Source organism: Cetorhinus maximus, chromosome 21, assembly GCF_964194155.1.
Source record: "Cetorhinus maximus chromosome 21, sCetMax3.hap1.1, whole genome shotgun sequence".
NCBI lineage: Eukaryota > Metazoa > Chordata > Chondrichthyes > Lamniformes > Cetorhinidae > Cetorhinus > Cetorhinus maximus.
This window is the reverse complement of record NC_135899.1, coordinates 26,874,118-26,946,206: the sequence shown is the minus strand read 5'-3', so window position 1 is coordinate 26,946,206 and position 72,089 is coordinate 26,874,118. Positions and strand designations below refer to the sequence as shown.

At 44.9% G+C, this 72,089-nt stretch overlaps 1 protein-coding gene and 1 long non-coding RNA gene across 2 annotated transcripts; both read left to right on the top strand.

Moving 5' to 3' along the window:
* Nucleotides 1–30,499: 30,499 nt before the first annotated feature.
* On the top strand, nucleotides 30,500–37,415 carry LOC144695792 (uncharacterized). Its single transcript, XR_013580018.1, has 2 exons — nucleotides 30,500–30,614; nucleotides 37,252–37,415. It is a non-coding gene; the product is annotated as an uncharacterized LOC144695792 (long non-coding RNA).
* A 12,779-nt stretch (nucleotides 37,416–50,194) lies between these two features.
* On the top strand, nucleotides 50,195–63,951 carry LOC144695791 (class I histocompatibility antigen, F10 alpha chain-like). Its single transcript, XM_078566776.1, has 6 exons — nucleotides 50,195–50,329; nucleotides 52,400–52,660; nucleotides 52,837–53,109; nucleotides 54,032–54,295; nucleotides 62,390–62,492; nucleotides 63,786–63,951. Exons 1-6 carry the CDS (start codon nucleotides 50,281–50,283, stop codon nucleotides 63,853–63,855), a joined length of 1,020 nt encoding a protein of 339 aa, XP_078422902.1. The 5' UTR covers nucleotides 50,195–50,280; the 3' UTR covers nucleotides 63,856–63,951.
* Nucleotides 63,952–72,089: the final 8,138 nt, after the last annotated feature.

Here is a 72,089-nt window from a genome sequence, read left to right as displayed (position 1 = left end):
CCGTACAGGACACAGCTCACAGACTGAGAGGGACAGAATCAGTATATGACACAGCTCACACACTGAGAGGGACAGAATCAGTATATGACACAGCTCACACACTGAGAGGGACAGTATCAGTACAGGACACAGCTCACAGACTGAGAGGGACAGTATCCATACAGGACACAGCTCACAGACTGAGAGAGACAGATTCAGCACAGGAAACAGCTCACAGACTGAGAGAGACAGTATCAGTACAGGACACAGCTCACAGACTGAGAGAGACAGTATCAGTACAGGACACAGCTCACAGACTGAGAGAGACAGTATCAGTACAGGACACAGCTCACAGACTGAGAGGGACAGAATCAGTATATGACACAGCTCACACACTGAGAGGGACAGTATCCGTACAGGACACAGCTCACAGACTGAGAGAGACAGTATCAGTACAGGTCACAGCTCACAGACTGACAGAGACAGTATCAGTCCAGGAAACAGCTCACAGACTGAGAGGGACAGTATCCGTACAGGACACAGCTCACAGACTGAGAGGGACAGTATCCGTACAGGACACAGCTCACAGACTGAGAGGGACAGAATCTGTATATGACACAGCTCACAGACTGAGAGGGACAGTATCAGTACAGGACACAGCTCACACACTGAGAGGGACAGTATCAGTATATGACACAGCTCACACACTGAGAGGGACAGTATCAGTACAGGACACAGCTCACAGACTGAGAGGGACAGTATCCGTACAGGACACAGCTCACAGACTGAGAGAGACAGATTCAGCACAGGAAACAGCTCACAGACTGAGAGAGACAGTATCAGTACAGGACACAGCTCACACACTGAGAGAGACAGTATCAGTACAGGACACAGCTCACAGACTGAGAGAGACAGTATCAGTACAGGACACAGCTCACAGACTGAGAGGGACAGAATCAGTATATGACACAGCTCACACACTGAGAGGGACAGTATCCGTACAGGACACAGCTCACAGACTGAGAGAGACAGTATCAGTACAGGTCACAGATCACAGACTGACAGAGACAGTATCAGTCCAGGAAACAGCTCACAGACTGAGAGGGACAGTATCCGTACAGGACACAGCTCACAGACTGAGAGGGACAGAATCAGTATATGACACAGCTCACAGACTGAGAGGGACAGTATCAGTACAGGACACAGCTCACACACTGAGAGGGACAGTATCCGTACAGGACACAGCTCACAGACTGAGAGAGACAGTATCAGTACAGGACACAGCTCACAGACTGACAGAGACAGTATCAGCACAGGAAACAGCTCACAGACTGAGAGAGACAGTATCAGTACAGGACACTGCTCACAGACTGAGAGAGACAGTATCAGCACAGGAAACAGCTCACAGACTGAGAGAGACAGTATCAGTACAGGACACAGCTCACACACTGAGAGGGACAGTATCAGTACAGGACACAGCTCACACACTGAGAGGGACAGTATCAGTACAGGACACTGCTCACAGACTGAGAGGGACAGTATCAGTACAGGACACAGATCACACACTGAGAGGGACAGTATCAGTACAGGACACAGATCACTGACTGAGAGGGACAGTATCTGTACAGGACACAGCTCACAGTCTGAGAAGGACAGTATCAGTAAAGGACACAGCTCACAGTCTGAGAAGGACAGTATCAGTACAGGACACAGCTCATAGACTGAGAGGGTCGGTGTCAGTACAGGGCCCAGCTCACAGACTGAGATGGGCAGTATCAGTACAGGACACAGCTCCCAGACTGAGAGAGACAGTATCAGTACAGAAGTTTTGAAAACTCCAATTGTCACCCTGCATCCACAGCCTTTCAGGGAGTGAGTTGTAGCTCTCCACTAGATTAAGTCCCTGTTTTAAGTTGCCTCATTCAGCATTGTTATCATCGTGGATATAATGTTACCGATCATCGCACTTAGACTCGATATTTACACTTCAGTTCGCGTCCAACGTAGGATTGCATGACCTGATGGGTGTAATTTTTGAGCGGACTCCCCCACTGTTCAACCTTCCTGCTCCCTGACTCACATGCTTGCTGATCCCGTGTCCTGACCATCACGCTCGCCGCCTCCCTCTCCTGACCCTCCCTCATGCATCTCCCTCCCCGACCCTTCCGCATGGAGCCTAACTCCCCCACCCTCCCACATACACCCTCCCTCGCCCAACTCTCCTGCTCACTGCCTCCCGTCATATTGGTCCGAATGACCTAGACAGGAAGAGGGATGTGGTCCCCAGTCAGAATTTAGCAATCTAGGTCAGAAATTAACAAGCAGGACCTCATAAATAGTAATCCCCAGATTATTCCCTGTGTCACGCGCAAGTGAATATTTGAAATAGGAGTATAAAGCAAATTATGGTGCAGGAGGGAGGGCTTTAGATTCATGGGACATCGAGACTGGCTCTGGGGGAGATGGGGCCTGTACAGGCCAGAAGTGTTGCACTCAAATAGAGCCAGGACTGAGTTCCTTGCAGGGCTATGTGCTAGTGCTATTGGTGGGGGTGGGGGAGGGTTTGGGAGCTGGTTAAACTAACTTGGCACGATGTGGGGACCAGGAGGTAATATTGGAGAGGAATGCCAAGATGCACAGAATGCTGGAAGAGATAGATAGTGCTCAGGTAGGGAATGGTAAGTTATTGGATGGGATCATAGTCAGAGGGAAATTAATAAGGTTCAAGTCAGAGTTACTGTGCATGGTTGTGAATGTGTGGAGTATGGTAACTAACATTGGTGAGTTCCAGGTGCAGATTGCCATGTGGAATTGTGATGTGGCTATAATAGAGACCTGGCTCAAAGAAGGGCAGGACTGGGCGTTAAATATTCCTGGATACAAGATGTTCAGGAAAGGGAGAAAAGGGGAAGAGATGGTGCTATTGGCTAAGGAGAATGTTGCAGTGCCGGAGGGAGAGGATGTCCCAGAGGGGTCGAGGACTGAATCTATTTGGCTGGTGCCAAGGAGAAAAATAGGTACAGTCACATTTTTCTGTGTAGTCTACAGGCCACCAACTGGTGTGAAAGATGTAGATGAACAAATTTGCAAGGAAATTAGAGAGAGCTGCAAGAATTATAGGTTATTTATAATGGGGGATTTTAACTATCAAAATATAGACTGGGGTAGTAATTGTGTGAAGGGGAGAGAGGGGCAAGAATTCCTAGAATGTGCTCAGGAAACTTTTCTACATTGGTATGTTCCCAGTCCAAAGAGAAAGGAAGCGTTGCTGGACCTGGTTCTTGGGAATGAAGTGGGCCAAGTAGATCAAGTGTTAGTGTGAGAACATTTATGGGAGAGTGATCATTGTATCATAAGGTTTGGGCTGGTTATGGAAAAGGACAAAGAACAATCCGAGTAAAAATAATTAACTTCAGTGGAGTAAGAATAGACCTGGGCCAGATAAACTGGAATCGAATGTTGGCAGGAAAAACGGTATCTGAACACTGGGTTACCTTCAAAGAAGAGAGAGTTTGAGGATAGACAGGATATATTCCCACAAAAGAGTTTTATAGAAATAGAGTGGGCAACAGTAAATCATTGGATGGGGTGAGAATAAGCGGGAAAGTAAAAAGCCTAGATCAGGGCTAATATGCATGTATGTGAATGCATGGAATGTGACTAATAAGATTGGTGAACTGCAAGCACAGGTTGACAAATGGAATTATGGCATTATTGCTATAACAGAGACCTGGCTCAAAGAAGGGCAGGACTGGGTGTTAAATATTCCTGGGTACAAGGTGTTTAGGAGAGGCAGGAAAGGGAGAAAAGTGGGGTGAGTGGCAATATTGGTTAAAGACTGCATTACAGTACACGGTAGAGAGGGTGTTCCCGAGGGGTCAAGTACAGAATCTCTCTGGCTAGAGGTAAGGAATGGGAAAGGTGCAATAACATTGATTGGTGTAGTATATAGACCACCAACTAGTGGGATGGATGTGGAGAATCAAGTTTGCAAAGAAATTACGGAGAAATGCAAGAGTTATAGAGTAATCATAATGAGGGACTTCAATTATCCAAGTATAGACTGGAGTAGGAATAGTATAAAAGGACAAGAGGCGCAAGAGTTCCTGGAATGTGTTCAAGATAATTTTCTACAGCAGTATGTTTCCAATCCAATGAGGGGACATGCACTTTTGGACCTGATTCTGCAAACTGAGTTGGCCCAAGTGGATCAAATATCAATAGGAGAACCTCTAGGGCACAGTGATCATTGTTTCATAAGGTCTAGGTTAATCATGTAAAAGGACAGATAACAATCCAGAGCAGGGATAATTAATTGGGGAAAGCCAACGTCAATGGGATAAGAATGCATCTGAGTCAAGTAAATTGGAATCAAATGTTGGTAGAAGAAACAGTGGCTGAACAATGGGGCACCTTCAAAGAAAAATTATTACAGGCAATGTCAAGGTATATTCCCTTGAAGGGGAAAGGCAGGACAAATCAATCCAGAGCACCCTGGAAGTCGAGAGAGATAGAGGTGAAGTTGAAAAGGAAGAAGTGAGCGTACGACAGATGTCAGGTAGAAAATACAATGGAAAATCAGGCAAAATATAGAAGGGCAAGTGAAGAAACTAATAAGAAAAACAAGGAGAGAGCAGGAAAAGAGACTGGCAGCGAACATAAAAGGGAATTCCAACGTGTTCTATAAGCAAGTGAATAATAAAAGGGTGGTAAAAGAGAGAGTAGAGACAATTAGATGCAAAAAAATGGTGCTTGCATATGAAGGCTGGAGAAATAGCGGAGGTGTTGAATGAGTGCTCTGTATCTGTCTTTACAAAGGAAGAGGATCCTACCCAGGCAGAGGTGACTGAGGAGGTAACTGGTACACTAGAAGAACTTACAATCGAGAGGAAGGAGGTGTTGGAAAGGCTATTGTTATTTAAAATAGATAAGGTACCAGGACCGGATAAGATGCATCCAAGGGTACTGAGGGAGGTGAGAGTGGTAATTGCAGAGGCACTAGTGATAATCTTTCAGTCTTCCTCAGACACAGGTGCCAGGGGACTGGAGAATTGAGAATGTTACACCATTGTTCAAAAAGGGGTGCAAGGATAAAGCCAGCAAATACAGACCAGTCAGTTTGACCTCAGTGCTAGAGAGACTTCTGGAAACTACAGTAAAGGATAAAATCAATAATCACTTAGACAAGTGCAGGATAATTAAGGAAAGCCTGCATGGATTCATTGAGGGAAAATCATGTTTAACTAATTTGCTGGAGTTTTTTTGAGGAGGTAACAGAGAAGGTTGATAAAGGAAAAGCTGTTAATGTGGTGTATATGGATTTTCAAAAGGCATTTGATATAGTGCCACACAACAAACATGTGAGCAAAATTCTAGGTCATGGTAAAAAAGGGAGAGTAGGCACTTGGATAAGAAATTGGCTAAGTGGTAGGAAACAGGGAGTAATGATAAGTTATTGTTTTTCAGATTGGAAGGAGGTTTGTTGTGGAGTTCCTCAAGGGTCAGTGTTGGGACCCTTGCTCTTCCTGATATGTATTAATGACCTAGACTGTGGTGTGCAGGGCATGATTTCAAAATTTGCAGATGATATGAAGATTGGAAATGTTGTCAACTGTGATGGGGATGGTCTTGAACTTCAAAAGGACATAGACATGTTGGTGGATTGGGCAGACAAGTGGCAGATGAAGTTCAATGCAGAGAAGTGTGAGGTGATTCATTTTGGCAAGAAAGATATGGTGAGACATATAAAATAAAGGGAGAGGCTCTGAAGGAGGTGCGGGAACAGAGGGACCTCGGTGTATACATATATAGGTCATTGAAGATGGCAGGGCATGTTGAGAGAGCAGTTAATAAATTATATAGTATCTTAGGCTTTATTAATAGGGGCATTGAGTACAAGAGTAAGGAAGTCATGTTGAACTTGTATAAGACACTGGTTAGACCTCATATGGAGTACTGTGTCCAGTTCTGGGTGCCATAATTGAGGAAGGATGTAAAGGCATTGGAAGAGTACAGAGGAGATTCACAAGAATGATTCCCGGGATGAAGAATTGTAATTATGAGGATAGATTGGAGAGGTTGGGGCTGTTTTCCTCGGAGAAAAGAAGGCTGATAAAACAATTAACAGAAGCAAAGAGAGAGTATGAAAGAGACTGGCAGCTAACAAAACAGGGAATCCCAGTGTCTTCCGTAGGCATATAAATAGGAAAAGTGTGGCAAAAGGAGGAATGAGATGGATTAGGGACCAAAAATGGGATTTACACTTGGAGGCAGAGGGCATAACTCAGATATTAAATGAATATTTTGCATCTGTCTCTTTATCAAAGAAGGAGGTCCATGGTGGAAGGACCAGAAGGATTTAAAATTGTTAAGGTAGAGGTTGTCTGCAGCTAAAGTTGATAAGGGACCAGAACCGGATGAGATGCACAAAAGGATTTTTAAAATTTATTCTTTCATGGGATGTGGGCATCACTGGTAAGGCCATCATTTGTTGCCTATCCCTAATTGCCCTTGAGGTTTGCTAGGCCATTTCAGAGGGTAGTAAAGATTTGCTGTGGGTCTGAAGCCAGGCCAGGTAAGGATGGCAGATTTCCTTCCCTAAAGAGCATTAGTGAACCAAATGGTTTTTCACAACTATCAACAGTCACCAAATTTCAATTCCAGATTTTATCAATTGAATTTAAATTCCAGAAGCTGTGGTGGGATTTGAACACATGCCACCACCCCCCACCCCACCCCCCAAGCAATAAACCTCTGGATTACTAGTTCAGTGACATTACCAGCACATCACCGTCACTCTTTAGCACAAGTGTAAATGAGAACAGAAATTGTGGAGGCACTGGCCAGAATTTTCAAGTCTTCCTTTGACTCAGGTATGGTACCAGAGGGCTGGAGCTAGTGTTGCATGCTTGTTCAAAAAAGGGTGTAAAGATAGGCCCAGAAACATTTGATACAGGGCCACACAACAGGCTTGTGAGCAAAGTTAAATCTCATGGAATAAAAGGGTCAATAGCAACATGGATACAAAACTGGTTGAGTGTCATGGAACAGAGAAGTAGTTAATTAATGTTTTTCGGGCTGGGGGTAGGTTTGTAGTTGGAGTTACCCAGGGGTCGGTGACGGGACCCTTGCTCTTCCCTATATTAATCCTCTATATTAATGAACTAGACCTTGGTGTACAGGGAACAGTTTCAAAATTTGCAGATAATACAAAACTTAAAAGCATTGTGAACTGTGGGAAGGATAGTGCAGAACTTCTAAAGGACAAAGACAAGTTGGTGGAACAGGCAGACAGGTGGCAGATGAGGTTCAATGCAGAAAAATGTGAAGTGATTCATTTTAGCAAGAAGAACATGGAGCAACAATATAAAACAAAGGGTAAAACTATAAAGAGGAATGCAGGAGCAGAGGGACCTGGAAGTATACGTACACAAGTCATTGAAGTTTGCAGGACAGGTTGAGAGTGCAGTATTAAAACATACAGAATCCTAGGCTTTATTAATAGAGGCATAGAGTACAAAAGCAAGGGATTTATCTTAAACTTGTATAAAACACTGGTTTGGCTTCAAATGGCGTATTGCATCCATTTCTGAGCAACACACTTTTGGAAATATTCACAAGAATGGCTCCAGGAATAAGGAAATTCAGTTATAAATGATAGAATGGAAAAGCTGGGACTGTTTTCCTTGGAGAAGAGATGGTTGAGAGGAGATTTGATAGAGGCATTAAAAATCATGAGCTGTCTGAACAGAGTAGATAGGGAAAAACTGTTCCCACTGGTGGAAGGATCGAGAATGAGAGGACATATTAATAATGTTAATTCATTGGCAAAAGAAGCACTGGAGACATGAGGGGGAGGCAGTGGCATGGTGGTATTGTTACTGGACTAGTATTCTAGAGACCCTGAGTAATGCTCTGGGGGCCAGTAGCTCACCACTACGGCTTGCAGTGCGACAAGCCCAATAAGGAGATCATGCTGTACTGCTGGGAGGGGAAGGACCTGTGGAAATGCCTGCAGGAGGGGAGGAAGGTCAATGAGTGCGCAAACCCACCACAGTGAGCCCTTCACAGAGTACTGGACATGCCTTGACTATAGCAATCCGCAAGCAACAAGATGCTTTTGATAATTGTGTGCTCGACAAACTGGGCTGGGTTCGACCAGACCTAGGAGAACTCTCAAAGGTTACCAAGGTGCAGATAGACCGGCCAATTGCTGAGAATGTCTATCGCTCCAAGCCGAGGCCAGAGCCCAACCCAATCATTGAAGGAGAGTTGCAACCCACCAAGAGCCTGGCAGCAGGCTCTTCTTCTGGAACTGGTGAAGGATGAAGCAATGCCCCACACTCAGGTACTGAAGAATTTAAATAGTTTGTTTGTCATTGCACCAAGCCAAGTGGGCGCTTAAAAATACCTGGGGCCAGTTGCACCACAGACATCCTTATCATCGTATGCAAATAATGTTGAGAGAAATAAAAATAAAACTTAACCATGCAAAAAAAAAGTCCTTTAGGGAAGGAAATCTGCAATCCTTACCTGTTCTGGCCTACATGTGACTCCAGGCCTACAGCAATGTGGTTGACTCTTAAATGCCCTCTGATGGAGATGAGTAATAAATGCTGGCCTAGTCAGCGATGATCAAATCCCATGAACGAATTTAAAAAAAAATATCGGAGGCAAATTGCTGTAGTTCCAATAAAGGCATACGACATGGCCTCTAACCCTCTTCCACTCTGCTGTGGAAATCCAAGACTTCAGAACAAAACTGCTTTTTGCAGCCCAAGACTTCTCTGGCTTGACTGGATTGCTGATTCAAACTGCCACTTCTCCCAACCGTGAGCTCACAGCTAACAGCTCACAACTAACAGCTCACAGCTACATCTCACGGCTACCCTAAGCTCTCCACAGTGACTCACAAATAACTTTTGTTCCCCTTTCTCCTCATGCTCCATTGTTCTCATACCTCTGTGAAACTCAAATCCTTCCAAATATAAAATCTTTTATGTCTCTAATGTGCCTTTGCTGTCGGGTCAATAAAATATAACATCCCCAGTACTATTTACCTCTGGGACTCCTGCAAGATGCAAACATGTTTCTTTGTCCCTCTGACTTGCCTTTGACATTCAAACAAACTCTCAACTTATCTCAAAATCCAAATGTTAGATCTAATCTATTCACTTGTACCTTGAGCCTAACACCTCTATCCTTTTCATGTTTTTAACTCCCCAGACAACCTGTCTTTTATTAATCCCTGCCCAGCTTAATTAAATCATACACTCATATGCACAGACACACATAGCCTTCTTCACAGAATAGCACAATATTCCCCAAAAATATTAAAAGAAATAACATCCATTTCTCACACCTCTCTCCTTGGCCAAAAATGAACCATCATAATTTCCAAAAGATGGTTTCATTTTCCTAACACATTTTGTATTCCTTACAATATTTATCTATACAAACAAAATTATTACACTATAGCGTAGATGCATAAACCATGAAAATATATACAAACCTTTTGTAAAAATAGAGTTCATTCCAGTCCACTCTCCATTTGCCAATATCCAAGTTCTTTTGAATTTTAAACTCATGGCAACTCATCTGTGATTAAATTGTAAATTGAACAGTTGCAATAATAAATTCACTAAAATAATCTGGCATTTCTGTCTGTCCTGAAACTTTTCCACAACTTCAAAGGATTGTGGTCAGTATATCTAACCGTCTCTGAAGAATTGTTTGCAATATACACTTCAAAACCTTGCAAAGCTAACACCAAACTTAAAGTCTCTTTCTCCACAGTTGAATATTTCTTCTGATGTACATTCAACTTCCATGAGAAATATGTTACTGGCTTCTCAATTCCCAGTTCATCTTCTTGTAGTGACACAGCACCAACAGCCACATCACTGGTGTCAATAGCCAATGTAAACTGCTTTGTATAATCAGGTGCTGATAAAATAGGTGTAGTAGTTAGTACAGCTTTAAACTGTCAAATGCATCCTCATACTCCTGTGTCCGTTGGAACTTTCTGTTCTTTTTGAACAGTCTAGTCAGCAGAGCAACTACACTGCTGAAATTTGGCATGAACTTCTGACAAAACCCAGTCATGTCTAGCAATCTCAAAACTTCTCGTTTTGCTGTAGACACTGGGAATTTCACAATAGCTTTTACTTTTGCATCACTTGGTTCACACACGGACAAGAAGAGCTGAACTCTCGAGGTGAGGTGAGAGTGGTAATTGGCCGGGTTGGATTTGTTCTGCTTTTTGTGAACAGGACACACCTGGGCAATTTTCCACATAGCTGGGTAGATGCCAATGCTATAGCTGTACTGGAACAGCTTGGCTAGGGGTGCAGCAAGTTCTGGAGCACAAGTCTTCAGTACAATTGCTGGAATATTGTCAGGACCCATAGCCTTTGCAGTATCCAATGCCTTCAGCATATCACGTGGAGTGAATCGAATTGGCTGAAGACTGGCATCTGTGATTCTGGGGACCTCCGGAGGAGGCCGAGATGGATCATCTACTCGGTACTTCTGGCTGAAGATTGTAGCAAATGCTTCAGCCTTACCTTTTGCACTGGTGTGCTGGGTTCCTCCATCACTGAGGATGGGGATATTTGTGGAGCCTCCTCCACCAGTAAGTTTAATTTTCTAGCACCATTCACGACTGGATGTGGCAGGATTGCAGAGCTTAGACCTGATCCGTTGGTTGTGGGATTGCTTAGCTCTATCACTTGCTGCTCATGCTGTTTGGTATGCAAGTAGTCCTGTGTTGCAGATTCTCCAGGTTGACACCTCATTTTTAGGTATGTCTGGTATTGCTCCTGGCATGCCCTCCTGCACTCTTCATTGAACCAGGGTTGATCCCCTGGCTTGATGGTAGTGGTAGAGTGGGGGATATGCCGGGCCATGAGGTTACAGATTGTGTTCAAGTACAATTCTGCTTCTGCTGATGGCCCACAGCGCCTCATGGATGCCCAGATTTGAGTTTCTAGATCTGTTTGAAATCTATTCCATTCAACACGGTGGTAGTGCCACACAACATGATGGAGGGTATCCTCAATGTGAAGGCGGGACTTCATCTCCACAATAACTATCCGGCAGCCACTCCTACTGTCATGGACAGATGCATCTGTGGCACGTAGGTTGGTGAAGATGAGGTCAAGTATGTTTTTCCCTCTTGTTGGTTTCCTCACCACCTGCCGCAGACACAGTCTATTCATTTTTATTCTTTTATACATTGTTTTATACCTTTTTTTATCCCCCTTTTTAATCGCATTTTCTATCCCTTTTTCCCCACCACTACTGCCCTCCCCCCAACGCCCCCATAAGGACCACCTGTTACTTGTTCATATTGCTCTTTTCAGAGTGCTTACCTTTGTTCTGCTATTATCACATTCTGCTTTCTTACCTTTGCCACTATCAGCCCTTTTTTAGCCCTTACCACTACCAATAACACTCGCTTTGTCCATCTCTCCTTTGCCCCCACCTATCGCTGACCTTCTATCCAGTTTCACCAGCCCTACCCCCTTAAACAGTACAAATTTCATCACATTTCCACTTCTCTGTAGCTCTGAAGAAGGGTCATACAGACTCGAAACGTTAACTCTCTTTCTCTCTCTATAGATGCTGTCAGATCTGATGAGTTTTTCTAGCATTTCTGAACCTCTTTTGAATCTATTCTGCTCATAGATTGTTTTTATTCTGATTGGTTCAATGGTATTTTGCATCCAATCAGATTGAAGCTGAGTAAACAGCACCGGAAGCAGCTCCCGGTTTGAGGAGATTTGTTTTCTTGGAGAAGGATTTCCCTCCAAATGTTTCATCCAGTCTGAAGGAAGCAACAATAATTGGATTGATAGTGCTGGTCCTTCTGTGTGGAGAGGTGTCTGCAGGTGACCGATGGAGCCTATGAACATACGAGCAAGGAGCGGGAGTAGGTCATTTGGCCCCTCGAGCCTGCTCCACCATTTAATTAGATCCCGGCTGATCTGATAGTAACCTGAAATCCTCATCCCACTACCCCCATTACCTTTCACCCACTTGCTTACCAAGAATCTATCCACCTCTGCCTTCAAAATATTCAAAGACTCTGCTTCGACAACCTTTTGAGGAAGAAAGTTCCAAAGACTCACATCCATCTGAGTGAAAATATTTTGCCTCATCCCTGTCTTAAATGGGCAACCCCTTATTTTTAAACAGTGACCCCTAATTCTAGATTCTCCAACAAGAGGAAACATCCTCTCCACATCCACCCTGTCAAGACCCCTCAGGATATCATATGTTTCAATCAAGTCGTCTCTTACTCTTTTAAACTCCAGCGGACACAAGTCTCGTCTGCCCAGCCTTTCCTCATAAGACAACCCACCCATTCCAGGTATTATTCCAGTAAACCTTCTCTGAACTGCTTCCAACATGTTTACATCCTTCCTTAAACAAGGTGATCAATACTATACACAGTACTCCACATGTGGTCTCACTAATGCCCTGTACAACTGAAGCATAAACTCCCTACTTTTGTATTCAATTCCCCTCACAATAAATGATAACATTCTATTAGCTTTCCTAATTACCTGCGGTATCTGTGTCCCAAGCTTTTGTGATGAATGCACCAGGACACCCAGATCCCTCTGAATCTCAGAGCTCTTCAATCTCTCACCATTTAGATAATAAGCTGTCAAAATGGACAATTTCACATTTGCCCACAATGTACCCCATCTGCCAGATCTTTGCCCTCTCAGTTAACCTATCTATATCCTTTTGTAGCCTTCTTATCGCCTCTTCACAAATTGCTTTCCCACTTATCTTTGTGTCATCAGCAAATTTGGCAACCATCCCATCCATCCCTCTATCCAAGTCATTAATATAAATAATAAATAGTTGAGGTCCCAGCACTGATCCCTGTGACACACCACTCGTTACATCTTGCCAACCTGAAAAAGACCCATTTATGCCAACTCTCTGCTTTCTGTTAGCGAACCAATCTCCTATCGATTCCAATTTGTTACCCCCTGCATCATGAGCGTTTACCTTCTGAAATAACCTTTGATGTGGCACTTTATCAAATGCCTTCTGGAAAACTAAGTACAGTACATCCACCAGTTCCCCTTTATCCACAGCACATGTGACTCCTTCAAAGAACTCCAATAAGTTGGTTAAACATGATTCCCCTTTTACAAAACCATGTTGACGCTGCCTGATTGCCTTGAATTTTTCTAAGTGCCCCACTATGACATCTTTAATAATAGCTTCTAACATTTTCCCTATGACAGATGTTAGGCTAACTGGCCTATAGTTTCCTTTCTGTCTCCCTCCCTTTTTGAATAAAGGAGTTATATTTGCTATTTTCCAATCTAATGGAATCTTCCCAGAATCTAGGGAATTTTGGAAAATTAAAACCAGTGCACCAACTATCTCACTAGCCACTTCTTTCAAGGTCTTAGGGTGAAGTTCATCAGGACCTGGGTACTTGTCAGCCCGCAGCCCCAATAATTTGTTCAGTACCACTTCCCTTGTGATTGTAATTTTCCCAAGTTCCTCCCTCCCTTCCCTTTACCGATTTACAGCTATTTCCAGGATATTACTTGTATCCTCTATAGTGAAGACCGAAGCAAAATAGCTGTTTAATTTGTCTGCCATCTCCCTACTTTCCATTATCAATTCCCCAGACGCACTCTCGATAGGACCAACGCTCACTTTGTTAACTCTTTTCTTATTTAAATATCTATAGAAACTCTTACTATCCGTCTTTATATTGCTAGCTAGCTTTCTCTCATACTCTAATTTTTTCCTCCTTAATAATCTTTTTGTCATTCTTTGCTGTTCTTTATATTCTTTCCAATCTTCTGACCCGCCATTTGTCTTTGCGTACTTATATGCTTTTTCTTTAAGTTTGATACTGTCTTTAACTTTTTCAGTTAACCACGGATATTGGGCCCTCCCCTCGGCATTTTTCTTTCTCATTGGAATGTATCTGTTCTGTGTATTCTGAAAATATCCCTTTAAATGTCTGTCACTGAACTTTTATTGATCTATCCCTTAACCTCATTTGCCAGTTCGCTTTAGCTAGCCCTGCTTTCATACCCTCATAATGGCCCTTATTTAAGTTTAACATACTACTCTTGGATGCACTCGTTTCTCCCTCAAAATGAATGTAAAATTCAATCATATTATGAGCGCTGCTACCCAGGGGTGCCTTTATGAAGAGCTTATCAATTAATCCTATCTCACTGCTCAATACCAGGTCTAGTATAGCCTGCTCTCTGGTTGGCTCCAGAACGTGATATTCCAAGAAACTATCCGGAAAACTTTCTATGAACACCTCATCCCCTCATCTACGTTACCTTTGCCCATCTGATGTTTCCAGTCTATATGTAGATTAAAATCCCTCTCTTCTTTTATCTCTTATCTCTTCTGTTATACTCAGTCCTATGGTGTAGTTACAATTCGGAGGCATATACACTACTTTAACAAGTGACTTCTTGCCTTTGTCATTCCTCATCTCAACCCAAACCGCTTCTACATCCTGGGTTCCTGAACTTAGGTCATCCCTCTCCAATGTGCTAATACCATCATTAGTTAACCACCCTCCACCTTTTCCTAACTTCCCGTCCTTTCTAAATGTCATGTACCCTTCAGTATTCAGGTCTCAATCTATGTCACCCTGCAGCCATGCCTCTGTAATGGCTATCAGATGTACTTATTTATTTCTATTTGCTCTATCAGTTCATCTGTTTTGTTTCAAATGCTATGTACGTTTCGATACAGAGCCTTTAGTTTTGTCCTTTTATTGTTTTTGTAGCGTCTAGCCTTATCTGCTGATTTACTCTTAGAATCGTTCTCTCTGTCACTTCCTGCCACAGTCTGTTTATCAATTCCCATTTTAATACCTGTCTCTCTTGCCTTGTCTCTACTCTTTGGTTTACCACATCTTCCCAAATTTGATTCCTTGCCCCCACTATTCAGTTTAAAACCCTCTGTACTTCCCTAGTTAGGCAGCTCGCAAGAACTCCAGCCCCAGCACGGTCCAGGTGTAAACCGTCCCAACTGTGCAGATGCCACTTTCCCCAGTACTGGTGCCAGTGCCCCACAAACCGGAACCCACTTCTCCCACACCAGTCTTAAATTCACACATTCATTTCTCTAATCTTATTTGTCCTAAGCCAATTTGCTCACGTGGCTCAGGTAATAATCCAGAAATTATTACCTCTGAGGCTCTGCTTCTTAATTTGGTGCCTCACTATTCATACTGACTATGCAGAGCTTCCTTCCCCATCCTGTCTATGTCGTTGGTACCTACATGGACCATGACCACTGGATCCTCCCCCTCCCACTGCAAGCTCCTCTCCAGCTCTGAGCAGATGTCCTGAACCCTGGCATGAGGCAGGCATCAAAGCTGTCTGGAATCTCGCTCTTTGCTACTGAGAACAGTGTCAATCCCCCTCACTATACTGACCCCTACTACCATGACATTCCTTTTTGCTCCCCCCACTTGAATGGCTTCCTGTACCACGCTGCCATGGTCAGTTTGTTCATCCTCCCTGCAGCCCTCACTCTCATCCAAACAAGCTGAGAGTGTCGGAGATTAATCACACCAAGGCATGATTTCTTATGTAGAAACCCCATTTATTCCTTGTGCACAAGGGAGACAGCACAATGAGAGCTACTGTGCAGTCTCATAGCAGAATACACACAGACTTGTTAAAAGCATTTTTACAGCCACTCAGTAAGTTTTGCAACAAACCTATCTGTATATTTTCATAAGTTAACTGACCAATCCATGTTCCAGTAAATTTCCATTTTCCACAAAACAGATGTTTGGTTACTCAGTTGCTTATCACAACCCTAATTGCAATCGGCCTGAGAAAAACAAAATGGAATGTCTCAAGGCTCATCCTGAAACTGTGGCCAGGCAAGATTATATTCATCTCAATGTTGTAGTAATTTTCTCTTAAGCCGAGGTGTACAATCAACTTCTCATTAACCCTTCCAGCACCAAATGGGCTCCCTGCAGTTTCCCAGGCCACCACACTTCCCCCCTTTTGTCCTAAAAGGGCAATCCACCACTCTTAGCCGAGTTCTATGTATCCTAGTCGCTGGGCTTCATCCTCAGTGGGGTCCTGATTCCTGAGGAGAGGGAGGGAATGGATAGCTGACTTGCCACCAGGACTCTGGAGGTTCTGTAGTCGGCAGACAGAGCGGATGCAACAGAGGACGAGCTAGATAATAACATACAGAACAATGAGTAGGGCAAGAACTATGACAAGGTATTTGAGGAGGGTTTTGAAAAGGCCCCCAAACCACCCACCGATATTAGGGAGCCACCCCCACCAGTCAAAAGATTTTTCCTGGGCAACTGCATGGAGGAGGCGCACTTGGTCCTGAATGAAATATACATCAGTCTCAATCCTCTGATCCTTGTTAACGTAGAAACAACATGTTTCATTAATAGCTGCACAGACTCCCCCCTGCGCTGCTAGCAGGAAATCCAGGGCCATACGGTTCTGGAGGACAACCTTGGAAAGGGACTTAGCTTCCAACTGCAAACTCTGAATGGCATCAACAGTCTTGTTCTCAATACGTTCCATTGTAGCAGAGATATTAACAATGGCCTTTTCCAGCTCTGAGACCCCTAGACCTGGGATGAGGGCCCAGACAAACTTGTGGAATCCAGTGTTACGGGTAACAAGCGGGTTCCAGGTTGATCGTTTATGACGCCCCACAGGCCCTAGATGGTGGTGGAGAGAGTGGATGGTAAGGCTCTTGACCCCAAAGGTCTCAGGGACAATATAGCCAATGGTGCAGGTGCCCACCCAATCGACAGGGAGGGTTTTGTACGCCCTGTTTCCGCAAAGCCAAAATGAGCCATTGCGGACAAGGGTAGGGTACCAATAAGTGGAATTTTGGCAAAAGTTAAGCCACTTCCAGACGAGAGAAGAATTCGTCTGAGCATACCAGTGGATACAGCAGGTCTGACTGAGTTGCAACGCTCGCAGGGCCAACAGGTCGGGGCAACCAGACTGATTTTTGTAATTGCAAGGCCTAGATTCTTCAGTATAGCAGCCATTAGAGGTCCAAGTGGAGGTGGAATATTTTAAGGTGAGATTGTACAATCGTTGGCAATCACACCCACTCACGTTAAAGTATGTGAGATTAGCCTCAGATCTCGGGACCTGCGAAAGACACACCATCTCATTGGTCTTGCACTCCCAAAAGGCGGTTATAGGACCAGACTGGTTGTGGAACCGAAATCGACCCTCCTGGTAGTTATAATCAGCAAGGTAGGCACAGGAACCCAATGGCAATTCGCCCACCCGAGTACTACCCTTGGTATAATTTCTCCTGATGCATAGCCAGGCCAGCCCCTTAATGACCACAAAGGTGGGCTCCCGTCTCCAAATGGGCACTCAATGAATGAGGGCCCCTGTATTACCTTGGGACCATGCGGAATCTGAGGGGAAAGCCAGAAAATGCATCTCTGAGGAGGAGGGGTTAACAAATCCAACATTTAGTCCGATTAACTTGCGAGGCTACAGCCTGCATTCATTGAACCGCAGAATTGGTAGTCCATGCCCCCGCAAGAACCACGCAGGACAGGATTCACATCAGAGTCCACATTCTGACGGCTCAGTTAAAGTTCCTGCATAAGCACTTCCGTCCGAGGCCAGCGTCCGCTTGACATGCAAAGCATGGATCCACAAGGGTCGTCCTTCAACCTTCATGGCCATATGGGTGGTGAGCAGGACTTGGAAAGGTCCTTCCCATCGAGGTTTCAAACAGTTCTTTCTCCTGAAGGTCTTAACCAGGACTAGGTCTCCGGGCTGGTATTGATGGCAATCTTCAATGGTGGGCTTTTTCTGAGTTTTTCATTCTTTCCACCGCCCCAGTAGACTGGGAGTGGTATGGACAGGAAAGGTGATGGTTGCATTGTAAGGCCTTCAGCAGTTCCTTTATCACTTTAGCGATAAAATGAGGTCCATTATCACTTGATAAAATCTCTGGTTTCCAAAAACTGGGTATGTATTCACGTAACAACAATTTTGCAACAACAACAGCATCATTTCCTCGGGTGGGATACGCCTCCACCCATCGCGAGAACAAACATACTAGAACTAAAACATAATTACATCCCATACATTTAGGCATTTGTATAAAGTCCATTTGAAGGTGTACAAATGGGCCCCATGGCTGGGGTCCCGTACCAGCAGTCACTGTGGGCATCTTGCCTGGGTTATGTCATTGGCAAAGCAGACATTGTGAAGGTATTATAGCTGCCATGGTGAAAAACCCAGGCGCAACCCACATCTGCTGTGCCATTCTGTTCATTCCCCCTTTGCCCCAATATTTTCTACTCTATATAATGTCCTGACATAGGTATGACAGGTATTACTAATACAATGCCTATTAGCATATTACTATTCACTATACATTCAACATTCATTCTATATATGCATGTCAAACCTCTGAGCTGGCAACCGGTCAAGTCATGATTCTTGTGTCGTGAGAGATTCAATAAATGCTTAGTTACCCATAAAGGGACTACCCCTTCATTAATCTGTCTTAAATTTTCTCGGGCTTGTTCCAGTGCCCAAGATCCATAGGTGCTGCATACATCATTTCTGCTCACTTCGTCTGTAATATCTTTCCCTATTTCAATTAATTTATTGATAGTCCCCGCATGACTTTCGAGCAAAGTATCCAGGCTTTGGATTAACCGTGTCACGTCCTGGTCCATATCTAATTGGGTATCTTGGATCCCCTGTCCCCGCTCTAGAATCTCCTTAAGCTTAAAGCTCAGGGTACAGACCTTCTGGTCAACAGCTGCCAGGTTCTGAATTAACCACTGATGTCCCTATATTGAATATCATAGTGGCATCATTTATCAGGCTGCGCTTAACGCGGTTCCCTCCCAAGCCTGATCGCATCTTGCCATTGAACTGAACTGCTTCAGTCATCAATTGGCACGTCAGAGCCGTATAGAGTGCTTGTGTATGGGTTGAGCACCATTGGGGCGGGGCAATTCCGGGTTTGTTCAAGACTATGGGTACCAGCTCATGGGGTACATTATCATACAAAACTTCTGATTAACCAGTACCAAACCATTTGTCAGTCCTGGATGCATAGTCGGACAAGATGGGTCAGTCGGTGTGGTTTGAGGGTCTTCAATTATCTGTACTCGGACTGTGGAAGTAGGTGTGGAAGGTGACTGGATAATGATGGACCTCCCATGCCCGATCTGAAGCAAACCCTTACTACAATTTGAAAGCACTTGTCCTCCTACTGTTACATTTATCATTCCCCATTGCGTGTCGCATTCGGCACTGTCCATGCTGTACCAAGGTTCCTCCTGTAGTGCGGGATGAGCAGTGATGATCCCTGACCTTGTTGCCAGTACTGATATGCCCACGACCAGGATCATAGATCTGTGGAGACATTAACACCGGCTCCTGTTCTCCGGTTTACCGCTTGGTCAATTGTCATGTATCTTTCACTGTGTTTAATGCCTCCATTTACTTCCCGTTCTCATATCTACAAGTGCGCATGTATCACCTGTCATAATTACCTCATATGGTCCATGCCTGTTCGCTCCGAGCTCACCTTGACCATCACCTTATTCCCCACTTGGTCCATTATTGCTCTTTGGATTTGCCTGTTTCCATATCCTTAATCACCTGTCGGTCTCTAACTTCCTCTCTCAACTCATGCAATTGCTTACTTAATTCCCTTACATAGTCCGTATTTTTCCTTTCAGTGGCCCTACACCTCCTCCTACTATAATGCCTTCAGGAAATTGCATGGCCCTTCCTGTTATCAATTCAATGAGGTGAACCTGGTAGTTCTATTTGGTGTAGCCCTAAGGTACATCAGAATGCTGGGCAATACCGTGGCCCAACTGTTGCCTGTCTCCTGAATTGCTTAGGCTATAGATGTTTTTAAAGTTCAGTTCATCCTTTCCACCATCCCTGAACTCTGGGAGTGGTAAGGAATATGGAATTTCTGTTTAATCTCAATAAGATTACACATTTCTTTAATGGCTCTCCCTGTAAAATGAGTTCCCTGATCTGAAACCATCTGGATAGGCACCACCACTCCTTCCAGTTTACCCTCTCCTGCTGCTGTCTCATGTCGGACCTCAATTCCTTAAACAACTCTACAATGCACCTTCTTATCCTATCTTTCAATGGCTCAGTATCTTCACTTCCAGTGGCAGTTCACTCTGGGAGCCACTTAACTCTGCCTGTCATCAGGGTCTTGCTCTTTAGGCCATATTAACTATTCCATGTCAACGGGGATCTCTGTCTCTAGATCTTTGTTTATCTTCCCCTGTGCGGTTCCAATGTCTCAGTTGATGGCCAGATTTTCAAATTCAGTTCCCTTAAAATAGTTTGTACATTATGTCCTCTTTCCCTACTTTCCTCATGCCATTTTACACTTGCAACAGCTACCATCTTCTCTTGTTCAGGCTGTCTGGAGAGACTTTACAGTCCAATAAAGTATTCTCATAACAGTTTTAAAACAGAAATCAGCCATTAACATGTTTTGCTTCCTTATCTTCTCAAACAACATCTTATTGTCTCAAAAGTAACCCACTAAATTATGTCTGACATTTTCTTTTAGAATTATCCCAGATTCATTAACTCGGCCAAAAATTGGATTTCTGCCAAACTTTGTCAAGGTCTTGAGCTTAGTTTCATATTTTGGGAACAGACTTTACAAATACAAAAGCTTGCAGCATTTGAATTAGTGCCAATTGTTGTCAAACCTTTTAAAATGAAAATTCCCTTTTGAGAACTTTATCAAGAACCAAACCTCAAATTTTTAAACTTTGTAAGAACTGTAATTTACACTATCAAAATTAAAACAATCTCTTTTTTCATGTGTAATGATTTGTATCCAGGTTAGAAGTCCCATATGTTTCTCGACACATTCTTTATCTGAGATAGCATCCTCGTTATTCAAAGTAACCTGTTAAATTACACTGCACTTTACCTCTCAAGATTGTCCCAAATTCAAATTACAGTGCTGTTGGAATGCAGATTTCCTTTAATATTTAATTAATCTCTTCAAAAGAAACCCCTTTTTATCCATTGGAACCACCTAGACCTTGTGTTTATGTCTTTTGGTTTTCCTGGAATCCTTCTGAATTTCAAGTAATTTTTTTTCCTCAGAATTTTAGAATACGAACTCGTATGTATCAGTCCAAATCAGCTTGGAAGCTGATGATGAGGGTTATTCCTTACTAGTCTGCAAGGGTTGGTTCATCTCAAACAAAGGCAAGTCTTGTTTTATCTTTACACTACCTTCAAATTACGATTTTTGCCAGAAATCTCAACTCAAACTTTATATTCAAAACTTTGGAATGCCTGAATGTACTTTTCCTTTAATCTAATATGGGGCTTTTGACTCTAAAGTGCTCAACCACACACACAAAAGACAATTTAGGGATGAAAACACATTAAAGCTCACATACAAATGCTTCCTTGCACACAAACAAAGACATATATAAAGGTATGTGTTTATATTCCTATAATATTGAACTTAACTCTAAACGAAGCTTCGAGTAGCAGTGGGGGAAATAAAGGGATCTTGGAGGCTCCACCTATAGAGACCTGCAAACTGACGAAAGCTCACATTTCCCCAGCTCCTGCCTGTCAGTGCTTATTAACTCCCCTAGGGGTACCCCCCTTTTCTCTCTTTCTCTCTCTCTCGCTCTCTTTTCAGTACAAACAGCTCTTGTAACTTAGATCAATTCATTGTTTTAAGTTACAGAAAATTGAGGAGCCGGCCTTTCGGGTCCCAATCATCCTTCCCCATTTTCAGGAAAATCTCGTCATCCCGCATGGGACATTATACACCCCCAATTTGTTTCTCCCTTACGACGTTTCCCAAGTGCTCAACCATATCCCGATTAAAAGTTCCATCTGGTGGGAAGCTCACTCCCTTACCTTGGGTTCACTTAACCCATTCAGAAACATGTTGGGTATTTTCAGGTCCATAATGGACATACAAATAAGCATTTGGGGCTCCCTTTGAAGGGGGAACCTAGGGTTTCTTTAATGCCAAATTACCCATCCTCTATCTAATAACTAAGAAAGGCCAGTCCTTGGCAGATCCCCGACCCGCAATCTACTTTCATCAATCAGCCCATCCACACGCTAGAGGGGTCCCGGACCCCAAGCCACAATCACACACACACACACACACTTAGTTCCAACTCCAGGGGCTGCCGACCCTGAGTATATTCTGGCCAGAGCGGTCCTAGACGCTACAAATTAATCTCCTAAATACTCAAATAGATCACTTACCCTAAGAGTCAGCCACAGGCAGGTGAAGGCAGATCGCGGGTCAACAAACCCCAGAAGCCCAAATCGGGCTGCCGCTGACTGAGGAGTCCTTGAACCGTGAGGTCCTAACGCTGGCACTCTGTGGCCCAACCTTAGGGGTTAGTCATCTTGGTGGAACCTCCAAGAAACTGTCGGAGATTAATCACACCGAGGCATAATTTCTTATGTAGAAACCCGATTTATTACTTGTGCACAAGGGAGACAGCACAATGAGAGCCACTGTACAGTCTCGTGGCAGAATACACGCAGACTCGTTTAAAGTATTTTTACAGCCAATCAGTAAGTTTTTGCAACAAACCTATCCGTATATTTGCATAAGTTAACTGACCAATCCATGTTCCAGTAAATTTCCATTTTCCTCACAACAGATGTTTGGTTACTCAGTTGCTTATCACAACTCTGATTGCAATCGGCCTGAGAAAAACAAAATGGAATGTCTCAAGGCTCATCCTGCAACTGTGGGCAGGCAAGATTGTATTCATCTCAAGGTTGCAGTATTTTTCTCTTAAGTACAATCAACTTCTCATTAACCCTTCCAGCACCAAATGGGCTCCCTGCAGTGGTCCAGGCCACCACAAGAGAACCTCAAACCTGTTAGACAATTGTAGAGCCTCACACTCCTGCACTCCTGCCCTCTGGGTCCCCTTACCTGCCTCACTCGCAGTCACACCCTTCTGTTCCTGACCACATCAGAAGAACCTACTCTAAGTGGTGTGACTGCCTCCTGGTATAAAGCATCCAGGTAACTTTCCTCCTCCCTGATGTGTTACAGGGTCTGCAGCTCAGCCTCCAGCTCAATGATTCTGAGCTGAAGTTCCTCAAGCCGCAAACATTTACTGCAGACGTGTTTGCCCTGGATCACAATGTTAACCAGGTGCTCCCACATGCTGCAGTCTCGCCATATCACCTGTCCTGCCATCCTTAATGTGTTTTAAATACTTACTTAATTGTATTCATCACTTATTTAATGTTGCTTTCTTATATATTTTATTAACTTTACCACCAAATTATGTGCTATGTTAAACCTTAGGGATAGAATAGAATGTACCCACTTTTCAGATACTCACCAAACACCTTTTCCTGTAGTAGAGCAAGAACCAAATTCTGTGGGGTGAGAAAGATAGAAAGAGGAAACAAACAATATCTTCTCCCAACTCCCCTCTCACCAACTCCAAGTCTTCATTCAGTTAATCAGCTGCACTCCATTTGCCAAGGCTGCACTAAAGAACCCTGAACTTATCGTAAACTGAACTGGGGCTACAGTAACCAGATTCAACCAGTTAGCTAATTAACTACTCAGCTCCTACATCTGAGAGTGAGTTTACCCTGTCTAAACTGCAAAAAAGAAAGAATTTAGCCTGCTTACACTGCACTTTCAGGTTACTGCTAATTATAGACTAGGTTAGATTTTAAGAGAAAAATTGATGAACAAAACGAACACTTAAAACTCCCCTCTCACCAAACTTCAAGTCTTCACTCAGTTAGTTGGCTGCACTCTGTTTGCTATCCGCCCCACTCTCTTGACTCCCCTGTAGATCAAAAATCTGTCTAACTCAGTCTCGAATACATTCAATGACCCAGCTTCTGCTTCTTTATGGGGTGGTAAATTACAAAAATTACTGACCCTCAGAGAGGAAATTCCTCCTCATCTCTATCTTCAATGAGAGATCCCTATTTTCAAACTGTGCCCCCTAGTTCTAGATTCCCCCACAGAAGGGAAACATTCTCTCAGCATCTACTCTGTCAGGACCCTTCAGAATCTTATACATTTCAATAAGATCATCTCTTATTCTTCTAAACCCCAACGAGTGTAGGCCTAACCTGCTCTATCTTTTCCTCAACCCTTTTTCTTTATCCTAGGAACCAGTCTAAGGGAATTTCTCTAAATGCCTCCAATGCAAGTATATTCCTCCCTAAAAAAGGAAACCAAAACTGTGCACAGTACTCTAAATGCAGTTGTACCAATGGCCGGTACATTTCTAGCAAGAGTTTCCTATTTCTTTTTATTCATTCACGGGATGTGGGCTTTACTGGCTAAGCCAGCATTTATTGCCCATCCCTAATGCCCTTGAGAAGGTGGTGGTGAGCTGCCTTCTTGAACTGCTGCAGTCCATGTGGTGTAGGTACATCCACAGTGCTGGTAGGGAAGGAGTTCCAGGATTTTGACCCAGTGACAGTGAAGGAACGGCGATATATTTCCAAGTCAGGATGGTGAGTGACTTGGAGGAGAACTTCCAGGTGGTGGTGTTCCCATCTATCTGTTGCTCTTGTCCTTCTAGATGGTAGTGGTCGTGGGTTTGGAAGGTGCTGTCTAAGGAACCTTGGTGAATTCCTGAAGTGCATCGTGTAGATGGTACACACTGCTGCTGCTGTGCGTCGGTGGTGGAGGAAGTGGATGTTTGTGGATGTGGTGCCAATCACGTGGGCTGCTTTGTCCTGGATGGTGTCCAGCTTCTTGAGTGTTGTGGGAGCCATTGATTGTTTTAATTAGTCTTTAAAGGGCCTTAAGAGGCCTTTGACAGTTCAGCGGGAGCACAGCCGACTCCGGTGCTCGCCTGCCGAACTGAAAATCGGAATGACGTGCGGTGACATCAGGACGCATGCCCGACTTCACCACCCATCATTTTACACGTCGGTGAGCGGGCCCCGCCCCCACACGCTGAACAGAAGATTCTGGCCAATGTTTTCTTTTGTGGGGGCAAACGTTACTGGAGGCAATCAAGATAAGGTAGTCACCAAGCAATTCAATGGGCTGTTCAGAAGAAACTTCTTTATCCAAGAGTGGTGACGATGTGGAATTCGCTACCATACAGAATGGTTAAAGTGAATAGCGTTGATGTATTTAAGGAGAAGCTAGACTAGCATGTGAGGAAGAAGGGAATAGATTTTTATCCTGGTAAATTTGGGAGAGGAAAGATAGGAGGTGTCTCAAATGGAGCATATACGCTGACATGGACTGATGGGGCCAAATGGCCTGATTCTGTGCCATATATCCTGTGTAATCCTATGTGATTTGAGTGAAGGTGGCATCTCCTCACCGGTGAGGTTAAGGGTGTTAAAGGGGTCCATGGACAGTAGCCCAGTTTTGGGGGAAAGACCCTCGGGGGACTGTGGAGGGGCTGAGGGTGCTGGAACACCCTCAGTGTTGTGGGGGGTGGGTGGGGAGGGGGGTGCCGGGGTGGAAGGTCAGTGGGGGTGGTTCAGGCTTTGGGGTGAGGGTCTCAGTTTGTGGAGGAGGGTCAGGTGGAGGAGCTCAGGGTTCAGGGTCTCAGGGTGTGGGTGTATGATCACAGGTTGATGGGGGTGCTCTGTCCTCCTAGGACTGAGTGCTTGCAGTTGTTGGGCTCAAAATAGTATATTTTGAGCGAGATGTGAGTGGTAGAGGATAAGGGCGTAGATTTAGAGGCCTACCTGCAGTGAGACCAGCGGTGGAGAGACGTCATGAACCACAATTTGACGCTAGTGCAGGAAACCAGCTGATTGGTGAGTATTTCTAGTCTTTAAATCAAAAGCAAGGTCTTTACTTTGAGTTTAGGTCTCAAGTCTTTTTCTCTCTCTTTTCCTTAAAAACAGCTTGTTAAGTATAAGATCGATACTGGTGTAAAAATATAATTAATTACAATGAAGTGTAAGGAGCAGGGATACTAAAGTAATTAATTAATAGATTAAATAAAATAAGATAGCGATGGCAGGATGGGTGATGTGTTGCTGCTGCAGCATGTGGGAGCTGCTGGACACCAAGGTGATCCAGAGTGAACACATCTGCAGCAAGTGTTTGCAGCTCGAGGAACTTTGGATTCGAGTTGAGGAGCTGGGGTCTGAGCTGCAGACTTTGTGCCACATCAGGGAGGGGGAGAGTTACCTGGGCACTTTGCTCCAGGAGGCAGTCACACCCCTCAGATTAGGTAATTCAGATTTGGTCTGTGATCAGGCACAGGAGGGTGTGACTGCAGGTGAAACAGGTATGGGGACCTGGGGTGCAGCGTTCAAGGAGCCTTGGCCCCTGCAGTTGTACAACAGTTACAAGGTTCTTGCAAGCTGTGTCGACGAGAGTGGGGACTGGAGGGAGGATGAGCGAACTGACCATAGCACCATGGTACAGGGAGCCATTCAAGTGGAGGGAAGAAATAGGGATGTAGTCGTGGTAGGGAACAGTATAATTAGGGGGATAGATACTGTTCTCTGCAGCCGTGAGCGTGAATCTCGAAGGCTGCGTTGCCTGCCCAGTGCCAGGGTTAAGAACATCTCCTCAGGGCTGGAGAGGAACTTGGAGTGGGAGGGGAGGAACCAGTTGTCGTTGTCCATGTTGGTGCCAATGACATTGATAGGACTAGAAAGAAGGTTCTGCTGAAAGAATTTGAACAGTTTGGAGATGAATTAAAAAGCAGAACCTCCAAGGTAGTAATCTCGGGATTACTACCTGAGCCACGGGCAAACTGGCATAGGGTAAATAACATAAAAGAGTGGCTCAGAGATTGGTGTGGGAGGAATGGTTTTCAGCTCATGCGGCACTGGCACCAGTACTGGGGGAGAAGGGAGCTGTTCAGGTGGGATGGGCTTCACTTGAACCGTGCTGGGACCAGTGTCCTGGTGAATTGAATAACAAGGTCTGCAGAGAGGGCTTTAAACTAAATAGGAGGGAGGGGTGGGGGCGTGTTCTGAAAAGGGGATACGTAGGCTTACAAAGCAAAATGATATGGCAGCCTTGCAGGGCAGCTATTTAGGTAATGATACCCAGAGTGTGACAGGAAGGGACAGAGTGTACAGACATGAAAAAAACGCAGCAAATAGAGTCAAAGGGGGAAAAAATAGTAAAAAGGCAAAATTAATAGCTCTTTATTTAAATGCATGTAGTATTTGGAACAAATAAATGAATTAACAGCACAAATAGACGTTAATGGGTATGATCTTATAGCCATTACTGAGACGTGGTTACAAGGAGATCAAAGCTGGGAACTAAATATTCAGGGGCATGTGACTTTTCGAAAGGACAGGCAGGAAGGAAAGGGTGGTGGGGTAGCTTTGTTAGTACGCGATGGAATAAGTATGATCGCAAGAAATATGGGTGGAGGTAAGAAATAACAAGGGGAAGAAGACACTGGTGGGCGTAGTCTATAGGTTCCCTAACAGTAGCTATACTGTAGGACAGAGAGTAAATCAGGAGATAATAAGGGCATGTAAAAAAGGCAGTACATTAATCTTGGGTGACTTTAATCTTCATGTAGATAGGAAAAATCAAATTGGCAGAGGTAGCCACAAGCAAGAATTCATAGAGTGTATTCAGCAGTTTCCTAGAACAATATGTTGTGGATCCAACCAGGGATCAGGCTATTTTGGATCTGGTAATGTGTAATGAGGCAGGTTTAATAAATGAGCTCAGAGTAAAAGACTCCCTAGAAAACAGTGACCATAACATGGTAGAATTTAGCATTCAGTTTGAGAGTGAGAAACTTGGGTTGGAAACAACTGTGCTAAACCTAAATAAGGGTAATTACAAAGGAATGAGGGCAGAGTTGCTGGGGTGGACTGGGAAAGGAGTTTAGCAGAAAAGACAGTTGATGAACAATATCAGACATTTCATGACTCACAACGAAGATATATCCAGTGAGGAAGAAGGATTCTAGGAAGGGGATAAACCAACTATGGTTAACCAAGGAAGTTAAGGATAGTATCGGATTGAAAGAAAAAACATACAACATGGGAAAGGATTGAGAAAGTTGAGAAAGGATTGAGGATTGGGAAAGTTTTAAAAAAAACAACAGAAGATGACCAAAAAAATAATAAACAGGGAGAAAATAATCTTTGAGGATAATCTGGCAAGTAATATAAAAATGGACTGTAAGAGCTTCTTTAAATATATAAGAAGGAAGAGATAGGCCAAAGTGAACATAAGCCCCTTAGAGAATGAGGCTGGGGAAATAATAACGGGGAACCAGGAAATGGCAGAGGAGTTGAATGAATACTTTGCATCGGTCTTCACAGTCGAAGACAGTAATAGAATCCCAAAAATACTAAACAATCAAGGAGCAAAAGTGAGGGAGGAAATAAATACAATAACTATCACTAGGGAAAAAGTACGAGGGAAACTAATGGGGCTAAAGGCCGATAAGTCCCTTGAAACTGATGGGTTCCATACTAGGATATGAAAGGAAGTAGCTACAGAGATAGTGGATGCACTGGGAATAATCTTCCAAGAATCCTTAGATTCGGGAATAGTCCCAGAGGATTGGAAAACTGCCAATGTAACACCCTTATTCAAGAGAGTGAGACAAAAAACAGGTAACTATAGGCCAGTTAGCTGAACATCTGTCATTGGGAAAATGTTAGTCTATTATAAAGGATGTAATAGCAGGGCATTTAGAAATACATAATCTAATCAAGTAGAGTCAGCATGGCTTTATAAAACGGAAATCATGTCTGACAAATTTATCAGAATTCTTCAACCTTCATTTCAAAGGGAATGGGGTATAAAATAGGGAAGGCTTGCTAAAACTATACAAGGCACTAGTTAGACCACATCTAGAATACTGTAGACAACAATTTTGGTCCCCTTATCTAAGGAAAGATATACTGGCATTGGAGGCAGTCCAGAGAAGGTTCACTCAGTTGATCCCGGGTATGGAGGGATTTTCTTATGAGGAGAGGTTGACTAGGGTGGGCCTGTACTCATTGGAGTTTAGAAGAATGAGAGGCGACCTTATTGAAATGTATAAGATTCTTAGGATGCTTGACAGGGTAGATGCTGAGAGGCAGTTTCCCCTTGTGGGAGAGTCTTGGACCAGGTAGCATAATCTCAGAGTAAGGGGTCGCCCGTTTAAAACAGGGGTGAGGAGAAATTACTTCTCTCAGAGAGTAGTGAATGTGTGGAAGTCTTTACCGCAGAGGCTGTAGAGGTTGGGTTGTTAAGTATAATCAAAGCTGAGATAGACAGATTTTTAATCACTAATAGAATCAAGGGTTATGGGGAAAAGGCAGGAAAGTGGAGTTGAGGATTATCAGATCAGCCATGATCTCATTAAATGGCAGAGCAGACTCGATGGGCCGAATGGGCCCACTTCTGCTCCTACATCTTATGGTCCCAGAGTAGGGTTGAGGGGCACATGGCAGAAGGGGAGGGGCAGGAGTGAGGGGGACGGGTCAGGGCGGGAGTGAGGGGCCGGAGTCCGGGCGGGAGTGAGGGGCTCAGGTCAGGGCAGGGTTGAGGGGCCGGAGTCCGGGCGGGAGTGAGGGGCTCAGGTCAGGGTGGGGGTGAGGGGTTCAGGTCAGGACAGGAGTGAGGGGCTCGCATCAGGGCAGGAGTGAGGGGCTTGGGTCAGGGCAGGAGTGAGGTGCTTGGGTCAAGGTGGGAGTGAGGGGCTCGGATCAGGATGGGAGTGAGTGGCTCGGGTCAGGGCAGGAGTGAGGGGCTCAGGTCAGGGCAGGAGTGAGGGGCTCAGGTCAGGGCGGGAGTGAGGGGCTCAGGTCAGGGCGGGAGTGAGGGGCTCGGGTCAGGGCAGGAGTGAGGGGCTCGGGTCAGGACAGGAGTGAGGGGCTCAGGTCAGGGCAGGGGTGAGGGGCTCGGGTCAGGGCGGGGGTGAGGGGCTTGGGTCAGGATGGGAGTGAGGGGCTCAGGTCAGGGTGGGAGTGAGGGTCTCGGGTCAGGGCGGGGGTGAGGGGCTCGGGTCAGGACGGGAGTGAGGGGCTCAGGTCAGGGCGGGAGTGAGGGGCTCAGGTCAGGGCGGGAGTGAGGGGCTCGGGTCCGGGCGGGGGTGAGGGGCTCAGTTCAGGACAGGAGTGAGGGGCTCGGGTCAGGGTGGGAGTGAGGATCTCGGGTCAGGGAAGGAGTGAGGGGCTTGGGTCAGGGCAGGAGTGAGGGGCTCGGGTCAGGGTGGGAGTGAGGGGCTCGGGTCAGGGTGGGAGTGAGGATCTCGGGTCAGGGAAAGAGCGAGGGGCTCGGGTCAGGGCGGGGGTGAGGGGCTCAAGTCAGGGCGGGAGTGAGGGGCTCGGGTCAGGGTGGGAGTGAGGGGCTTGGGTCAGGGTGGGAGTGAGGGGCTCAGGTCAGGGTGGGAGTGAGGGGCTCGGGTCAGGGCGGGAGTGAGGGGCTTGGGTCAGGGCAGGAGTGAGGGGCTTGGGTCAGGGTGGGCGTGAGGGACTCAGGGTTCGTTTGCCCAGGCTCAGTATGAGGGAGGGTCCATCTCTCCCTTTCACTCGGAGTTCCAGTCTCTCTTCTCTCTGATTTTCTGTCAGTCTCTCATCACTCACTGAACATTCCTTGTTTTACAGTGAGAGGGAAGAGCGGCTACAATCCTACAAAGAGTAAGCTGATCATCAAACATCCTCTTGATTTCTGTGTAACTGTATGAATCATTGTCCATTCTGTGTCAAATAAACTTAATAACTCATTGGGATCTCTGTGTGTATGTGTGTGTGTGTGTATGTGTGTGTGTGTGTGTGTGTATGTGTGTGACCCTCTGCCTCTCTCAATTTTTCTCTCTTTCTCCACTTGTCTCTCTGCCTTGTGCTCTGTACCTGTCTGTATCTGTATGTGTCTGGAGGAGAGCTTGAGAGGAGGACCCTGAGCCAGGCAGTCAGCAGCACCTAGAGGAGAGTGTGAGAGGAGGACTCTGGGATAGGCAGTCAGCAGCACCTAGAGGAGAGTGTGAGAGGAGGAGTCTGGGACAGGGCAGTCAGCAGCACCTAGAGGAGAGTGTGAGAGGATGACCCTGAGCCAGGCAGTCAGCAGCACCTAGAGGAGAGTGTGAGTGGAGAACTCTAGGACAGGGCAGTCAGCAGCACCTAGGGGAGAATGTGAGAGGAGGACCCTGAACCAGGCAGTCAGCAGCACCTAGAGGAGAGCAGAGGAACTATAAAAACAGTGCGAGAAGCAGTGAGAGTTTGAGAGCAGAGGTGACTGAGAAGTGCCTGGAATAAGAAAAATGTAGGGCCAATTAAATAAAGTAATATAAATAATCCAAAGCCAAATAAAGTTAATGTAAGGGAAGTAGAGTTAAGACATGGCAGGGCATCCATGGACTGTGTGTCCTGTAACATGTGCAAAGCCAAGGATGATACCGGTGTCCTAGATGACCACATGTGCAGGAAGTGCTGTCAGCTGCAGAAACTTGAGCTCTGGGTTTCAGAGCTCGAGCGGCGGCTGGAGTCACTGTGGTGCATCCACGAGGCTGAGAGCTATGTGGATAGCTCATTCAGAGAGGTGGTCACATTGCAACTTATTGTCCTGGAGACAGAGGGGGAAATGGGTCACTACCAGGCAGTCCAAGAGAATTAGACAGGTCGTGCAGGAGGCCCCTGGGGTCCCGCTCACAAATCGGTTTTTCGTTTTGGAAGCTGGTGAGGGCGCTGATTCCTCAGAGGAGTGCAGTCAGAGGCAGGTTTGTGGCACCACGAGTGGCTCGGCTGTACAGGAGGGGAGACAGAAGAAAGGAAGAGCTATAGTGATACGGGGTTCATTGGTTAGGGGAACAGACAGGTGTTTCTGTGGCTGTAGATGTGACCCCGGGATGGTATGTTGCCTCCCTGGTGCCAGGGCCAAGGATGTCACAGAGCAGCTGTCGGACATTCTTCTGGGGGAGGGTGATGAGCCAGAGGTTGTGGTCCACATTGGTACCAATGACTTAGTTAGGAAGGGGGATGTGGTCCTGTAATCAGAATTTAAGGAGCTTGGTAGAAAATTAGTAAGCAGGACATCAAATGTAGTAATCTCCAGATTACTCCCAGTGCCACGTGTCAGTGAGTACAGAAATAGGAGGATATGGCATCTGAATGTGTGGTTGGAAAGATGGTGCAGGAGGAAGGGCTTTAGATTCCTGGGACACTGGGACTGGCTCTGGGGAAGATGATATCTGCACAAGCCGGACGGGTTGCATCTGAACAGAGCTGGGACTGAGTTCCTTGCAGGGCGTTTTGCCAGTGCTGTTGGGAGGATGAAGGGGCCATGGCTGAGGTATTAAATGAATACTTTGCATCCGTCTTTACCAAGGTGGTAGATGCTACCCAGGCCATGGTGACAGACAAGGGAACTCTGTCACTAGAAGGATGCAAAATTGATAAGGAGGTGTTGAATAGACTGTTGGTACTTAAAGTTGACAAGGCACTGGGACCAGACGAGATGCATCCAAGGATGTTGAAGAAAGTGGGAATAGAAATTGTAAGGGCACTGACCATAATCGTTTAGCCATCCCTAGACCCAGGGGTGGTGCCAGAGGACTGGAAAATTGCAAACATTACACCCCTGTTCAAAAGAGGATAAGACCAGCAATTACAGACCAGTCAGTTAAACTTCAGTGGTGGGCAAGATTCTAGAAACAATTATTTAGGATAGAATCAATAGTCACACAGAAAAATATGAGTTGATAAAGAAGAGCCAGCATGGATTTCTGAAGGGAAAATTATGTTTAACTAACTTCCTGGAGTTTTTTGAAGAGGTAACAGAAAAGGTTGATGAGGGTAATGCTGTTGATGTGGTGTACATGGACTTTCAAAAGCCATTTGATACAGTGCCACACAATAAACTTGTGAGAAAAGTTATTGCTCATGGAATAAAAGGAACAGTAGCAAAGTTGATACAAAATTGGCTGAGAAATAGGCAGCAGAGAGTAATGGTCAATGGATATTTTTCAGGTTGGAGGAATGTTTGTCGTGGAGTTCCCCGGGGGTCGGTATTGGGACCCTTGCTTTCCCTGATATATATTAATGATCTAGATCTTGGTGTGCAGGGAACAATTTCAAAATTTGCAGATGACATGGAGCTTGGGAGTGTTGTAAACTGTGAGGAGGACAGTGTAGAACTTCAAGAGGACATGGACACATTGGTTGAGTGGGCAGATAGGTGGCAGGTGAAGTTCAATGTGGAGACGTGTGAGGTGATATAGTTTGGTAGGAAGAGTATGGATAGACAATATAAAATAAGGGTGAAATTTTGAAGGGATGCAGGAGCAGAAAGACCTGGGTGTATATGTGCATAGATCATCGAAGGTGACAGGACAGGTGGAGGGAGCAGTTAATAAAGCATATCGTCTCCTGGGTTTTATTAATAGGGGCTTAGAGTACAAGAGCAAAGAGGTTATGCTGAATTTATATAAGATACTTGTTAGACCTCAGCTGGAATATTGTGTACAGTTCTGGGCACCACATTATAGGAAGGACGTGAGCACAGTGGAGAGAGTGCAGAAGAGGTTTCCAAGAATGGCTCCAGGGACAAAAAACTTCAGCTACGAGGATAGATTGGAGAAGTTGGGACTGTTCTCCTTGGAGGAAAGGCTAAGAGGAAATTTGATGGAGATGTTCAAAGTCAAATGGGAGCTGCACAGAGTAGGTAGGGAGAAGCTGTTTCCGCTTGTAAAAGGATCGAGAACAAGAGGGCACAGATTTAAAGCGATTGGCAAAAGAAGCAAGTGTGACGTGAGAAAAAACTATTTCACACAACTAGTGGTTTGGGTTTGGAATGCACTGTCTGGAAGTGTGGTGGAGGCAGGTTCAATCGAGGCATTCAAGAGAGCAATAGATGAATAGGGGCACGGGGAAAAGGGAAGGAAATGACATTAGGTCATAATGCTCATTTGGAGAGCCGGTACAGACACGATGGGCCGAATAGCCTCCTTCTGTGCCGTTAAAATTCTGTCATTCTGTCTGTCAGCCTGTTTGTGTGTGTGTGTGTGACCCTCTATCTTTCTCTGTGTCTCTCTGTCTCTCTCTCTGACAATAAACAGTTTTTTTATTACCTCCCCTTCCATTCACAGCTTCTGATAAAGGGGAATTATCATCCAGCTCTTCCGCCAGGAGGTGGGTCTATGTGTTTTTCTGGTGTTTGGGGGTCTGATGGGTTTTGCTGGTGTTTGGGGGTCTGATGGGTTTTTCTGGCATTTGGGGGTCTGATGAGTTTTGTTGGTGTTTGGGGGACTGATGGGTTTTGTTGGTGTTTGGGGGACTGATGGGTTTTTCTGGCATTTGGGGGTCTGATGGGTTTTGTTGGTGTTTGGGGGTCTGATGGGTTTTTTTGGTGTTTGGGGTCTGATGGGTCTTGTTGGTGTTTGGGGGTCTGAAGGGTTTTGCTGGTGCTTTGAGGTCTGATGGGCTTTTCTGGTGTTTAATGGCTGATATGTTTTTCTGGTGTTTGGGGTCTGTTGGGGTTTTGCTGGTGCTACTTGGGTGGGTCATTGAATCACAGAAAATTTACCACACAGAATGAGACCATTCGGCCCATTGTGTCCCTGCCGATTAATGAGGAGCTCCCCAGTGCAATCTCACCTTCCTGCACTAGGTCCGCAGCCCTGCAGGTCACAGCTCTTCAAGTTGACATCCAAGAAGTTATTAAATGTGGTGAGAGTTTCTGCTTCTCCCCCCCTTTCAGGCAGTGAGTTCCAGGTCCCTACCACCCTCTGGGTGAAAAACTGTTTCCTCATTTCTCCTTTGATGCTTCTACCAATTACTTTAAATCTGTGCCTCCTGGTTTTTGACCCCTCTGCTAAACTAAATAGGTCGTCATATTAACGCCATCATGGCTCCTCATAATTTTATACAATTAAATCTCCCCTCGGCCTCCTCTGCTCTCGAGAAAATAACCTTCCTCATAACGAATATTCTCCAGTCCTGGCAGCATTAAACAATCTCTTCTTCACTTTCTCCCGTGCAGTCACATCTTTTCCTGTAATGTGCTGGCCAGACTGTTTGCAGTTTCACTTTAGTCTATCTGGTGTTGTATACAGTTCCAGTATAACCACTCTGCTCTATCTGGTGTTGTATACAGTTCCAGTATAACCACTCTGCTCTATCTGGTGTTGTATACAGTTCCAGTATAACCACTCTGCTCTATCTGGTGTTGTATACAGTTCCAGTATAACCACTCTGCTCTATCTGGTGTTGTATACAGTTCCAGTATAACCACTCTGCTCTATCTGGTGTTGTATACAGTTCCAGTATAACCACTCTGCTCTATCTGGTGTTGTATACAGTTCCAGTATAACCACTCTGCTCTATCTGGTGTTGTATACAGTTCCAGTATAACCACTCTGCTCTATCTGGTGTTGTATACAGTTCCAGCATAACCACTCTGCTCTATCTAGTGTTGTATACAGTTCCAGTATAACCACTCTGCTCTATCTGGTGTTGTATACAGTTCCAGCATAACCACTCTGCTCTATCTAGTGTTGTATACAGTTCCAGTATAACCACTCTGCTCTATCTAATGTTGTATACAGTTCCAGTATAACCACTCTGCTCTATCTAGTGTTGTATACAGTTCCAGCATAACCACTCTGCTCTATCTGGTGTTGTATACAGTTCCAGTATAACCACTCTGCTCTATCTGGTGTTGTATACAGTTCCAGTATAACCACCCTGCTCTATCTAGTGTTATATACAGTTCCAGTATAACCACTCTGCTCTATCTGGTGTTGTATACAGTTCCAGTATAACCACTCTGCTCTATCTGGTGTTGTATACAGTTCCAGCATAACCACTCTGCTCTATCTGGTGTTGTATACAGTTCCAGCATAACCACTCTGCTCTATCTGGTGTTGTATACAGTTCCAGCATAACCACTCTGCTCTATCTGGTGTTGTATAAAGTTCCAGCATAACCACCCAGCTCTATGCCTCAGCTAATAAAGGAAAGCAAACTATATATCTTCTTACCCACATTATTGACCTGTCCTGGCACCTTTACCAGTCTGTGGATATACACTCCAAGGTCCCTCTGTTCCTCCACATTACTCAGTATTTACCCCCCATTTACTGGGGGTTCCCTTTGCCTTGCTGCACCTCCCAAAATGCATCACCTCACACTTCTCCAGGTTGAATTCCATTTTCCATTTTTGTCCCCAGCTGACCAGACCATCTCTATTTTCCTACAGTCTGAAGCTTTCCTCCTCACTGTCAACCACACGGACAATGTTTGTATCATCTGCAAACTTCTTTATCATTCCCCCTACATTTGAATTGAAATTATTCATATAAACTACAAAAAGCTAGGCAGCGAGTGCAGAGACCTGTGAAACCCCCCACTGGTAACAACCTTCCAATCACAAAAACACCCTTAACCCTTGCTTCCTGTCACTGAGGCAATTGTGGATCCAATTTTCCACTGCCCCGTGGGTCCCAGGCTGCCATGTGGGACCATGTCTAAAGCGTTGTTCAAATCCATGTTGACCACGTCTGCTGCACTGCCCTCATCAACTCTCCTTGTTACCCTTTCAATAGATTCAATCAGTTTAGTGAGAGATGAGCTTCCCCTTTCAAATCCATGCTGACTCTCCTTGATTAATCTACACCTTTCTAAATGAAGGTTCCTCGAAATTCAATTCAATAATTTTCCCACCACCGATGTTAAGCTAACTGGTCTATAATTCCTCAGTTCTTCAATCCTCTTCCACCACTCCTGTGGTCAGGCAGGAATAATTATGATCGTCAGAGTCTGCAATTTCCTCCCTTGCTTCTTTTAAGAACCTGGTGATTTGTCTACTTTCAAAGACATCAACCCCATTAATAGTTCCTCTCTTGCAATGTTTATCCCATTCAACCATTCACACTCTTCTTCCTGAACCACATCTTTGTATCATCATAGGCTCCCTGTTTTCCACAGACAGTTGCCAAGTATTCATGAAGAGCCTTACTACATCCTCACACAGGTTATCTTGTTGATCTCTGATAGGCCTTACTCTCTCCTTTGCTACCCACATACTCTTTATGTACTTGTAAAACATCTTTGGATGCTCCTTGATTTTACTTGCATCTATTTTTTGATGCCCTCTCTTTGATTTCCAAATTTCCCTTTTAATTTCACCCGGGAATTCCTGTACGCTTCCAGGTTTCTGCAGTTTTAGGTGTCTGCTGGGTCTGATGGGTTTTGTTGTGGGTCTAATGGATTTTGTTGCGGGTGTTGTGGGTCTGCTGGGTTTTCCTCTCTCTCTAACTATGTATTTCTTTCTCTTCCCCAGTGGCCTCCCATGTCCCGACCAGTAATCGAGGGATATCAGTTCCCGAGATCAGTGGGAGGAGTGGATGAGTGAATCCTGGAGGATGTGATTTCCTCGAGATGACAGCGAGTGAATCATGGTGGCTCTACATTGTTACTGTGTAAATAGAAATGTAAATGTCTGCAGTTTCTCTACTTCAGGCCGCAATTTTTAACCTGCTCTGATCCGCTCTGTTTAACCTGCACAGAGTCTTGGAATGCAACTCACACACGGTCAGTTTACTCACTGCTTTCACTGTGAGGCGGAGTGGGCGTCTAGTGAGGGGTCTGTTCCCTGGTTGGTTCGGGGGCAGGGGTTTGCTCGCAGTTACAGTGGCGCAGAAGAAGGGGTTGTTGCACTGAAACCACAGGCTGAGATCAGGAGGAATTAATTGCTGGGGATCAGGGAGCCTGTGCCTCACAAATTTTTTTGGTGCTGTGAGATTATTTGTTTTGTGCTTTACAAACCAGCACCTGCTTCTGCAATTTTTAACACTTCTCCAATTCCTATGAGAAATTAGGTTCTTTCTCCACTTTCCTGTCTCTATACAGCCCTCCGTTCAAAACATATGCCACTGGTGGGGAACAATTTGAGACTTTTAGGAAGAAAATGATCAGGAATCGCAACAAGAGAAAACATAGCAATAAATTAGCAGCCAGCAGAGATTTCAGAAGAGAAGATGGTGCTTGTCAGAGCTCCGAGCATTCTAAGTGTTGGTAGCATGCACTGTGATGGAAAAATGTGGTGGATGCAGTGTACATGGACTTCAGGAAAACCTTTGACAAGTTACCACAAGGGAAATTATTAGAGAAGATGAAATGAATCTTTTGGACGTCTCTTGTCCAAAGAAAGTTTTAACTGGATCACAAAGATCTTGTACCATGTCAGCCTCTCAGTCCAGATTAGGACCTGGAATATGCGAGAAGCTGACAACATGTAACCTGTCCAGCTCCATCTCCTCAAGTAGTTATTCCTGCCTTTGATAATCCACCATAGATCTGGGTGCGGGGCATATTTCCAGTACTTCTATGTAGGAGTGAATCACTCTGCACACTTGGATGATGGGACACAATATGAACACAATGGTTCTATTTTAAACTGGGTGCAGGAACAGAGAGACTGGGGAAGGTATGTACACAAACCTCTGAAGGTGACAGGGCAAATTGTGAACATCTAGACTAAGTGGGTAGCACACTCCCCCCTGAAATAGAAGGTTGTGGCTTCTAGACACAGCCCAGGAAGTGCTGCACTGTGTGAGGGTCAGTACTGAAGGAGTGCTGCACTCTCAGGGGGGTAGTATTGTGGGCGTGCTGCATTGTCAGAGGGGCAGTTTTGACTGAATACTGCACTATCAGAGGGGCATTCCTGAGGGAGTGCTGCATCTTTGGATTGGTACTTCTGAGGGAGAGCTGCACTCTCTGTGGGCAGTACTGAGGAGCTGCAGCATTGTTGGAGGGGTGGTACTGAGTGAATGCTGCACTTTTGGAAGGGAAGTGCTAAGGGTGTGCTGCTCTGTCACAGGGGAAGGACTGAGGGAGTGCTGTACTGTTAAAGGTTACGTTCAGTTTGAAGGTGTGAAACTTGGGTCTAAAACTAGTGTTTTAAACTTTAATAAAGGCAATTACAAATTTATTAATCTAGACTTGGACAAGTAGACTGGGGAAGCAGTTTAAAGTTAAGACGGCTAATAAACACTGGTAGATACCTATTGATGTATCCCATAACTCTCAAGGAAGATATATTCCACTGAGAAGGAAAGACTCGAGGAGAAGGGGCACCATCCATGTCAAACTAAGCAAGTTAAGGATGGTATCAAATTGTAAGAAAATGTGTCTAATGTTGCAAAGATTGATGGTAGATCAGAAGATTGGGAAAATTTTAGAAACCAGCAAAGGATGTAAAAATAAAGAGGGAGAAATTACAGGTATCGGTGCTGATGCCTCAACTAATTAGGGAGAGGTAATGTGAAAAGGGGAGAGTGACTGCAGGAGGGGATAATGGGCAAGGAGAAATGAGGAGGGGAGTGTCGCGTGTGTGATTGGGAGGAGTGATAGGATGGGAAGTGAGAGAGGGGCAAGTGGGGAGGGGGAAATGTGGAATTGAGTAAGGGGGTCAGCGTAATGAGACTGGGGTATTTTGTGGGCGGGGTAATGGTTTTGTCTATATATATTTTTGTGCTGTCCCATTTACAGATGTCGCAGACAGAATATATTTGCTTTCTTACTGCCTGTAATCAATATGTTTTGTATGGAAAGTGGTGTGTCTTTTCTTACTCTTGGAGTGCGTATACAATTTAAAAATTTAGCAGCAAGCTTTTGTGATTTTGAAATAAATACCATCATTTATTCCTGCATATTTACATCGAATGAATGCAACATCACACACCTGGTCTCATGTCTGCACATTCACACACAAAGATTGGATACAGATAAAGATAGAGCACTTTTGTAAATTAGAGTTAATTTAGTCTCTGATTTATGATTTCTGTTTCTCAGACAGCAGGCCTATGGTTTCTTGAAGAGATTTGATGATTTTAAGTTGAAGTGAGGACCTTGTAAAGTGAAGGGTTCACAGCAGGTTGCACATTTTTTGCAGTTAAATATCTAGGAGGGTGGTTTTCAGGTGAACTTTGAAAATGGAACAGGTTAATTACATTGGCTGTTTGATGACTTGCAGCTAGTTTCAGAATCTGGTTCGCAGACTGGCTGACGACTGATGATTCTGATGGATTTACTGGGCACTGGCGTAATAAGGGTGCAGACCCTAAAACCAGCTTTGATCACATGGCCTTTGAGTTAAGAGAGGCCCACTCAGTCTAGTTTGGATGGAGGAGGCCATTGCGATACAATGGGAAGGTGAAAGTTGCCTTTGAGTTTCGATCTTCCCTTTTGTCCAGTATGAAACATGGAGACAGGCAGTCTGGAAACGCCAAAGGTGTTCAATGTTGCTCCATCCTTAAACAATGAGATGTGTGAATTTCATAAATGGTTGTGAGGCACACACACTTATGTCCATATTAAATTAGGTATTCACTGGAGACTTGGCACTGTCTGTAGTCTGAATGCAAAAAAGTCACATGATTTGCTGCAGCCAGATGAACATCTTATTTGTGTACAATTTTAAACAGGTATTGACTGAAAGTTTGTAATATGACACACCTGTACTGGCCATGACATGATAAAAACTCAACACAGACTCACTGGGATTTATTCACTGGAAGTTTGAGTGACACTAGCAAAGCTGGAAATTATTGCTCACTCCCAGAATCCTCTTGAGAAGGTGGTGGTGACCGGCTTCTTGATGTGAATGTCAGTCACAAGCTTAGCATTTATTTCCCATCCCGAATTCCCCTTGAACCACTGCAGTTTGTGTGGTGAACTGCACCCACATTGCTGTTAGGTGGGGAGTTCCAGTGAATCAATCTGTACTGTGAACAAATGTTTGGAAAAAAAGGACGTGTTTACTCAGAGTCTTTCACAGACCCTGATGAGTGGGTGCCCATTACACCCTGCTTGTTAGCCACTTCCTACAGCCCACTGTAACCTCCTTGAGCCCTTACACACCACCCCATCTCTGTACCCTCTTCAAGACCCTACACCCTTCCAATCTCTAACCTCCTCAAGTCCTACACCTCTATATCTGTAAGCTCCTCCAGCCCCTACACCCCTCCCTATCTCTATAACCTCCTCCAGCCCCTACAACCTCCCTATCTCTGTAACCTCCTCCAGCCCCTCCATCCTCCCTATCCATGTAACCTCCTCCAGCCCCCATACCCCTTCCTATCTCTGTAACCTGCTCCAGCCCCTACAGCCTTTCCTATCAATCTCACCTCCTCCAGCCCCTACACCCCTCCGTCTCTGTTACCCCCTCCTGCCCATACATCTCTCCCTATCTCTGTAACCTCCTCTAGCCCCTACACTCCTCCCTATCTCTATAAACTCCTCGAGCCCGTAAATCGCTCCCTATCTCTGTAACCTCCTCCTGCCCCTACACCTTACCCTATCCCTCTAACCTCCTCCAGTCCTACACCCCTCTCTATCTCTGCAACTTCCTCCAGTTCCTACACCCCTCCCTGTGTTTGCAACACCCTCCATCTCCGACATCCCTCCGAGATTTCTGTCCTGCTTTAGTTCTGACCCCTTGAAGTTTAATCACTCCTCTGTTCGCAGTTGTACCTTCAGCTAGCTGGGCCCTGAGCTCTGAATTCTCGCCTTAAACTTCTCCATCACTCTTTCCTCCTTCCTTTGATTCAAATGAATCTCTTTGACCAAGCTGTTGGTTATTGGTCCTAATATCTCCATCTGTGGCTCGGTGTCAATATTTGTTTGACGATCACTTGTTTGAATCATCTTGGGGAGTTTTACTACGTTTAGCAAGTTGTTGTTGATTTCTAGACTGAAACATCTTTCGGGATGAAACATTAAAACCTTCCCATCTGCTCTCTCAACTGGATATAAAAGCTCCCATGGCCACTGTTTGAAGAAGTGCAGAGGGGAATTCTCCCTGGTTTCCTGGCCAATATTTATCCTTCAAGATACATCACCTAAAAACAAACTTATCGACTTATCGCTCCTTTGCTGTTTGTGGGATCATGCTGTGCACATGAGGAGGTATAACTCTCGACCACAGAGAGTGGTTGAGTCGAATATTGTGGATCCATTCAAAGGGAAGCAGGATAAATGGATGAGGGAGAAAGGAATAGTAGGCCATGAAGGATATGTGATGGGATGAGATGAAGTGGGTGGGAGGAGGCTCGTGTGGGGCATTAACACTGGCATAGACCTGTTGGGCTGAACGGCCTGTTCCAGTAAATGTGATTTGAAAAGCTTTCGATCATCCTGAGATCATGAAACGTGCTGTACTGGAAAATAATCTCTTCCATGTGCCTCTGAAAAGGGACAGGATTGGGCTGTGTCTTCAGCTACGTGGGCTATAAGCTCCAGAATTCTTTCTGTGAGCCTTTCTATCTCTCTCTCCCTCTCTCCTCCTTTAAGACTAGCTTTAAAACCAGGTTTTTGATCACCAAATATATAGTTTGATATTATGTTGGATTATTCCTTGTGTGACATGCCTTCGAATAGTTCACTTCATTAAAGGCATTAGATAATTAAAAGTTAAAAACGTAAGAAATAAAAAGATAAGGCATTGGAGCAGGAGTAAGCTCTTTGTCCCCTTGAGCCTGCTCTGCCATTCAATAAGATCATGGCTGATCTGATTATGGCCTTAACTCCACTTTACTGTCTGCCCTCCATAACCCTTGTCTCCCTTGTCAACCTGTCTGTCTGATTCAGCCTTGAATATATTCAATGACCCGGACTCCACTGCTCTCCAGGGAAGAGAATTCCCAACATTAAGGATCCTCTGAGAGAAGAAATTCTTCCTCGTCCCCATCTTAAATAGGAGACCCTTCATGTTTAAACTGTGCCCCCTGGTTCTAGATTACCCCACAAGGAGAAACATCCTCTCAGCATTGACCCTGTCGAGCTTGCCTCAGAATCTTACATGTTTCATTAAAATTACCTCTCATTCTTCTAAATTCCAATGAGTATCGGCCCAACCTGCTCAACCTTTCCTTCATCCCAGAATCTGCCTCGTGAACCTTCTCTGAACTGTCTCCAAGGCAAGTATGTTCCTCCTTCAGTAAAATGACCAGAACCTGTACACAATAAGCTAGGAGTGATCTCACCAATGCCCTGTACAGTTGTAGCAAGACTTCCCTATTTCATACTCCACCCCCTTTAAATCTTGAAGTCTTTAAATCTCTCAATGGCCTCACCCACCACATTCCACCCCCACATCAATATGAATTCCTCCAGCTGGCATAGACACGATGGGCTGAATGGCCTCATCCTGTGCACCCCTCCCCAGAACTCTGTTTCCCTCACTCCCACTTCTTGAGCCTCCATCCCTCGCTTTATTCCTTTCTTGGCAGCTGTGACTTCAATGCTCAGGCCCATTCTCTTTTCTCCGAAAAGATCTCCCTAATCCTTCTCCGTCTCTCTATTTCAACCCCAGTGATTTAGGAATTTCCACTTTGATCAAACTTTCCATCAGCCCTCCTAATTTCCTCCTCTTCAACTTGATGTCCACTTCCCTCAACTCGCTGCGAAGCATCTCAATATTAAATCTGCTCTAGAAATACCATAAGACCATAAGACATAGGAGCAGAAATTAGGCCCTTCGGCCCACCGTGTCTGCTCCGCCATTCAATCATGGCTGATAAGTTTCTCAACCCCATTCTCCCGCCTTCTCCCCGTAACCTTTGATCCCCTTACCAATCAAGAACTTATCTATCTATCTCGGTCTTAAATACACTCAATGACCTGGCCTCCACAGCCTTCTGTGGCAATGAATTCCATAGATTCACCACTCTCTGGCTAAAGAAGTTTCTCCTCATCTCTGTTCTAAAAGGTCTTCCCTTTACTCTGAGGCTGTGCCCTTGGCTCCTAGTCTCTCCTACTAATGGAAACATCTTCCCCACGTCCACTCTATCCAGGCCTTTCAGTATTCTGTAAGTTTCAATCAGATCCCCCCTCATCCTTCTAAACTCCATCGAGTATAGACCCAGAGTCCTCAAACGTTCCTCATATGTTAAGCCTTTCATTCCTGGGATCATTCTCGTGAACCTCCTCTGGACCCTCTCCGGGGCCAGAACATGCTTGCTGAGAGACGGGGTCCAAAATTGCTCACAATATTGTAAATGTGGTCTGACCAGAGCATTATAAAGCCTCAGCAGCACATTCCTGCTTTTATACTCTAGTCCTCTCGAAATAAATGCCAACATTGCATTTGCCTTCCTAACTACCGACTCAACCTGCAAGTTAACCTTCAGAGAATCCTGGTCTAGGACTCCCAAGTCCCTTTGCACGCCAGATTTCTGAATTCTCTCCCCATTTAGAAAATAGTCTATGCCTCTATTCTTCCTACCAAAGTGCATGACCTCACACTTCCCCACGTTGTATTCCATCTGCCACTTCTTTGCGCATTCTCCTAACCTGTCTAAATCCTTCTGCAGCCTCCCCGCCGCCTCAATACTACCTGTCCCTCCACCTATCTTTGTACCATCTGCAAACTTAGCCAGAATGCCCTCAGTTTCTTCATCTGAAGCACAGTCGTGTAGCGGCTACATCAATGCATCGGTAATCCAGAGACTTAAGTTCCAATTCTATTATGGTAGTTTAAAAATTGAATTCAGTTCAAGAAAATAATCTAGAAATAAAATAAAAGCTGGTCTCAATAAAATTGATCACAAAGCTGTCAGGTTGTCATAAAAAACACAAGAACATATGACTTAGGAGCACGAGTAGGCCAATCGGCCCTTCGAACCTGCTCCCTCATTCAATGAGATCATGGCTGATCTGATTGTAACCTCAGCACATTCTCGCCTACCCCGATAATCTTTCAGCCCCTTGCTTATCCAGAATCTATCTACCAATGCCTTAAAAATATTCAAAGACTCTGTTTCCACTGTCTTTTGAAGAAGAGAGTTCCAAAGACTCTCAACCCACTGAGAGAAAAAAATTCTCCTCATCTCCGTGTTACCTGGGCGATCGCTTATTTTTAAACAGCGGTCCCTGGTTTTAAATTCTCCCACAAGAGGAAACACCCTCTCCACGCCGACACTGTCAAGACACCTAAGAATGTTATATGTTTCAATCAGGTCTCCTCTTACTCTTCTAAACTCCAGCAGATACAAGCCAAGCCTGTCCAATCCAGGTATTTACATCCTTCCTATAATGAGGCCTGTCCTGTACACAGTACTCCACATGTGGTCTCACCAATGCCCTGTATAAATGAAGCACAACCTCCCTAGTTTTGTATTTAATTCCCTTTGAAATAAAGGATAACATTCTATTAGTTTTCCTAATGATTTGCTGTACATTTTGTGACCCATGCATTAGGACACCCAGATCCCTCTGCGTCTCAGAGCTCTGCAATCTCTCACTATTTAGATAATGTGCTTTATAATTTTTTTTCCTGCCAAAATGGACAATGTCATACTTTCCCACATTATACTCCATTTGCTAGGTCTTTTCCCACTCACCTAATCTATCTATATCCCTTCCTAGCCTCCTTCTGTTCTCTTCAGATCTTATTATCCTACCTATCTTTGTGTCATCAGCAAAGTTTGCAGGTCAGCAGGTACATGCTGGAGTTGGTAGCGCACCCGCCAACAATTAAAAGGCCGATTAAGGGCATTAGAAAGATAATTGAAATAAATTTTTCACTGCCCATTGAACCTAATGGTTGGCGGGCAGGCAAAAAGGCCAAGCGGCCTTTGCATTTTTTAGGAAACCTCATCTACGGGCATTTAATAATACTGTTACCTTTCACTTTATCAGGTATAAAGGAATATCATCAACCAACAGCAAAAATCTCCCCCTTTGCCACTGATTGCATCATGTCATGGAAACGTGTTATATAGTATGTTAATTTATAATGTCATCACCTGGACATTGTATAGATACATAATATATTGAACTGTTTGAAAAGAACACTTTTGCTAAGCAAAGGACATTGGCTTACAGCAATATTATGCTGTGAAGGACAAAAGCTGCTTTGTGGAGAAACAGGATCTATGGAGCTCTCAGAGACTGTGGACATTGGTTAAAATAAACCCAGATTGAAACCAGAGAAATGTCATGTGACCCAGCTCTTTGGTGTAAAATATGTTGGATTTAAACTAGCAATCAAAGAGTCTGTAACAGAGACTGAAGGGGGCAGAAGCCTTATCCACTCTCTCTTCTGATACCTCTCTCCTTAAAACTGAGCTGCCTGTGGTTTGGAAACCCACCAGAAGATCTCATTGCTGCAAACCGCATGTTCTTAAAAAGGATTTGAAATCAACATCACTGTCTCCAAGAGAAAAGAGAATCCACCAACCACCACTGTGGAGTGACTGCTTCAGTGAGAAACCCCAGTACCAGCAGCTACTGTGAACGGTGATGCTTCAGGTACAGTTCTGATCCCAGTTATGAGAACACTAGACAAGCCTGGTACTTTTTAGGATCTGGTTTGATAGACCAGGATTAGTTAAAGAATACAATGCGCGGAAGAACCAGGGCAGAATTTTACATTCGGCGTGCGGGCCCGGGCCCCACATGCTGGAATGTAAAATGACGCGCGATGACATCGGGTGTGCGTCCTGACGCCATTGCGCTGTCTCACGATATGTCGTTCGTTGGAGTTGACTGCGCACCTGCCGATAATTGAAAGGCCTATCAAGGCCAGTAACATACTAATGAACTCCAAATTTACGATGCCCGGCCAACCTGATGGTTGGTGGGCAGGTGAAAAGGCCAAGCGGCCTTTACATTTTACAGGACGCCTCACCCATGGTCGAATTGAAGTTTCTTAAAGCTAATACTGATTATATAAGAACTTTATTTTGAAAATAAAATCATGTCCCCTCTCAAGTGACACAGTCACATGAGGGGAAATGTTTCATTAAATTTGTAATGTTTTTAACAATTTCTTTAAATTATTAAATTACTGAAGCTCCTTCCCTCAGGGAGATTGAAGCAGTCATTCAAGCTCATGCATGAACGAGCGCTGGGCCTGACTCTCCCTCTTCCCCCCCGCCCGCACAGCTAGCGCTTCTACCGATCGCGATCCACGCTGGGCGAGCCTTAATTTACCACTCGTGTGGAATCGCGGTGCTGAGCTGATCACGGGCAGTTCCATCGTAAGAAGGAAGTCCCTCATTCCCGATAGTATTCCAGCAAATCTCCTCTCCAAAGCTTTGACATCCTTCCTGAAGTGCTGTAACTAGAAGCGGACAAATCCCTCCAGCTGGGTTTTATACGTGTTTAGCATAGCTTCCTTGCTTTTGTACTCTGTGCCTCTATTTATGAAGCCAAGGATTCGGTCTGCTCCCTTAACAGACTTATCAAACTGTCCTGTCACCTTCAGAGATTTGTTTACACTCACCCTCCGATCTCTCTGTTCCTGCGCTCCCTTTAAATCGGTTTATTACCTCTTCTCATCCTTCCTTCCAAAATGCATCACTTAAAATACTTGCCTGCATTGATTTTATCTGTCATGTTTCTGTCCATTTCATCAGCGTCTTCTATTGGGATGTTGGTCTGTGTATTCCAGGTGCCTCGAGATAAAGTGAAGGTTACTTGTAACCAGTGTCTTGGTCGGACCTCTTCTGTCCAGGAGCATTAACAAGGGCCTTGACGGACAAGTTGTTTTTCCTCAAGGAAATCCTGATCTCATGCAGAAAGCAACTTTCAAACCAGCCTTCAAACACTGCTGCTCTAACCCAGGCACTGCTGTTAGCCTTCCAAAAAGCTGTTAGCTGAGATTTCTCTGTTACCCTTCAGAGCTGGAGGGTTTTCTGACCTATAAAGCAGCAATGGTTTACACACAAAACCAGCCACATTAGCACATAGTAAGAGGGTTTTCCTGTCCTCTGTGGCTTTAAAACCAGGAGTTATCCTTTCTGTTTGGATATGTAAGTCCTATTTGACATTTTCTTCCAGAACAGCCCAGTTCTGTCTGCGTTAAAGACCTGCTCTGCCTGGTAGCCTCTCTCCTCAATGCATTTCTGCAGCACCTTGGGAAAGTCTCCTGTGGCTACATGGTCAGCTGATGCAGCCTCCCCCAGAAACTTCGCATTATGAAGACCAAAATGCTTTTTAAAGCAATGAAACTGCCTTGTGCTGGCTGAGAATCCTCTGGAAAGCGAAGGAAAGGTCCCTTGGTGAGTTCCTGCAGCGCATCTTGTAGATGGTACACACAGCAGCTACTGTGCGTCGTTGGTGGAGGGAGTGAATGTTTGTGGATGTGATGCCAATCAATCAGGCTGCTTTGTCTGGACGGTGTCCAGCTTCTTCAGTTTTGTGGGAGCTGCACTCATCCAGGAAAGTGGAGACTATTCCATCACACTCCTGACTTGTGCCTTGTAGATGGTGAACAGGCTTCAGGGAGTCAGGAGTTGGGTTACTCATCACACAATTCCTAGCCTCTGACCTGCTCTTGCGGCCACAGTTTCCATTTGGAGCTTGCTCTATGTAAGACCTTTGTTCTCCTGTGATTCCTGTGACAACAGCAGGATTCCAGATCCCTCCTTGCTGAATCCTCACTGTCTCTCCCATGTTCAGTTCAGGCAGAGGTCGGGCACCTCGATCAAAGTACTGTTTCTGCTTCTGCTGTCTCAGTTTGGGCAGGTCCTGCACACTGTAGCTCACTGGCTGTGGAAATAACAGTTGGGGAGCAGCTGGAAGCTTAGTTCTTAGTCTTCTCCCCATCAGGAGCTGTGCTGGAGATGATCCAATGCCCTCTAAGGGAGTATTACTGAAATCCAACAGAGCCAGGTAGGATTCTCTCCGGTCTGCCTTTGCCTTCTTCAACAGGTGTTTTAAGGTCTGCACAGCAAGTTCCACCATTCCGTTGGATTTTGGATAATCGGGATTTGATGTAGTGTCTGTCCTGTGCAAATTTGCAAAGCTCAGAGCCTGAGAATTGTGGACTGTAATCTGAGATGAGCACTTCAGGTATGCTGTGGCGAGCAAAAATTGTTTTTAAATGATTTATTACAGTGATGCTCTTACTGCCATTTCTCAGCAGCACAGACTCAAAAACCCTTGAGTAATAATCTACTGCTCAGAGGTGCTCACTGTTGTCAAAAGTGAACAAGTCCACTCCAATTTCTCAGCCTCTACCCAGAAACAGAATTTTGTCTGGTTCATTGAGATCCCTTCTCATTCTTCTAAACTCCAGAGAGATTGAGTGAACTGCGCAGTTCACTCAATCTCTCATACCAGGAACTAACCTAGTAAACCTTCACTGTACCGTCTCCTTCCTTAAATATAGAGAGCAAAACTGCACACAGCATTCCAGGTGTGGTGTCACCAAAATCCTATATAATTGTAACAAGACATATTTATTCCTGTACTCCAATCCCCTTGCAATAAAGGCCAACAAGCCATTTGCCTTCCTAGTTTTTTGTCGTCCTATCTGCTGAATTTCTGAGCTCCTTGTATAAATATACACAAATCTCTCTGAACATCAACATTCACAAATCTCACACCTTTAACAACATATTCTGCTTTTCTATTCTCACGACCAAAGTGAATTACCTTAAAAATGTCACTTTCTGGATCAAACTCCTTTCAGCTCATCTCCCCAGTAACTGATGATGTCACCCATTGCCTTTATCTGATTGGATAGTTCCCAATAAGGGGGCGATATTTCGGGAAGTGTGGATGGAATCATAGAATTGTTTAGGTTGCGAAGGAGGCCATTCGGCCCATTAAGTCTGCACCGGATCTCTGAGCATTTTATCTCAATGCCAATCTCCTGCCATTTCCCCGTAACCCTGCACACTGTTTCTATTTAAATAATCATCCAATGTCCTCTTGAATGCCTCAATTGAACCTGCCTCCCCCACACTTCCAGGCAGTACATTCCAGACCCAAACTATTCGCTGTGTGAAAAAGTTTTTTCCTCACCTCACATTTGCTCCTTTTGCAAAACACTTTAAAATTGTGCCTTCTGGTTCTCAATGTATTTATGAGCGGGAACAGTTTCTTCCTGTGTACTCTGTTCAGACCCCTCATGATTTTGAAAACTTCTATCAAGTCTCCTCTTAGCCAAGGAAAACAGTCCCAATTTTTTAAAAAATATTATCCATTCATGGGATGTGGGCTTCGCTGGCTGGGCCAGCATTTATTGGCCATCCCTAGTTGCCCTTGAGAAGGTGGTGGTGAGCTTCCTTCTTGGACTGCTGCAGTCCATGTGGTGTAGGTACATCAGTGCTGTTAGGGAGGGAGTTCCAGGATTTTAACACAGTGACAGTTTTGATCCTATTCTGCCGGAGACTGATGACTCATATCCGCTTTTATTCTGATTGGCTTAACGTTATTTTGCTGTAAGGTGGGTAGTTCAACCAATCAGATTGAAGCTGAGTAAACAGGATCGGAAGCAGCTCAGGTTTCGAGGAAATTCGTTTTGTTAGAGAAGGATTTCCCTCAAAATGTTTCTTCCAGCCTGAGCAAAGCAACAATGATTGGACTGATAGTGCTGGTCCTTCTGTGTGGAGAGGTGTCTGCCGGTGAGTAATGGGGTCTGAGAGGGACAATGACAGTCTGGGTACTGGGGCATTATCCCTGGGTCAGTGAATAATGGGGTCTGAGAGGGGCAATGCCAGTCTGGGTACTGGGGCATTATCCCTGGGTCAGTGAATAATGGGGTCTGAGGGGTAATACCAGTCTGGGTGCTGGTGCATTAAACCTGGGTCAGAGAGTAATAGGGTCAGAGAGGGGCAATGCCAGTCTGGGTACTAGGGAATTAACCCAGGGTCAGTGAGTAATGGCGTCCCAGAGGGGCAATGCCTGTCTGAGTGCTGAGGAATTAACCCTGGGTCAGTGAGTAATGGTGTCTGTGAGGGGCAATGCCAGCCTGGGTACTGGGGCATTAACTCTTGGTCAGTGAGTAATGGGGTCTGAGAGGGGCAATGCCAGTCTGAGCACTAGGGAATTAACACTGGGCCAGTGTGTAATGGGGTCTGTGAGAGGCAATGCCAGTCTGGGTACAGGGGCATTACCCCTGGGTCAGTGAGTAATGGGGTCTGAGAGGGGCAATGCCAGACTTGGTACTGGAGTATTAACCCTGGGTCAGTGAGTAATGGGTTCTGAGAGGGTCAATGCCAGTGTGGGTACTGGGGAATTAACCCTGGATAGTGTGTAATGTGGTGTGAGAGGGGCAATGCCAGTCTGGGCACTGGGGTATTAGCCCTGGGTCAGTGAGTAATGGGGTCTGAAAGGGTCAATGCCAGTCTGGATACTGGGGCATTAACCCTGGGTCAGTGAGTAATGGGGTCTGTGAGGGGCAATGCCAGTCTAGGTACTGGGGCATTAACCCTGGGTCAGTGAGTAATGGGGTCTGAGAGGGTCAATGCCAGTCTGGGTACTGGGGAATTAACCCTGGGTCAGTGAGTGATGGGGTCAGAGAAGGGCAATGTCAGTCTGGGTACTGGGGCATTAACTCTGGGTAAGTGAATGATAGGGTGTGAGAGGGTTTGTGTTAGAGTGGGTACTGTGGCTGGAGAGGGAGAGAGGCCATGGGTGGATGGTGAAACTGAAACACAGCGACATATTGCTGGAGAGGGAGAGCGGGGAGGGTGATTAATATCGGGTGATATTTTTGCGATCGTAAATTAAATCTCCATCACATTCTCAGACATTGCATCCGAGATCCTAACCACCCCAAGGGTCAGTACCTACAGTCTATATATATGTGTAATAAATATATATTATACAGATATAAGCCAGACTTTTCCATACAGGACACATTTTGCAGATGACACAGCAGTTGGAAGTGTTGTAAACTGTGAGGGGGACAGTGATAGACTTCAACAGGACATAGAGGGGTTTGTGAAATTGGCTGACAAGCGGCCGATAAAATTTAACCCTGAAAGATGTGAAGTGATACATTTTAGTGAAAAGACCGAGGACGGTCAAAATAAAGGGTGCAATTCTAAAGGGTGTGCAGGAACAGAGGGAGCGGGGGCTACATGTGCACAAATTGAAGGTGGCGGGGCAGGTAGAGAAAGTGGTTAAAAAAGCACCTGGGATTCTGGACTTTATAAACAGAGACATAGAGTGCAGAGTAAGGAAGTTATGATAAATCAGTGTAAAACACTTGTTTAGCCTCAACTAGAGTACTGTCTCCAGCTCTCAGCACCACACTTTAGGAAGGATGTGACGGCATTGGAGAGGATGCAGAAAAGATTTACCAGAATGGTTTCCGGAATGAGGAACATTAATTACTTTAACAGACTGCAGAAGCTGGGGGTGTTCTCTTGGGTGAGGAGGTTGAGAGGAGATTTAATGGCTGTGTTCAGAATCATTAGGGTCTTGACAGAGTAGATCGAGGGAAACTGTTCCAACTGGAGGAAGGATTGAGAACCAGAGGGCACTGATTTAAAATGATTGGCTGGATACTGGGAACCTCGGATCAGTGAAGTGTCAGGATTGGAGATCACAGACTTCAGGTCAACTGTGGGGGAATTGGAGAAGGAAATCAGGATGGGGTGGGGTCTACCTTTCTGTTGAGTTGGGGCTTTGGGGTCGGTGTTAGGGGTTCATGTCCTGATGTCTCGCTCTCTCTCTCTCTGTTTCAGGCTCTCACACTCTCCAGAATCTCGTCACCGGCATGACTCCGATTCCTGGTATTCCGGAGTTTGTAGTTGTTGGTTATGTGGATGGTGTTCAGTTTTTTATGTACGACAGCGATGGGAAAGTGTTGATCCCCCGGGAGCAGTGGATGGTGGAGAGTGAGGGGCGTGAGTCCTGGGAGCGGAAGATGATGCTTGCTCAGGAACAGGAGCAGCATATCAAAAAGTATCTTCCGATCCTCATTGCCCAGACCAACCAGTCGGGAGGTGAGTCCTTGCTGTCCCACCGCTCGGTCTCTTCCTGTGGATTGAGAGTGTCCGGGATGGGGAGAAACCAGGAGTGGATTGGGATATGGGAGCCAGGGGCTGATTGGCTGAGTGTGCGATGGGTGGAGTCTCCCAGAGGTTCAGTGTCTGATTGGCTCCATGTGTTTGATTGACAGGAATCCACACATACCAAATGATATATGGTTGTGACCTGAACGATAATGGGACCAGGAGTGGGGTCCACCGAAGGGGATGGGACGGAGAAGATTTTATCAGCTTCGACAAGGAGCACATGGTGTGGGTGACCCCGGTCCCATGGGGAGAGAGAATCAAAAACACCTGGGACCAGGACAAGGGCGAAAATAACCGACTGAAACATTACCTGGAGGTGGAATGTATCGAATGGCTGAGGAAATACCTGCAGTATGGACAGAGAGAACTGAGAGTCGGTGAGTGAGGGGGGACTGAGAGTCGGTGAGTGAGGGGGGGACTGAGAGTCGGTGAGTGAGGGGGGGACTGAGAGTCAGTGAGTGAGGGGGGACTGAGAGTCGGTGAGTGAGGGGGGACTGAGAGTCGGTGAGTGAGGGGGGGACTGAGAGTCGGTGAGTGAGGGGGTGTGAGGGTCGGTGAGTGAGGGGGTGTGAGGGTCGGTGAGTGAGAGGGTGTGAGGGTCGGTGAGTGAGGGGGTGTGAGGGTCGGTGAGTGAGGGGGTGTGAGGGTCGGTGAGTGAGGGGGTGTGAGGGTCGGTGAGTGAGGGGGTGTGAGGGTCGGTGAGTGAGGGGGTGTGAGAGTCGGTGAGTGAGGGGGTGTGAGGGTCGGTGAGTGAGGGGGTGTGAGGGTCGGTGAGTGAGGGGGTGTGAGGGTCGGTGAGTGAGGGGGTGTGAGGGTCGGTGAGTGAGGGGGTGTGAGGGTCGGTGATTGAGGGGGTGTGAGGGTCGGTGAGTGAGGGGGTGTGAGGGTCGGTGAGTGAGGGGGTGTGAGGGTCAGTGAGTGAGGGGGTGTGAGGGTCGGTGAGTGAGAGGGTGTGAGGGTCGGTGAGTGAGGGGGTGTGAGGGTCGGTGAGTGAGGGGGTGTGAGGGTCAGTGAGTGAGGGGGTGTGAGGGTCGGTGAGTGAGGGGGTGTGAGGGTCGGTGAGTGAGGGGGTGTGAGGGTCGGTGAGTGAGGGGGTGTGAGGGTCGGTGAGTGAGGGTGTGTGAGGGTCGGTGAGTGAGGGTGTGTGAGGGTCGGTGAGTGAGTGGGTGTGAGGGTCGGTGAGTGAGGGGGTGTGAGGGGTGGTGAGTGAGAGGTTGACTGGGAGTCGGTAAATGGGTTGCTGCCTGGGACTCTCTATCTCGAGGTTCTTGTACTGACTCCCCTTTCTTTCTCTCTCAGTTGCCCCCGTCGTGTTCTTCACCCGTCTGGGTGATTCTAACCTGCTGTCCTGTGTCGTCACCGGGTTTTACCCTCAGGCCATCAAGGTGACTCTGTGGAGAGACGGAGTGTTGATCAATGAGACCCTGTCCACTGGGATCTTACCCAATCACGACAGGACCTACCAGATCCGGAAATGGATGGAGTTTGAACCGGAGGATCAGGCTGAGTATTCCTGTCGGGTGGAACACAGCGGGCTGGAGGAGGAGAAGGTGGTGATTTATGGTAAGACTGTTTCTCACTGTTAGAGAGAACCCAGCCTCAGACCAGGATCACAGGAGGGAGGGTCAGGGCTGAGCTGTCAGCCCAGGACAGGCAGAGGCCCAGGATCCAGAGAGAGGAAAATAAATATTCACTTTCAGTGAGTCACAGTCATCGCGTCAGTGCTAGAGAACAGTAATCAAGACAGAGTATCCTGGGATAGTACAGTATGACAGGAACTGATGAAATCTGGGATAGTACAGTATGACAAAAGGCAATGAATCCTGGGATAGTACAGTATGATTGGAACCAGTGAATTTTGGGACAGTACAATATGACAAAATCCAGTGAATCCTGGGATGATACAGTGTGATAAGAGCCGGTAAGTACTAGGATGGTACAGTATAAAAGGAACCAGGGAAACCTGAGATAGTACAGTATGACAGGACCCTGTGAATCCTGGGATAGTACAGTATGACAGGACAGCGTGAATCTGAGGGTAGTACAGTATGAGACAAAGCAATTAATCTTGTGATAGTGCAATACAACAGTGCTCTGTGAATCCTGGGATAGTACAGTATGACAGGACCCTTTGAATCTGGGGATAGTGCAGTATGACAGAAAACAATGAATCCTGGGATAGCACAGCATGTCAAGTAGCACTGAATCCTGGGATAATACAGTATGACAGAAAACAGTGAATCCTGGGTTAGTGTAGGATGACAGGACCCTGTGAATCCTAGGATAATACATGTCACGGAAAACGGAGTGAACACTCAGACCCAGGAGGTTTGTCTTGGAAGTCTTTATTGAATCATGATATCACGGAGAGCCCAGCAGCATACAATGGAGTTAGCCGGCACTCTGAGGAAGCATCACAGTACACACATATTTATAGCAAAAGTTGTACATATCAAAGAGCTTGAAGGTGATAAGACTGTCTAACCTTCAATAATTAATTACAATGAGAATCATGTGGTGGTGAGCAGGACTTGGAAAGGCCCTTCCCATCGAGGTTCCAAACAGCTCTTTCTCCTGAAGGTCTTTACTAGGGCTAGGTCCCCGGACTGGAATTGATGGCAGTCTTAAATGGTGGGCTTTTTCTGAGCTTCTACTACCTGTATATGCAAGCTCTTGAGAGAATTAGTGAGCACTATACAGTATGTAATCATTCCCTCATCCATAGCGTGGATGTCCATTTCCCTAGCAGACAAGGGTGGGGTCACTGGGAGGCACATAGAACATCCCATTACAACTTCATAAGGAGAGAGGGAGGTGGTACACTTAGGGTGAGAGCACATAGTCATGAGCACCAAGGGTAGAGCTTCAGGCCATTTCAAACCAGTTTCTTCACATAATTTAGTTTGTTTTTCAGAATACCATTTTGTTTTTCCACCGCCCCAGTAGACTGGGGGTGGTATGGGTAGGAAAGGTGATGGTTGCTTTGTAAGGCCTTCAACAGTTCCTTTATCACTTTAGCAGTAGAATGAACAACAATTTTACAACAACAACAGCATCATTCCATCGGGTGGGATACGCCTTCACCCATTGCGAGAACAAACATACTAGAACTAAAACATAATTATGTTCCATACGTTTAGGCATTTGTATAAAGTCCATTTGTAGGTGTACAAACGGGCCCCATGGCTGAGGTCCCGTACCAGCAGTCACTGTGGGCGTCTTGCCTGGGTTACATCATTGACATAGGTATGACAGGCATTACTAATACAATGCCTATTAGCATATTACTATTCACTATACATTCAACATTCATTCTACATACACGTGTTAAACCCCTGAGCTGGCAACCGGTCAAGTCATGATTCCTGTGTCGTGAGAGATTCAATAGATGCTCATTAGTTACCCATAAAGGGACTACCCCTTCTTTAGTCTGTCTTAAATTTTCTCGGGCTTGTTCCAGTGCCCAAGATCCATAGGTGTTGCAAACATCATTTCTGCTCACTTCGTCTGAAATATTTTTCCCTATTTCCATTAATTTATTGATAGTCCCCGCATGACTTTCGAGCACGGTAGCCAGGCTTTGGATTAACCACTGATGTCCCTATTTTGAATATCATAGTGGCACCATTTATCAGGCTGCGCTTAACGCGGTTCCCTCCCAAGCCTGATCGTATCTCGCCACTGAACTGAACTGCTTCAGTCATCAATTGGCGCGTCAGAGCCGTATAGAGTGCTTGGGTATGGGTTGAGCACCATTGGGGCAGGACGACACCGGATACATTCTGGACTACGGGTACCAGCTCATGGTGTATATTATCATACAAAACTTCTGATTAACCAGTACCAAACCATTCATCGGTCCTGGATGCATAGTCGGACAAGATGGATCAGTCGGTGTGGTTTGAGGGGCTTCAATTATCTCTACTCGGACTGTGGAAGTAGGTGTGGAAGGTGGCTGGGTAGTGGCGGACCTCCCATGCTGGATCTGAAGCAAACTCTTACTACAATTTGAAAGCACTTGTTCTCCTACTGTTACATTTATCATTCCCCGTTGCGTGTCGCATTCGGCACTGTCCATGCTGTACCAAGGTTCCTCCTGCTGTGCAGGATGAGCAGTGATGATCCCCGACCTTGTTGCCAGTACTGATAGGCCCACGACCAGGATCGTAGATCTGTGGAGAAATTAACATCGGCTCCTGTTCTCCGGGTTACCGCTTGGTCAATTATCATGTATCTTTAACTGTGTGTAATGCCTCCATTTACTTCCCGTTCTCATATCTACAAGTGCGCATGTATCACCTGTCATAATTACCTCATATGGTCCATTGTTGCTCTTTGGATTTGCCTGCTTCCATATCCTTAATGATCTGTCAGTCTCTAACTTCCTCTCTCAATTTATGTAATTGCCTACTTAATTCCCTTACATTGTGCTGTATTTTTCCTTTCAGTGGCCCTACACTTCCTACTATAATACCTTCAGGTAATAGCATGACCCTTACCTGTTATCATTTCAAATGGGGTGAACCTGTCGGTACTGCTTGGGGTAGCCCACGGCGCATTAGAATATTGGGCTGTTCCCTGTCTCTTGATTGATGTTTTTTTTTTAAAGTTCAGTTCATCCTTTCCACCATCCCTGGACTCTGGGGGTGGTAAGGAATATGGAATTTCTGTTTAATCTCCATAAGATTTCACACTTCTTTAATGTCTCTCCCTGTGAAATGAGTTCCCTGATCTGAATCCATTTGGGTGAACTCCTTCCAGTTTACTCTTTCCTGCTGCTGTCTTATGTCAGGCCTCAATTCCTTAAACAACTCTACAATGCACCTTCTTATCCTATCTTTCAATGGCTTAGTATTTTCACTTCCAGTGATGGTTCTCTCTGGGAACCGCTTAACTCTGCCTGTCATCAAGGTGTTAATCCTATCGTTTTACTTTTTGTAGCTTGCAGGCAGGCACATTAATATAGTCAGTAATGCATCTATTTAGCCTTTTTCCAGCTTTCTCTTTACCTCTAAGTTTTCTTTCCTGACCATGATCATCCTAAGGTTCTCTGGAGTTCAGTTTCTCTATTGTCTTGATTGTTTAAAATGTTTCCTTACTCTTTAGGCCATATTAACTATTCCATTTCAACGGGGATCTCTGTCTCTAGATCTTTGCTTATCTCCCCCTGTGCAGTTCCAATGCCTCAGTTGATGGCCAGATTATCAAATTCATTTCCCTTAAAACAGTTTGTACATTATGTCCTCTTTCCCTGACTCATTCTCCCACTTTCCTCATACCATATTACACTTGCAACAGCTACCATCTTGTCTTGTTCAGGTTGCCTGGAGAGACTTTAAAATATTCTCATAACAGTTTTAAAAATAGAAATCAGGTATTGACAAGTTTTGCTTCCTTTTCTTCTTCTCAAAGATTTTATTGTCTTAAAAGAAACCCACTAAATTGTGTCTGACCCTTTTCTTTTAGAATTATCCCAGATTCATTAACTCGGCCAAAAATTGAATTTCTGCCAAACTTTGTCAAGGTCTTGAGCTTAGCTTCATATTTTGGGAACAGACTTACAAACACAAAAGCTTGCAGCATTTGAATTAGTGCCAATTGTTGTCAGGCCTTTTAAAATGAAAATTCCCTTTTGAGAACTTTATCAAGAACCAAACCTCAAATTTTTAAACTTTGTAAGAACTGTAATAACACTATCAAAATTAAAACAACTTTTTTCATGTGTAACGATTTGTATCCAAGTTATAATTTCCGTATGTTTATCGACACATTGTTTATCTTAGATAGCATCCTAGTGATTCAAAAGTAACCTGTTAAATTACACTGCACTTTACATCTCAAGATTGTCCCAAATTCAAATTCCAGTGCTTTTGGAAAGCAGATTTCCTTTAATATTTAATTCATCTCTTCTTAAGAAACCCCTTTTTATCTATTGGAACCATCTAGACCTTGTGTTTATGTCTTTTCATTTTCCTAGAATCCTTCTGAATTTCAAGTAATTTCTTTTTCTCAGAATTTTAGAATACTAACTCATATGTATTAATCCCAATCAGCTTGGAAGCTGATGATGAAGGTTTTTCCTACTGGTCTGCAAGGGGGGTGGTACAAGGGTTGGTTCATCTCAAGGATGAGATAAAGGCAAGCCCTGTTTTATCTTTACACTCCCTTCAAATTACAATTTTTGCCAGAAATCTCAACTCAAACCTTATACTCAAAACTTTGGAATATTTGAATAAACTTTTCCTTTAATCTAATATGGGGCTTTCGACTCTAAAGTGCTCAACTACGCACACAAAAAAACAATCCAGGGAAGAAAACACATTAAAGCTCACATACAAATGCTTCATTGCACACAAAAAAACACATATATAAAGGTATGTATCGATACTCCTATAATATTGAACTTAACTCTAAATGAAGCTTCGAGAAGCAGTGGGGGAATAAAGGGATCTTGAAGGCTCCACCTATAGGGACCTTCAAACTGACAAAAGCTCACATTTTCTCTGCTGCTGCTTGTAAATTACTCATTAACCCCCTAGGGGTACCCTTTCTCTCTCTCTCTCTCTCTCTTCAGCACAAACAGCTCTTGTAACTTACATCAATTCATTCTTTTTTTTTAAGTTACAGAAAATTCAGTCGCGGACTATCTACCTCCCTTAAAACATATTATAAGCGCTCAAATCTGTCCCGATTAGAAGTTCCAGCTGGTGCGAAGCTCTCTCCGTTACTTTGAGTCCATTTAACCCAATCAGAAACATATTGGACAATTTCAGGACCGTAATGGACATACATATAAGCATTTGGGGTTCCCTTCAAAGGGAGAACCTGGGGTTTCTTTGATGTCATATTTCCCATTTTACTTAATAATATACACAAAAGAAAACACAGAAATTACTTACTTTTCACCTCCATGGGACTCGAACCCCTGGGTATACCACTATTACTTTTTTTACCTCCATCCATTTTTCATTCTGTTTTCTTGCCCATCTTCAAAGTTCCTGATTTAAGCTCCGGTTTCGCCGGTTTCGGTTTGTTCTTAGTACTTTGCGAAGCGGGGGGGAATGGCAGAGCCCGCTCTGCTGTGGCGACCTCCCATTTTTCTGAAAAGAAAACACAATTAACAGCGCGACGCGTTTCCTACCCTATGCGCTCACCGGTGTTTAAGAGTTCCTTAACAAGTCCTCCGATTCTTTGGGTCACTTAAGTCTCTTTGGTCGGTAGCTACCCTTTTACTGGCAGTCCCCCTTTCAGCTGGGACGCTGATTCACTGCAATCCCCCTCTCAGCTAGGATGCAGTTCGTATTCTCCCTAACTTAGGAGAGTTATTCCTCCCTTTCTCCGTGAGGGTTCTTTTTTTTAGAGATCCGATGGTCCAAGATTTCAATCACCTCTCCAATTTAAGAGGTTACTGGACTTCAGTCGGATCCAATCCTCGTTGCCAATTTGTCGCGGAAAACGGAGTGAACACTCAGACCCAGGAGGTTTGTCTCGGAAGCCTTTATTAAATCGTGATATCCCGGAGAGCCCAGCAGCATACAATGGAGCTAGCCGGCACTCTGAGGAAGCATCACAGTACACACATATTTATAGTAAAAGTTGTACATATCAAAGAGCTTGAAGGTGATAAGACTGTCTAACCTTCAATAATTAATTACATTGAGAATCATTGTCTTTGGCATGCAACACACAATTAGTCTATTCTAATTTATGACTATACAGGATATTGGGGGAAGCCCATCTAGTAAATAAAAGTGAGACAGTGAATAGATAACCATGCTTGACCTTATCTTTAGTGCTAGGGGGTGTACACTCTAGAGAACAGATGACCATTGCTTGATCCTGTCTCTTTGTGTTGGGGGCAGACATCCTAGCCTTGTCTCAAGGATTCTAGGAAGCTTGTTTAAGATACTCCTTTTCTCCTTTCCTGCTCAATTAGCTGGCAGTTGCAGGTGTGCCTGCTAGAACAAAAGAGGGAACTGTGCTGTAGTATTCCACTATGGTTTTAACTGTTTAACCCTTAGTTGTCCTGTAGATGTGTTTTATTCTTCCACAATACAGTATAACAGAAAACAGTGAATCCTGGGATCGTACTGTATGACAGAAGCCAGTGAATTCTGGCATAGTACAGTTTGACAGAAACCAGTGAACTCTCGGACAGTACAGTATGACAGGACCTTGTAAATCCTGGGATAGTACTGAATGACAGGAACCAGTGAACCCTGGGATAGTACTGTATGACAGGAACCAGTGAACCCTGGGATAGTACAGTATGACAGGAACCAGTGAACCCTGGGACAGTACAGTATGACAGGACCTTGCAAATCCTGGGATAGTAATGTATGACAGGAACCAGTGAACTCTGGGATCGTACAGTATGACAGGAACTAGTTAATTGTGGGATAGTATAGTGTGACAAAGTAGTGAATCCTGGAATAGTACACTATGACAACACCCTGTGAGTCCTGGGGTAGTACAGTACGATAGAAATCAGTGAATCCTTGGAGAGTACAGGATGACAGAAACTGGCGAATCCTGGGATAGCACAGTAAGGCAGGAACCAGTGAATCCTGGGATAGAAGGGATGACAGGACCCTATGAATCCTAGAATAGTACAGTAGGACAGAAAACAGTGAATCCTGGATAGCACAGGATGACAAGAACCTATGAATCCTGGAGAGTTCAGTCTGACAGAAACCAGTGAATACTGGGGCAGTACAGTATGACAGGGCCCCGTGGATCCTGGGATAGTACAGCATGATGGAAACTGGTGAATTCTGGCATAGTACAGTATGTCAGGACCCTGTGAATCCTGGGATAATGCAACATGAGAGAAACCAGTGAATCCTCAGGCAGTACAGTATGACAGGACCCAGTGTATCCTGGGATATTACAGTGGGATAGGATTTATTCTATCCTGGGATATAAGAGTGCGAGAGGGCCCAGTATTTCCTGGAATTTAATATCAGTCAGCTTAACATCGGGGATAGGAAAAATAATGTAATCCCTCCTAAAGGAGAGAATAGAGGAACATCTAGAAAGAAATAACATGGATTTGAATGGTCAACATGGATTTTAAAAGGGAAAATCTTTTTTGGCCAAACTTATTCTATTTTGAGGAGGAAACAGAGAGAGAGTACACAAGAATGATGCAGTAACTTTAATTTATCTGGATTTTTAAATGACCTCTGATATGCTGCCCCATAATAGAGTCAGAGAATGTTGAGCCAGGGGATAAGTGACAGAATGGATTGCTAGCTGGGTTCAAGAGAGAAAGCAGAGAGTGGGAGTAAAGGATAGTCATTCAGAGTGTCAGAAGGTGGGTAATGGTGTTCCACACGGATCAGTGCTGGGACTAATGCTGTTCACAATTTACAAAAATTGAAGGGAATAGAGGGTTATGATGATGGATAGCGATGAGGAAAGATAGGAGGAGGCTGGAATGGAGCATAAACACCAGCATGGACTGGTCAGGCAGAATGGCCTGTTTCTGTGCCTTGTAATCCAACATAATCCTGATTTTCTCACTGATTCTCTCTCTCTCTCCCTCTCTCATTCATTCCCTCTCACTCATTCCCTCTCTGATTCTCTCTCTCTTCTTCTCCGTCTCTCCCTCTCTCTCTCTCACACCCCTCACTCGCTCTCACTTTAATATCACAGAACCAAAGTCTCAGTCCCAGGTTCCTGTTACGGTTGGGATTATACTCGGGATCATCGGGATCATCGCTCTCACCGTTGTGGCTGTCGTCGTCTATAAGAAGAAAGATAGGAATTGGAGAGACAATGGCAGCCCCTCACTGGCGGTTCAGGGTTTTGGAGGGGTCGAGAGAGGGTAGCCCAGTGTGGGGTGAGGTGGGAGGGCTCGTGGGGGATTGTGAGGGGCTCGGGGTGGGGGAGGAACCTACGTGTTTGGGGGAGGCTCTCAGGGTAGGGATGGCTCAGGCTGTGGGGGAGAGGATCTTAGTTTATGAAGGAATGGCCCAGATTGCTGGGCTGTTCCTCAGGGTCGGGTGAAGGGTCTCGGGCTTCAGTGGCTCAGGGCGTTGTGTAAGGTCACAGGTCGATGGGAGAGTGGGTGGAAGGGCCCCGGGGTGGGGGGTGGTGAGGGTCTCATGGTAGAAGGGGAGGTCCCAGGATTGGGTCAGGGCGGCTGTGAGGGGCCGGGGTCCGGGCGGGAGCGAGGGGCACGGGTCCGGGTGGGAGCGAGGGGCTCGGGTCCGGGTGGGAGCGAGGGGCTCGGGTCCGGGCGGGAGTGAGGGGCTCAGTGTGAGGGAAGGTCCATCTCTCCCTGTCCCTCGGAGTTCCAGTCTCTCTTCTCTCGGATTTTCTGTCAGTCTCTCATCACTCACTGAACATTCCTTGTTTTACAGTGAGAGGGAAGAACGGCTACAATCCGACAAAGAGTAAGCTGATCATCAAACATCCTCTGGATTTCTGTGTAACTGTGTGAATCATTCTCCATTCTGTGACAAATAAACTTAATACCTCATTGGTATCTGTGTGTGTCTGTGTGTGTGTGTGTGTGTGTGTGTGTGTCCGTGTGTGTGTGTGTGTGTGTCCGTGTGTGTGTCTGTGTGTGTGTGTGTGTCTATTCCTTTCCCTGTGTCTCTCTCTCTCTGTGTGTTTGTTACCCTCCACCTCTCATCTCTCTGTGAATCTCTCTCTCCTCTGTCTATCTTGCTTTCTGTACTTGTCTCATTCTGTGACTGTCTGTTTGTGTCTGTCCATTTCTGTGTCTTTTTATCTGTATGTATAACCCATTAGGCCTTACTCTTTCCTTTGCTATCCTCTTGCTCTTTATGTACTTGTAAAGCATCTTTGGATGCTCCTTGATTTTACCTGCATATATTTTTTGATGTCCTCTCTTTGCTTTCCTAATTTCCCTTTTAATTTCACCCCTAGACTTCCTGTACGCTTCCAGGTTTCTGCAGTTTTAGGTGTCAGGTGTCTGCTGGGTCTGATGGGTTTTGTTGTGGGTCTAATGGATTTTGTTGGGGGTGTTGTTGGTCTGCTGGGTTTTCCTCTTTCTCTAACTATGTATTTCTTTCTCTTCCCCAGTGGCCTCCCATGTCCCGACCAGCAATCCAGGGATATCAGTTCCCGAGATCAGTGGGAGGAGTGGATGAGTGAATCCTGGAAGATGTGATTTCCTCGAGATGACAGCGAGTGAATCATGGTGGCCCTACATTGTTACTGTGTAAATAGAAATGTAAATGTCTGCAGTTTCTCTACTTCAGGCCGCAATTTTTAACCTGCTCTGATCCGCTCTTTTTAACCTGTACAGAGTCTCGGAATGCAACTCGCTCACAGCCAATTCACTTACTGCTTTCACTGTGAGGCAGAGTGGGTGTCTAGTCAGGGGTCTGTTCCCCGGTTGGTTGGGAGGCAGGGGGTTGCTCACAGTTACAATGGTGCAGGAGAAGGGGTTGTTGCACTGAAACGACAGGCTCAGATCAGGAGGAATTAATTGCTGGGGATCAGGGAGCCTGTGTCTCACAGATTTTTTGTTTTGTGCTTTACAAACCAGCACCTGTTTCTGCAATTTTCAACACTTCTCCAATTGTTATGAGAAATTTGGTTCTTTCTCCACTTTCCTGTCTCTGTACAGCCCTCCGTTCAAAACATATGCCACTGGTGGGGATCAATTTGAGACTTTTAGGAATAAAATTATTAGGAATCTGCATCAAGAGAAAATTATAACCAGCCAGCAGCGATTTCAGAAGAGAAGATGGTGCTTGTCAAAGCTACGAGCATTTTTTGTGTTGGTAACATACACTGTGATGGAGAAATGTGGCGGATGCAGTGTACATGGACTTCAGGAAAATCTTTGACAAGTCGCCACAAGGGAAATTATCAGAGAAGATGAAATGAATCTTTTGGATGTCTCTTTTCCAAAGAAAGTTTTAACTGGAGCACAAAGATCTTGCACCATGTCAGCCCCTCATTCCAAATTAGGACCTGGGATATGCCAGAAGCTGACGACAAGTAACCTGTCCAGCTCCATCTCCCCAAGTAGTTATTCCTGCCTTTGATAATCCACCATAGATCTGGGTGTGGGGCATATTTCCAGTACTTCTATATAGGAGTGAATTACTCTGCACACTTGGATGATGGAACACAATATGAACACATTGGTTCCATTTTAAACTGGTTGCAGGAACAGAGAGACCTGGGAATGTATGTACACAAACCTCTGAAGATGACAGGGCAAATTGAGAACAGCTAGACTAAGTGGGTAGCACACTCCCCCCTGAAACAGAAGGTTGTGGCTTCTAGACATAGCCCAGGAAGTGCTGCACTGTGTGAGGGTCGGTACTGAAGGAGTGCTGCATGCTCAGAGGGGCAGTATTGTGGGCGTGCTGCATTGTCAGAGGGGCAGTTTTGACCAAATACTGCACTGTCAGAGGGGCACTCCTGAGGGAGTGCTGCATATTTGGATTGGTACTTCTGAGGGATGTTGCACTCTCTGTGGGCAGTACTGAGGAGCTGCAGCATTGTTGGAGGGGTGGTACTGAGTGAGTGCTGCACTTTTGGAAGGGAAGTGCTAAGGGTGTGCTGCTCTGTCACAGCGGAAGGACTGAGGGAGTGCTGTACTGTTAAAGGTTACGTTCAGTTTGAAGGTGTGAAAGTTGGGTCTAAAACATCGTGTTTTAAACTTTAATAAAGGAAATTACAAATTTATGAATCTAGACTTGGACAAGTAGATTGGGAAAGTAGTTTAAAGGTTAGACGGCTAATAAACACTGGTAGATACCTATTGATGTATCCCATAACTCTCAAGGAAGATATATTCCATTGAGAAGGAAAGACTCGAGGAGAAGGGGCACCATCCATGTCAAACTAAGCAAGTTAAGGATGGTATCAAATTGTAAGAAAATGTGTCTAACGTTGCAAAGATTAGTGGTAGATCAGAAGATTGGGAAAATTTTAGAAACCAGCAAAGGATGTAAAAAAAATAAAGAGGGAGAAATTACAGGTATCGGTGCTGATGCCTCAACTAATTGGGGAGAGGAAATGTGAGAGGGGGAGAGGGACTGCGGGAGGGGATAATGGGCAAGGAGAAATGAGACGGGGAGTGTCGCGTGTGTGATTGAGAGGAGTGATAGGATGGGAAGTGCAGGAGAGGAAAGTGGGGAGGGGGAAATGTGGAATTGAGTAAGGGGGTCAGCGTAATGAGACTGGGGTATTGTGTGAGCGATTGTGGGCAGGGTAATGACTTTGTCTCTGTATATTTCTGTTCTGTCACATTTACTGATGCCACAGACAGAATGTATTTGCTTTCTAGCTGTCTATAATCAGTATATTTTGTATGGAAAGTGGTGTGTCTTTTCTTATTCTTGGAGTGCGTATACAATTCAAAAATTTAGCAGCAAGCTTTTGTGATTTCAAAATAAATACCATCATTTATTCTTACATATTTACATCGAATGAATGCAACATCACACACCTGGTCTCGTGTCTGCACATTCACACACAAAGAATGGATACAGATAAAGATAGTGCACTTTTGTAAATTACAGTTAATTCAGTCTCTGATTTATGATTTCTGTTTCTCAGACAGCAGGCCTATGGTTTCTTGAAGAGATTTGATGATTTAAAGTTGAAGTGAGGGCCTTGTAAAGTGAAGGGTTCACAGCAGGTTGCACATTTTTGCAGTTGAATATCTAGGAGGTTGGTTCTCAGGTGAACTTTGAAAATGGAACAGGTTAATTACATTGGCTGTTTGATGATTTGCAGCTAGTTTCAGTCTACTGGGCACTGGCGTAATGAGGATGCAGACCTTGAAACCATCTTTGATCACATGACCTTTGAGTTAACAGAAGCCCACTCAGTCTAGTTTGGATGAAGGAGGCCATTGTGATACAATGGGAAGTTGAAAGATGCATTGAGTTTTGATCTTCCCTTTTGTCCAGTATGAAACAGGGAGACAGACAGTCTGGAAAAGCCAAAGGTGTTCAGTGTTGCTCCATCCTTAAACAATGAGAGGTGTGAATTCCATAAATGGCTGTGAGGTACCCACACTTATGTCCATATTAAATTAGGTATTCACTGGAGACTTGGCACTGTCTGTAGGCCAAATGCAAAAAGTCACATGATTTGCTGCAGCAAGATTGACATCTTATTTGTGTACAATTTTAAACAGGTATTGACTGAAAGTTTGTAATATGACACACCTATACTGGCCATGACATGGTAAAAACTCAACACAGACTCACTGGGATTTATTCGCTGGAAATTTGAGCATCACTAGCAAAGATGGAAATTATTGTTCACTCCCAGATTCCTCTTGAGATGGTGGTGGTGACCGGCTTCTTGATGTGAATGTCAGTAGCAAGGTTGGCATTTATTTCCTATCCCTAATTCCCCTTAAACCGCTGCAGTTTGTTTGGTGAACTTACACCCATAGTGCTATTAGGTGGGGAGTTCCAGTGAATCAATCTGTACTGTGAACCAATGCTTGGAAAAAAAGAATAATTATTCAGGGTCTTTCACAGACCCTGGTGAGTGGGTCCCCATTACACCCTGCCTGTTATGCCGTCCCTACAGCCCACTGTAACCTCCTTGAGCCCCTACACCCCACTCCATCTCTGTAGCCTCTTCAAATCCATTCACCCCTTCCTATCTCTAACCTCCTCCAGTCATACACCCCTTTCTCTGTAACCTCCCTCAGCCCCTATACCTCTCCCTGTCTGTAACCCACTCTAGCCCCTGCACACCTCCCTATCTCTAACCTCCTCAAGTCCTACACCTCTATATCTGTAACCTCCTCCAGCCCCGACATCCGCCCTATCTCTGTAACCTCCTCCAGCCTCTACCCCCCTCCCTATTTCTGTTAATGAGTCCTCTGTTGGCAGCTGTGCCTTCAGCAAGCTGGGCCCTGAGCCCTGAATTCTCTTCTTAAACCTCTCCACCTCTCTTTCCTCCGTCCTTTGATTCAAATGAATCTCTTTGACCAAGCTTTTAGTTACTGGTCCTAATGTCTCCATCTGTGGCTCGGTGTCAATATTTGTTTGACGATCACTTGTTTGAATCATCTTGGGGAGTTTTACTATGTTTAGCAAGTTGTTGTTGATTTCTAGCCTGAAACATCTTTCGGGATGAAACATTAAAACCTTCCCATCTGCTCTCTCAACTGGACATAAAAGCTCCCATGGCCACTGTTGGAAGAAGTGCAGAGCGGAATTCTCTCTGGTTTCCTGGCCAATATTTATCCCTCAAGATACATCATCTAAAAACAAACTTATCCAGTCATCACCTCTTTGCTGTTTGTGGGATCATGTTGTGCACATGAGGAGGTGTAACTCTCGACCACAGGGAGTGGTATAGTCGAATATTGTGGATCCATTCAAGGGGAAGCTGGATAAACGGATGAGGGAGAAAGGAATAGTAGGCCATGAAGGATATGTGATGGGATGAGATGAAGGGGGTGGGAGGAGGCCCGTGTGGGGCATTAACACTGGCATAGACCTGTTGGGCTGAACGGCTTGTTCCAGTAAATGTGATTTGGAAAGCTTTCGAGTGTTCTGAAATCATGAAACGTGCTGTACTGGAAAAGAAGCTCTTTCAGGTGCCTTTGAAAAGGGACAGGATTGGGCTGTGTCTTCAGCTGGGCGATAAGCTCCAGAATTCCCTCTGTAAGCATTTCTATCTCTCCCTCCCTTCTCCTCCTTTAACACTAGCTTTAAACCTAGTAATTTTACCAGGTTTTCGGTCACCAAGTATGTGGTTTGATATTATGTTGGATTATTCCTTGTGTGACATGCCTTCGAATAGTTCACTTCATTACAGGCATTAGATAACTCAAAGTTACACTAAGAAACACTGAGGGGCAAAAAACATTACTGGGGGTTGTATATTTAGGATGGACAGACAAAAAGGAAAAGGCAGTGTAGTTGCATTGCTGGTTAAAGAGGAAATGAACGCAATAGTGAGGAATGATATTTGCTCCAACGATGTGGAATCTGTATGGATAGAGCTGCGAAACACTAAGGGACAAAAAACATTACTGGGGGTTGTATATAGACCCCCAAACTGTAGTGGCGATTTTGGGATGACATTAAACATGAAATTAGAGATGCATGCAATATAGGAACATCTGTACTGATGGATGACTTTAATCTGCATATAGATTGGCAAATTAAATTAGTAACAATACTGTAGAGGAGGAATTCCTGGAGCGTATACGGGATGGTTTCCTGGACCAATACGTTGAGGAACCAACTAGAGAACAGACCCTCCTAGACTGGGTATTGTGTAATGAGAAAGAAATAATTGGCAATCTAGGTGTGCGAAACCCCTTGGGGATGAGTGACCATAATATGATAGAATTCTTCATCAAAATGGAGAGTGACGTAGTTGATTCTGAGACTAGGGCCCTGAATCTTAATAAAGGAAACTACGATGGTATGATGGCGAGTTGGCTGTGATGGATTGGGAAATGTTACTGAAAGGGATGATGATGTATAGGCAATGACAAACTTTCAAAGAGCGCATGGATGAACTGCAACATTTGTTTATTCCTGTCCGGCGCAAAAGTAAAACAGGAAAGGTGGCCAAACCATGGCTCATAAGGGAAATTAGAGATAGTATTAGATCCAAGGAAGAGGCATACAAATTGGCCAGAAAAAACAACAGACCTGAGGATTGGGAGCAGTTTAGAATTCAGCAAAGGAGGGGCAAGGGATTAATTAAGAAGGGGAAAATAGAGTACGAGACTAAGCTTGCGGGGAACATAAAAACTGGCTGTAAAAGTTTCTATAGGTAAGTGAAGAGAAAAAGATTGGTGAAGACAAACGTAGGTCCCTTACAGTCAGAAACAGGGGAATTTATAATGGGGAACAAAGAAATGGCTGATCAACTAAATACATATTTTGGTTCTGTCTTCACAAAGGAGGACACAAATAACATACCAGAAATGTTGGGGAAAACAGGGTTTAGTCAGAGGGAGAGATTGAAAGAAATCAGTATTAGTAGGGAAATGGTGTTGGGGAAATTGAATGGATTGAAGGCCTATAAATCCCCAGGGCCTGACAATCTGCATCCCAGAGTATTTAAGGAAGTGACCCTAGAAATAGAGGATGCATTGGTGGTCATCTTCCGAGATTCTATAGACTCTGCAACAGTTCCTACAGATTGGAGGGTAGCTAATGTAACCCCACTATTTAAAAAGGGAGGTAGCGAGGAAACAGGGAATTATAGACCAATCAGCCTGACGTCAGTGGTGGGGAAATTTCTGGAGTCCATTATAAAAGATTTAATAGCTGAGCACTTGGAAAACAGTGGCAGAATTGGATAGAGTCAGCATGGATTTATGAAATGGAAATCATGCTTGACAAATCTGCAATGTTTCAAGGATGTAACTAGTAGAGTTGATGAAGGGGAGCCAGTGGATGTGGTTTATTTGGACTTTCAGAAGGCTTTCGACAAAGTCCACATAAGAGATTAGCATCTAAAATTAAAGCGCATGGGATTACGGGTAGTGTATTGAGATGGATAGAAAACTGGTTGGTAGACAGGAAACAAAGAGTAGGAATAAATGGGTCTTTTTCCGAATGACAGGCAGTGACCAGTGGGGCACTGCGGGGATCAGTGCTGGGACCCCAGCTATTTACTATATACATTAATGATTTAGATGAGGGAACTAAATGTGATATCTCCAAATTTGCAGATGACACAAAGCTGGGTGGGAGGCGAGCTGTGAGGAGGATGCAGAGATGCTTCAGTATGATTTGGACAAGCTGAGTGAGTGGGCAAATGCAGAGGAAGGCAGATTATGATCTGAATGGCTATAAATTGAGAGAGGGAAATGTGCAACGAGATCTGGATGTTCTTGTACACCAGACACTGAAGGTATGAATGCAGGTGCAGCAGGTGGTAAAGAAGGCAAATGGTATATTGGCCTTCATAGTCAGAGGATTCGAGTACAGGAGCAGGGATGCCTTGCTGCAATTATACAGGGCCTTGCTGAGATCACACCTGGAATATTGAGCGCAGTTTTGGTCTCTTTATCTGAGGAAGGATGTTCTTGCTAGAGAGGGAGTGCAGAGAAGGTTTACCAGTCTGATCCCTGGGATGGGGGGACTGGCATATGAGGAGAGATTGAGTTGGTTAGGATTATATTCGCTGGAGTTCAGAAGAATGAGGGGGGATCTCATAAAAACCTATAAAATTCTAACAGGACTAGACAGGGTAGATGCAGGAAGGATGTTCCCAATGGTGGGGGAGTCCAGAACCAGGGGTCACAGTCTGAGGATACGGGGTAGACCACTTAGGACTGAGATGAGGGGAGATTTCTTCACCCAGCGAGTGGTGAGCCTGTGGAATTCACGACCACAGAAAGTAATTGAGGCCAAAACATTGAATGTTTTCAAGAAGGAGTTAGATATAGCTCTTGGGGCGAAAGGGATCAAAGGATATGGGGAGAAAGCGAGAGCAGGCTATTGAGTTGGATGATCCTAGTTTCCATGTTTCTATGTAACTTGAGAATGAATCACAGTCACCAGTTATTTCGTAACATTCAGAAATTGAATTGATTTATTTCTTGAGGCAGTACTCTGTTTATTTCATTATTAACAATTTAATGATGTTATTATTTTACTGCCCTCAGACTGATCTCCATTTTATGAAAATCTATACCTAAGGTTCTTCATTTATATGTGTCCTTCCCGGCGGGGACTCACCTCACTGAGCTGTGACCAGAGGTCGGTGTAGGCTACATGTGTAGACACTCTGAATCATAGCTCATTACTGGTCTGTCAAACATTAATCGGTTATCGAAGTGGATGATTCAAACTCTGAAGTTCAATATTCAGCCCCTGTAACAGGTAGATCACAAACATACAACAATTGTGACACACAGATTCTCAGGACTCCGCTGGAGGAGGGAGTTCACTCAGCACCAAAACAGCTAAAGTGCCTGCAGTAACTATACTCAGAGTAAGAGAAATCATTTTGCGGAGGATTTGACTACGTTAACTGTGATGTCCTGCTGTTTACCTGTCAGTAAACAGTTAAGGTCTGTTTCTGTTGGTGCAGTTCGAGTGGAGACTAAACAACATCAATACATTTCACTGTATATATTTATTCACAAACATATTCAACCAATAAAACAAGATTTCCAGCATCTGCGGAGAGAGAAACAAAAGTTCATGTTTCGAGTCTGTATGATCCCTCTTCAGAACTAGAGAGAGATAGAAATATGATGAAATTTATACTGTTAAGGGGGCGGGGGGGCAGACGGAGCTGGATAGAAGGCCAGTGATAGGTGGGGAAAAAGGGGGATTGACAAAGTTGTCATGAGCTAAAGGACAAAAAGTCCCTCAAACTGATAGAGCCCCTCAAACTCAAAATTCTGCCCTGT

Bases quoted from the DNA above. Each gene is read 5' to 3' on its own strand.
- LOC144695791 (XM_078566776.1), top strand. From the start codon at position 50,281: ATGATTGGACTGATAGTGCTGGTCCTTCTGTGTGGAGAGGTGTCTGCC. The intron at 50,330-52,399 runs GTGAGTAATGGG...TCTCTGTTTCAG, and splicing joins GTGTGGAGAGGTGTCTGCCG to GCTCTCACACTCTCCAGAAT. The intron at 53,110-54,031 runs GTGAGTGAGGGG...TTTCTCTCTCAG, and splicing joins ACAGAGAGAACTGAGAGTCG to TTGCCCCCGTCGTGTTCTTC.